Source organism: Gossypium hirsutum, chromosome A10 (genome assembly GCF_007990345.1).
Source record: "Gossypium hirsutum isolate 1008001.06 chromosome A10, Gossypium_hirsutum_v2.1, whole genome shotgun sequence".
NCBI classification, from domain to species: domain Eukaryota; kingdom Viridiplantae; phylum Streptophyta; class Magnoliopsida; order Malvales; family Malvaceae; genus Gossypium; species Gossypium hirsutum.
Genome location: NC_053433.1, coordinates 28961199 through 29033287, shown reverse-complemented (window position 1 = coordinate 29033287; position 72089 = coordinate 28961199). Strand labels below are relative to the sequence as shown.

The 72089-nt window shown below is 37.2% G+C and overlaps 5 non-coding genes across 5 annotated transcripts; 2 read left to right on the top strand and 3 right to left on the bottom strand.

Annotated features, from left to right (window-relative positions):
- Positions 1-12061: 12061 nt before the first annotated feature.
- On the bottom strand, positions 12062-12168 carry LOC121208969 (small nucleolar RNA R71). Its single transcript, XR_005904089.1, has one exon. It is a non-coding gene; the product is annotated as a small nucleolar RNA R71 (small nucleolar RNA).
- Positions 12169-24862: 12694 nt separating this feature from the next.
- Positions 24863-24969, top strand: LOC121208709 (small nucleolar RNA R71). The gene has a single exon (XR_005903839.1). It is a non-coding gene; the product is annotated as a small nucleolar RNA R71 (small nucleolar RNA).
- A 3119-nt stretch (positions 24970-28088) lies between these two features.
- Positions 28089-28195, bottom strand: LOC121209239 (small nucleolar RNA R71). The gene has a single exon (XR_005904356.1). It is a non-coding gene; the product is annotated as a small nucleolar RNA R71 (small nucleolar RNA).
- A 17445-nt stretch (positions 28196-45640) lies between these two features.
- Positions 45641-45747, bottom strand: LOC121209278 (small nucleolar RNA R71). Its single transcript, XR_005904393.1, has one exon. It is a non-coding gene; the product is annotated as a small nucleolar RNA R71 (small nucleolar RNA).
- Positions 45748-56661: 10914 nt separating this feature from the next.
- Positions 56662-56767, top strand: LOC121209300 (small nucleolar RNA R71). The gene has a single exon (XR_005904415.1). It is a non-coding gene; the product is annotated as a small nucleolar RNA R71 (small nucleolar RNA).
- Positions 56768-72089: the final 15322 nt, after the last annotated feature.

The window sequence follows — 72089 nt, the reverse complement described above, 5'->3', positions numbered from 1 at the left end:
TTATGTTTGTGAGAATTTAGTGTCTAGTAAGAAATTGTCTATTGAATCTTCTGAGTTTGTGATTAAAGTATCAAACCCTTTAGGTAAGTAGGTTCTAGTTGATAAAGTTTGCAAGAACTGTCCTTTAATGACTCAGGGTTACTGTTTTCCAGCTGATTTGATATTATTTCCATTTCATGAGTTCGACGTAATTTTGGGAATGGATTGGTTGACTCTACATGATGCCGCTGTGAATTGTAGACGAAAGATTATTGAATTGAAGTGTCAGAATAGTGAAATCATTCGAATTTAATCAGATGAATTGAATGAATTGTCTGTGGTGATTTCGTCTATGTCAGCTTAGAGATGTGTGAGAAAAGGGTGCGAAGCTTATCTTGCTTATGTTTTAGATACGAAAGTGTCTAAATTGAAGATTGAATCAGCGCCTGTAGTCTGTGAATATTTGGATGTATTTCCAAAAGAATTACCAGGGTTGCCACCAATCAGAGAGGCTGAGTTTGCTATTGAGTTAGTACCAGGAACTTTACCGATATTGATAGCTCTATATAGAATAGCTCTGACAGAATTGAAAGAGTTGAAATCTCAGTTGCAAGAGTTAACAGATAGAGGTTTTGCATGAACTAGTTTTTCACCTTGGGGTGCGCCAGTATTGTTTATAAAAAAGAAAGATGGGTCAATGAGAATGTGTATTGACTACTGACAGCTTAATAAGGTTATGATAAAGAACATGTATCTATTTTCGAGAATAGACGATTTGTTTGATCAATTGAAAGGGGCAAAAATATTTTCGAAGATTGATTTGAGATCTGGCTATTATTAGTTGCGAGTTAAAGATTTAGATGTGTTGAAAACTGCATTCAGAATGAGGTACAGACATTATGAATTCCTTTTATTCTTTTCGGATTAATTAATGCTCCTACAGTCTTTATGGATTTGATGAATCAGATTTTTAGACCGTATTTAGATAGATTCTTGCTCTTATAGTCTTTATGGATTTGATGAATCGGATTTTTAGACCGTATTTAGATAGATTTTTGTTGTGTTCATTGATGACATTCTGATCTATTCACAAAATGAGTCTGAGCATGCCGAGCATTTGAGGATTGTATTACAAACTTTGAGAGGTAAGAAACTGTTTGCTAAATTCAGTAAATGTGAATTTTGGCTCTGAGAAGTCAGATTTTTGGGGCCTATTGTTTCAGCGGAGGGTATAAAAGTTGATCGGAGCAAGATTTCAGTTGTTGTTGACTGGAACCACCGAGGAATTTATTTGAAGTTAGAAGTTTTCTGCGGTTAACTGGTTATTATCGATGTTTTGTAAAAGGATTCTCGACGATTGCTACACCAATGACCAGATTGTTACAGAAAGATGCAAAATTTGAGTGGTCAGAGAAATGTCAACAGAGTTTCGATCAGTTGAAAGCATTGTTAACTGGGGCACTAGTGTTGGTTCAACCTGATTCAGGTAAAGAGTTTGTGATTTATAGCGACATGTCATTGAATGGTTTTTGTTGCATTTTGATGCAAGAAGGAAAAGTCTTAGCTTATGCCTCTAGACAATTAAAACGCAGGAAAAGAACTATCCGACGCATGATTTAGAGTTGGCCGCTATTGTTTTCGCATTGAAAATTTGGCGACATCATTTGTACGGGGAAAAGTGTCACATCTTTACTGATTACAAGAGTTTAAAGTATTTAATGACTTAGAAATATTTGAATTTGCGACAACGAATATGGCTCGAGTTTCTAAAAGATTATGAGTTAGTGATTGATTATCATTTGGGGAAAGCAAATGTGGTCGCAGATGCTCTGAGTAGAAAATCTCTGTTTGCGTTGAGACAAATGAATATGAGACTGACCTTGTCTGATGATGGTTTGATTCTAGCAGAGATGAAAGCTAAACCTATTTTTCTTCAGCAAATTTGAGAAGCTCAAAAGTGTGATACCGAGTTATAAGCTAAAAGGGTACAATGTGAGTTGAATAGTGATTTAGACTATCAGACTGGAACCGATGATTGCTTAATGTTTCGAGGTAGAATCTACATACCGAAGAGTTCTGAGCTCATTCAAAAAATTTTGCACGAAGCACACAAAAGTTGTTTATCTGTTCACCCGGGGAGTACTATAAACGGAAAAATATATAGGATTTTTCCTATATCATTTATCACATTTTTACTTAAAACTGTTGTTAAAACTAAGTAATTGTTTAATAAATTAATGAAATATCTAAAAATATGAAATTAGGACATAGAAATTATTAAAATGTGATTTTATGCTTTATCATATAGTTTTCATGCAATAAATGGTTTATTTTTTATTAATTTGAATATATTATATTTTTAAGACATAAAGTGCGCCATGCATGATTAAATTAAATAATAAAATATAAAATTATATTTAATAATTCATTTTAAAATATTTCATTAATAATTTGGGTTTTAATTTAAATTAATTAAATTGAATAAATTTTATTCTTTGGTTCTCTAACTTGTTGATTTATTTTGGACAGATCTGATAGCTTCGCTGGATTACAAAACCGTCCAAATTGGGGACCAAGTCAACCCAAAATTCGGCTGTACATGGCTGCCCATAAACCACATTTTGGTTTAATTACAGAAAGTCCTTGAAGAGTTGAAGAAATTAGAGATTTACCTGAAGATTTGCACTTGACCGAGTCTCGGTCCTAAGTTGTTGTGGCACTCAAATTGACCAAAAATCAAGCAAAATTCAGCATAACTTCCTCAATTTATGGCCGGCCACCCATGGGAGATGATTCAAAAGATGAAAGCTCCTATTTTAGTAAACTATCCCCCTGTCCTCACTTATAAATAAGACATCATTCTCACATTTCTAATCATCCCTCATCCCTCATCATTCATCATTTTCTCCTCTCTAAATTCTCTTAGCATTATTCTTTTCTCACCATACCTATCATCATCTTTTCATAAAGATTTTAGCATTTGAGCCTCTTAAAGAACCCTTGGTCGGCCACCTTGAAGAGCCATCAGCAAAGGAGCGAAGCAAATGAACGAAGGAGCCTTGTCAGTCAGAGTCTTAGGTGACAGCCACTCTGAATTGGGTTTAATCTTTCTTTTATTCAATTAATTTAAAGATGTTTGATATGTGTTCTTTGTTCTTGTTTACAAAAATGTTAGCTTAATTTTATTTAAGCTAGGATGATTGCTTTGATTAAATAATATTTATTCGATTCATGCTTATAATGTTTGTGCCTCAATCGATCATGTTTTCAATTAAAATCAAGTCTGTATTTTGTTCATAAGTGATTGAAATGCACCTGAATTAGCAAAGCGATCCTAACCAAATGATGGCTAGTGGACGCATAATTGAAATGTGCATGCTCAATTTAGATCCTAACCCAATTGAATTGCAGGTTGTATAACAACCCTTACCAGGCTCTGCTATCTGCATAGTTTTTAGATTTGTGTGATTAAACTGTTTCAAACCTAACATGTCCCTGTTACCACGCACGAATACTAAGAAATTGGATCGCATTATTTCGTGATAGGTTTTAAATATTCATAATTACTCGTTCTTAAACTAACTATTATTGCGATGTAGGCAAGTGTACCTATCGAATAGTAGTATAGTTTTAGCAAGACCAGATTGTCGAACCCAAAGGAACTAAAAGTACTAGTAATGACTGTCTTTTTTTTATCTATCCTAAGAATAAAGAGGTTTTGTTTTAATTAACTAATTATCTAAACTAAGAAAGCACAGAGAAAAGAATTAGGGAATTGCTTTTAGGAAAAATCGATTGATTTAAGACAATACCTAAGGAAAAATCCACCTAGACTTTACTTGTTATTCTGGCTCCGAATCAGACGATTTATTTCAACTTCTTCCATAGAGATCCCTAAGTTATGTTATTATCCCTATTCAAGACTAATAATGTCTAATCCCTAGATTGAATAACCGATACTTTTCTCTAATTAACACTCTAGGGTTGCATTAACTCGATCTATGGATCCCCTTATTAGGTTTCACCCTAATCCGGAAAAATCTTGTCACCTATGTCTAAGCGCGCAATCAACTCCGCTTAATTATGACAAATGTACTCTTAGACAGGGTTTATTCCTCCTCTGAATAAGAGGATGTCTTGAATCAGTATCCTGGGATATCAAAACAAGAATTAAGAACACATAATTAAGAACAAGTTAATTATTTATCTTACAATTCAGAAAATAATAACAAGATTCGTCTTAGGTTTCATTCCCTTTAGGTATTTAGGGGTTTTAGTTCATAACTAAATAAGAAAACATCTCAGAAGAATAAAGAATACAAAACATAAAGAAAATCCAAAACTCCTGAAGGGAAATTGTAGAGAGATATGCAGTCTTGATGATGAATCCGGCTTCTGAGATGGATCAATCGGCTTCCTTGGAGTAATTCCTTACTCCCTATTCTCCGTCTCCCTTTTCTTCCTTCTCTAGGGTGCATTTATAGGCTTTGGAATGCCTAAAAGCCCTCAAAATTAGCCTTTTTCTGAATTGGACTCAACTTGGGCTCGACAAGGACAAGCCTGTGGCACACGCCCGTGTTTGATTACTTCAGGCCGTGCTCGAGCCTGCCAAATTGACACGGCTATGTGGTCTACCCGTGTGAGGAGGTCCAGGCTGTGTTGATTTCGTACCTTGGCCCATTTTCTCTATTTTTGGCCCGTTTCTCGTTCCTTTTGCTCTCTTATGCTCTTCTAAGTATAAACATGAAATTAAAGCATTAGGAGCATCAAACTCACCAATTCTAATAAGAAATCATTCATAAAATGCATTAAACATGGGGTAAAAATATGTATAATTGATGGTTTATTAAACACCCCCACACTTAACCATTTGCTTGTCCTCAAGCAAAATTCTCAACTCATAATCAAAATAAATTCTTCTCAACTTATAATTTCTATCGATAATATCTTAGAATAATCTATAGGTAATCATACATTGAGAATTCAACTAAAAGAACATAAAAGTTTCAAACATTCCAAGTTGAGTATTTAATCATACAAACATAGGTGTCTCTCCGCATCTAAGTAATTACCTTTGATTCAGAATATCACAGAGTTTCACATCCTCACTAAAGATTCACTCAAATCACTCGAGGTGTTTAAGGACAATAAATGAAGCACTCAATAGTCAATAATGAAAAGTCATTACCATAGGCTTGCATGAAAATCAAATCTCCACCACTATAATTTAAGATGATACATCAATCAAAAGGTCTTTGGAGGGTTGTAATGAGGCTTGGTTAGGGGGTGTGGTCACAAGCTGAAAGAAAGGTTTAAAATTGAGATTGAATTGAAATAATACCTAACTAGAAAAAGAGTTAATCATTACTTGCGTACAAAAGAGCTGTAAGAGTATGCCCAAAGATCAATCACGAGATGGTTGTAATAACCTACTTGGTTTATCATGTTTATTAATATAAGGCGTTGCCATTATTATTTCAGTTTCTTTTCTATGTGCATAAATAAATTGTTTTATAATAATGTCCTGAGAATAATATGATTATTCTTAAAAGATCTTTAGTCAAGTATTATTGTTGGCTAGGACAATAATAATGCATTAAGACTAACATGTAGTTGATTAATGATAAAGAGTTGTCATTGATATGGAGTGTCAGAATCAATGCATGAATATGTGTGTTAGAGAACAACATATTGGACTGACCCGTTATGAGTATGGTTCTTGGATTACTATGTAATTGTCACAACATTACTCATAGTGATTAATATGTATATGATCCTCATACTTGAGATCGTCTTTATCCCAACACCGTGAGTTGTATATTTTGATACAGTCAAACAAACACCGTAACTGGTTGTTCTATAAAGACTGATGTTGGATATACCACAATCTATGTTGAGGGATATAGTTGATCAATATAGGATAAGTCCCTCCTACATAATGGGAGTAATATCTTAGGCCACTTGATTGAGTGAGGCTAGAAATGCATGGCCATGCTCAAATAAGTTGATATGAGATGTCACACTTATTTGTGTATCATAGTCTACTCAAGGTATCAAGAAACATGGGATGGACTATGCAAGTGTGACTATTCCATGACTTGTGTCCATTCCAAAGATATAGGACTTAAGGATTAATGCATGAAAGGTTAATCACAAAAGGTTATGTCGAATCATGACTTCTTGTAACATAGGTAGCATTGATGCATTGCTAGATGCCACTCATTGTTTGTAACATTAGAATCATTCTAATATTACTGCTAACGTTACAAGAACCTATAGGGTCATACCCTATGGTTGAAATGAACGAGGTTAAACATAGTTGGTATATTGCTTGGTTGTCACATGAATTAAATTAATTATAGAATTAATTTAATTGGGCAATCAAATTGTTGAACATAATATATGTACAAGGATGTTGTACACATAATCAGAACATAATTTTATTGATATATGAATTTAGTTCGTATATAAGTTTAAATAAATATAGTTTACCGAAATCTTTATTATAATTAATGTAATTATAATTTTTCGGTTAAACATTATTATATTTATTTGATTGATAATTATTATGTTCGGATTAATTTTAATGAATTAAAATTCGTTTTAAATATATACCAATTAAGAGGGAGTTATATATAGCAAGGGTAAAAACCCTAAAAAGGATATATAAAAACTAGCCTAAAAATATGCAATGTGGTCTAGCAGACGTTTAGCAAAATACTCTCTGAAAATAGTTTTCTAGGATTTCTATCGTTCATTGTCAATCGGGTGGACTACGTAGAGGCCGACATCGGAAAAGGTTGCAGCTTGGTTCGATAGTGGTTCAGCATTCCTGTTGCATAGGCGTCACTGTCTACTCATATTGATGTTTCGGTAATTTCGAAACCTTTTTATCACCCCGATTCGTTCCTTACACATGGATCCTTGGTTTGGATCGCCAGAATTTTTTTTTAATTTTTCACTGCGCCTTGGATACACCGGTGTTCCAACAAGAGCTTCTTCTCAGACTATGGAATTTAACTTTTGAAGCTTACAAACAGAAGATAACTACTAATGTGTATACATTTTTTTAAGTACAAGTTAAAATAATATAGACTAACTATTAAGAACAAAACATAGCTAAGCAATCCATTCAACTCAAATCTCGACAAAAATAGGGATTAATTTAGGGGATTTCAACAATAATGGGTTAAGGGTTAATATTGAGGTTAATACAAGGAATGACTTGTTAGGCTCAAGGGGGTTTACTAGGGGTTAATCGTGGAGGTAGGCTTTTCATGGCATGAGTGGGTTAATCCTAAGTGCCTTAATCATTTTGATATATCAAATCAAATGGTGTGGTCTCGACATGCATAATCAAGCAAGTTCTAGAATAACAGTTCAATACTGACCCACCCAAAGCAATAATAAAAGCGAGCACGAAAGGATTAATAGATGCTCAAAAGGCTCAAAAATCTCACAAAAATTATGGCTTTTTGATGTTTAAACATGTGAATTCCAATTCAAAGTAATACCTAGACTTGGGGAAACAACCTATAATTTTAAATTCTTAAAAATCAACTTATCATGCTTGATTCTCTAATGTCTTAAAGTTTAAATAATCAATGCATAAAGGCCTATGTTTTAATTCAAGATATATCAATCAAAATCATAAATCAATTAAAATTTATCCTAAATATGATATGAAAGTTTTTCAAAAGAACAAGGCAATCATTCAGGGATTTTTCTGATAATGAAATAAATACCCCTCATACTTAAGATGTACATTGCCCTCAATGAACAAAGATAGATATTAGAGTGTAAAAATAAGATAGAGAGAGAAGTGAAACTTCCTGTATGATGAATTCCTCGAACTGGAGTTCTGGAGAGGAATCGGTTCGAGAGTGGAGGAGGATACTCCGGTAGTCGTAAAGGTTCATTAGGCCATAAGTCCTGCGCCAAAAGAATATTATCTCTAGTGGTAGCTATGGTCGGGGGCGAGCAATACATGGCAGTTGTGGTGAACCTTTCCCAGTGGAGGTTTAGTTCCTATGTGATGATGAGCTTAAAAGCTCTATAGAACTGTGATAAAATTAGGAACTTTATAGGGGATATTAGGAAGAATAATTACTCAAAAAGAAAAAACCGAAATTAATAATTAAAAATAAAATTTCTAATATCTAATAAAAATAAAAAGTAGTTTCAATAAAAATTAAAAACATAAAATAATAAGTAAATATTTTTAAACATCTTCATCGCTGGATGGTTCCCGAAGTGGGACTGGCGATGAGATGTGGAGGTGCTGGCAAATCTGCTGTTGAGTAGCATCAATGTTGTCAAATCGTTGAAAACATTATTGCTTGAATCGAGTGAGGTACTAGAGATGTCAGTATATGAAGCTGCCGCATGAACTGGACGAGACGGTGGTGGTGGCTAAGTCGGCGGGTCCTCGTGCTGTGGGGGGACATCATCAGGAATGTCCTTGTAGGCCTCCTCCTCGGTAGATTAGGCGAGACGATACTGGGGAGGGTAGGTTCTTTGGTGCCTCTCGATCATCCTAATGCTAAGCATGCTCGAGATACCTTGTGAAGACATCTGGCCGATGAGGGTAAGGGATGATTCTTGGGCTGCGGTGTTGAGGAGCCCGAAGTACCGAGCCAGTCGAGTCACGTAGGGGCCAATGGAGATAACGCCCTTCCGATACCGCTTTGTCTGGTGCTGAATCGCAAGGGTGATTAAATAGGCAAGGTCGATGACGTGCCCTTGCGAAATGCACCATAAGAAGTAGACGTCGTGGGTCTTGACGACGCTAGTGCTCTCTCGCGTCCCTGTAATCATGTGAGCTAAAGTAGCATGTAAGTACCTCAGGGATGGTGGGAGAACTGATTCCTTAGAGCGGCTAGGATTGTAGGAGGCCGTGCTAGAGGCTAAAGTGTGCCAGCACTTCGAGGGAGAGAAATGTATGTGCCGACTGAGAGCATGTAGTTCACTCTCCTCCTTGAACTCCTCCGTATATAAGCCTAGTGCAGCACCAAACTCTGGGATGCTTAGCTGGAGGATTAATCTACCTAGGCGAAATTGAACCGTGCCGGGATCATCGTAGTACGTCATTACGGTCTGAAGATGGAACGCTGAACATAGTTCCATTGTGAGCTCAAGGTATGTTGGCTCAATAATCCCAAAGAATAGTGCCCAAGGGTCCGTGTTTAGGAGGGCTCGAATCGAATTAGCCAATTGACCCTGTCCTACAGCAGCCCAGTTGATGCACTGGCCCGCAATTAAAGGTCGAGCCCGAAGTATTTGGAACTGTTCTTCCTAGAGCCCTTGGGGGAACTGTAGGAGAAGGTGACGAATTTTCACGGTTGGACCCACGGAAGAGGACACTCCTTTCCTCTTCTTTGAAATAGGTACTCGGTTTTTTTCCTCTTGAAGACGACATCAAAAGCCTGTAATATAAAGAATAATAATATTAGGTAAACGAATTCGAAAAAAAAAATAAAAGGCATGAATTTGGAACTAATTATTTCAGCCAATACTATTAATATGAGGCAAACTCAACCACAATAACAATGAGAATGAGAATAGAAATGTAATGGGTATGAGGTTTTCCTAATCTCAATATAACACGGGATGTATGATAAGTAACTTAGGAATGAAAATTAAATGATATACATTGGCATGGTAATAGCATGAGAATAAACATAGTAATGTCATGGGTATGAGGTGTTCCTACTAACTTGATTTAACACAAAATGTATGATAACTAACCTAAGAATGCAAATTAAATGATAGAAAAATGAAAAATAGTTCAAATGGTATGAAGTTTATGTTGATAATAAGCATTAGAAATAAGTAAAATAGAAGTGAAAGGAGTAAACAAATGCTAAGGGAAAGAGATTGAGCGTCAAAAATGAAGTCGAAAGCGGTGCACGGGCATGGTAGGGAGGCCGTGTGGAGTTGCAGCAGCTAGGGTTAGGGTTTTTGAATTGGGAAGAAAGTGAATAGTGCAGGGTATTTATAGATTTTGGGACACACGGTGATAAACGCCAAATTATACATATTTTTACCCCAAATACTTAGCATATTTATGGATGTTTATTACTAGATTTGTGGATTTTGGTGCTCTTAATCCGTTTATTTCATGTTTTGTACTCAAGGGAGCACCAAAAGTCAAAAGGAGCCAAAAACGAGCCAAGAAGGGACAAAACGGACCAAATCGAAAAGATGACACAGCCTAAGCCTTGCCACACAGGTAGCTCACACACCCATGTTTTTCGAGGATGTCGACCAAGGCTTTCACGATTCACATGGCCTAGCAATCACGTCACACGGCCGTGGCACACAGGCGTGTCCCTTTTTAAAGAAGCTGTATTTTACACGGAAAAGGATACTTAGGGAGGAAGAAAGGAATTCCAAAGCCTATAAATACACCCTAGAGGAGGAAAAAAATGGAGACGGAGAAGGGGGAGTAAGGAATTACTCTAAGGAAGCCGATTGATCCATCTTAGAAGCCGAATTCATCATCAAGACAGAAGATCTCTCCTCAATTTCCTTTTAGGAGTTTTGGGTTTTCTTTATGTTTTGTATTCTTTATTCTTCTGAGATGTTTTCTTATTTAGTTATGAACTAAACCCCTAAATACCTAAGAGGAATGAAACCTAAGACGAATCTTGTTATTATTTTCTGAATCGCATGATAAATATTTAACTTGTTCTTAATTATGTGTCCTTAATTCTTGTTTTGATATCCCAGGATACTGATTCAAGACATGCTCTTATTTAGAGGAGGAATAGACCCTGTCTAAGAGTACATTTTCCATAATTAAGCGGAGTTGATTGCGTGCTTAGAAATAGGGTTACAAGATTTTGCTGGATTAGGGTGAAACCTAATAAGGGGATCCATATATCGAGTTAATGCAACTCCAGAGTGTTAATTTGAGAAAAGTCTTGGTTATTCAATCTAGGGATTAGAGGTTATTAGTCTTGAATAAGGATAATGACATAACTTACGGATATCTACGGAACAAGTTGAATGAATAAATCATCCGATTCAGAGCCATAATAACAAGTAAAGTCTAGGTGGATTTTTCCTTAGGTATTGTCTTAAGTCAATCGATTTTTCCTGAAAGCAATTCCCCAATTCTTTTCTCTGTGCGTTCTTAGTTTAGATAACTAGTTAATTAAAACAAAACCCAATTATTTTTAGGCTAGATAATAAAAAGACAGTCATTACTAGTACTTTTAGTTCCTTTGAGTTCGACAATCCGGTCTTGCTAAAACTATGCTACTGTTCAATAGGTACACTTGCCTACATTGCGATAATAGTTAGTTCAAGAACGAGTAATTATAAATATTTAAAACCTATCACGAAATCACGCGATCAAGTTTTTGGCGCCGTTGCCGAGGAACTAAGATATTAGGAATGCTCAATTTTTATTACTTTAGCCATTTATTTTTCCTGCAATTTAATTTAATTTATTATTATTATTTATTAATTTACTTTTTCCTTCTCTTCGCAGGTTTTTTATAGTTTATGACTAGAAGAAACCCGTCGGGACCTTACTTTTTGATGAAGAAATCGATCACACAGTTCGTAGAAACCAAAGAGAAATAAGGTGCAACTTAAGATACACAGAGAACAAGCAAGAAGATGATACTCAACCCCCAACCAAAGAGATGGCTGAAAACCAAGGCAATCTGCTACCTTCTGCAATTGCGGTTAATCAAAATCCTGCTCCACACACTATGTATGATTACGCTAAACCTTCTTTAATAGGAAATGAATCTAGCATAGTTAGACCTGCTGTTGCTGCAAATACATTTGACTTAAAACCTAACACTATTCAGATGATGCAGCAATTTGTTCAGTTTAATGGTTTGTAGGATGAAGATCCCAACGCTCACTTAGAGAACTTTCTGGAATTTTACAATACATTTAAAATCAATGGCGTTTTTGATGATGCCATTCGTCTTCGGTTGTTTCCCTTTCACTGAGAAACAAAGCTAAACAGTGGTTGAACTCGTTACCACGAGGGTCTATCACTACTTGGGAACAAATGACCAAAAAATTCTTATTAAAATATTTTATGCCTGCTAAAACGGCTAAATTACGTAATGATATCTCTTCTTTTGTGCAGATGGATTTAGAAACACTTTATGATGTATGGGAGAGATACAAGGACTTACTGAGACGGTGCCCTCACCATGGGTTACCGCTTTGGCTTCAAGTACAAACATTCCACAATGGTTTGAATCCTTCGACTCGGCAAATGGTTGACACAGCTGCTGACAGAACCATCAACAACAGAACACCTGAAGAGGCTTATGAATTCATTGAAGAAATGTCACTGAATAACTATCAGTGCCAAGTCATGAGGACTAAGCCAACAAAAACAGCCGGTGTTTATAACGTCGACTCAGTTATTATGCTATCAAATCAGGTAGAACTTTTCAATAAAAAGATTGATGGTTTACTTGGTTCTACGCATGTACATCCAGTAATGCGGTGCGACTCAAATGGAGGAGGTGTGCATACAGAATATCAATCCTTCAATCTTACAACCGAAGAGGAACAAGTCAACAATATGGGTAACAATAACTGTAGATCTCAAAATAACCGATACAGTAATACTTATAATGCAGGTTGGAGGAACCAACATAATTTCTCCTGGGGTGGTCAAGGGAATCAAAAGCCACAAAATCCTCAGGGTTTTCAACAACCACCCTATCAACAAGAGAAGAAACTAAACCTTGAGGAGATGCTCTCAAAATTAATATCAATGTCAGAAACCCGTTTCCAAAATACCGAGACAGCACTTAAAAATCAACAAGCATCGATCCAAGGACTAGAAACTTAGATAGGCTGGCTATCCAAACTAATCTTCGAACGCCCACAAGTTAGCTTACCAAGTAATACTGAACCTAACCCAAGGGAACACCTCAACGCAATTAGTACTCAAGATAAGGAAGGATTCATTGCGCCTGAGCCAGAATTGATGCAAGAAATTGTGGTGAGCAAAGGTAAAAGTGAGGTAAGTCATAACAAAATGGTGAATAAAGAATATAAACCTCGTGTCCCATATCCTAACGTGACAAGGAAAGACCGTTCAGACGAACAATTCGGTAAATTCCTTAAACTTTTAAAAAAATTACATATTAACTTACCATTTATTGAAGCTCTGTCGCAGATGTCGAATGCAATGAAATTTTTAAAAGAGCTTTTAGTAAATTAGTGGAAGTTGGACGAAGTGTCGTATGTGGAGCTAAACGTAGTCGGCTCAGCTATTCTACAGAATAAGCTACCCCACAAATAGAAAGATCTAGGGAGTTTTACAATTCCTTGCTTAATTGGTAGTTTAGATATAAGTCATGCATTAGCTGATTTAGGGGCTAGTATTAACGTCATGCCTTACAAAATGTTTAAGCAACTAGGTCTTGGGAAACCTAAACGAACTAGGATGAGCATTCAATTGGTGGAAATAACTATAAGATTCCCTAAGGGGATTATTAAATATGTACTTGTGAAAGTAGATAAGTTCATATTTCCCATTGATTTCGTTATTCTAGACATAGAGGAGGATAATAACACCCCTTTGATTTTAAGGAGGCCCTTTTTAGCAACTGCTAAAACAATTATTGATGTTGCCACAGGTGAGCTCACGCTTCGCGTAGAAAATGACACGATCACCCTTCAAGCTCGTAATTCTGGCATCACATCGAACATTGAAGGTAATAGTCCACACCAATCTACTAAAACTGACAATATGACTTTGCAGAAATTGAGCTTCAAAGAAGTTCACGAACCATGTTTCAGAAATGATAGAGGACACATTCATGAAGAACGAAGGTTACAGATAGAGGAGCTAGATGAATGGTGAGCACACAAATCGAGAACACATGATAAATCGAAACTACGCCAAAACAAGGCCGACACCTCTCCAAATCAACTTAAGGTTGGTGATAAAGTCTTACTAGATGCTGCAGATCCTCACATTGTCACTACCATACCAAATGAGGAAATCCCTCTTACGGTACTCAGTATTTTTCCATTCGATACGGTGGAGGTGAGTCACCCCAAGTTCGGCACTTTTAAGGTAAACAACACCCGATTAAAACCTTATTTTGATGAGATTGATAGCAGGAATGAGAAGTATAACTCCTCAAACCACCCGACCATTCATTAGAGAGGTAAGTCGAGCTTAGACTATCAATAAGCGCTTCTTGGGAGGCAACCCGAGCACTAACATATTTTGATTTCTTTATTTTTAATTTCTAACACTTTAAATCATTAACTTTATCTTTGAATTGCAAAGTTTTTCAGCACACACGGCCAGGCACACGGGCGTGCCTAAAGCCGTGGCCAAATAGGGGAAGAGACACGGCCGTGCGATACGGCCGTGTGGAAGTAGGACATGATTTCCCCAAAACACGGGATGTGACAAATCCCCATGGCCGTGCGACATGGCCGTGGGTGAACTTGATAGGTGAACACGGGCGTGGGAATAGAAAAACACGGGCGTGCCAGGGGCAAGGCTTGATTCTGTTTCTTCAACACGGGCGTGAGACACGTCCTTGCCGTTAAGCCGTGGACAACAATACATGGGCGTGGTACCCTAACACACAGGATGGGAGATGCGAGCAAAGCTAGGCACGACCGTGCGACATGGCATTGTGCCACACACGCCCAAGACACACAGGCGTGGTATAGTTGTAACAACCAGATTTAGGACCAAAATGGAATAGTGGTTTCGAAACCACAAATTCGAGATAGAAATAATAGTTTTATTATAATTTTAAGGTCTATGGCATGATTTCATGACTGTGTGAAATTTTTGTTTAGAAATTTTATCGATAGAGGGTCCAATTTGATATTTAGAACTAAATTGAAAAAGTTGTAAAATGTGTGATCTAGTTCACAAAGGTACTAAGTACTTGTGAGTAATGGGTTTTTAAAGTGGAAGTCCTTGTATAGTAATTATACCATTGTACTAGTTTGGACAAAATACCTAAAGGAAGATAAAACATCATAGTTTTTAATGAAGGGTAATTTAGTCATTAGGTAAATAAAATAATAAAATGGGAAAACAAAGCCAAAATTTGGTATCATCTTAATCAAGTCGGCCGAAACTCTCATAGACACCATAGCTAGGGTTTTTCCAAGCTTTCAAGCTCAATAGTAAGTGCATTCAAGCCCCGTTTTTAATGTTCTTTACATTTTTGAAATCCTCGTAGCTCGGTTTACCTATTTCTACCATTATTTTGAGTTAGGATTTATGTTTAAAAATTTACCCATGAATGATATGCATGTATTTTGATGTTTGATGGTAGAATATAAATGTTTGAAGTTAGGAGAACGATATTTTCTAAGCGATTTTTAGCGAAAATGAGCAAAACGGTATAATCGATAAAAATACCTAATGCTCATAAGTACATGATAGAGTGAGACTTTGATGTTGTTATAGAAGAGAAAAATGTTCAGCATATCATAAAACATAAGAATATGGGTTGAAATTAAATTTCCGAGCCTAGGGGCAAAATCGTAATTTTGTAAAAGTTACGGGGCAAAAATGTAATTTTTGCATAATGTGATTTTTGGATTGAAATAAATAGTATGAGTGTTAAATGAGCTAAATGTGTTGTTATAGATTAAGAAAGGCATGGAATCGACCTCGAACAGGGGAAGGAAAAGGTTTTGCACTAAATTGCAAAATTTCCATATTTTGCACCGAGGTAAGTTTGTATGTAAATAATACATTAACTTCATTTACATTTTTGTATTTCAGCCTATTTTATATATTTTAGTTGATTTTTGAATCATAAATCGACTATTGGAAGAATGAAAATAATTAATAGTGAGAGAAATCCCGGTTGAACTTTCGGAAAGATTGAATAATATAGATGAAATGTAGCTAGGTCACATGTATGGTGCTGAGTGCACATCATGTGTACAAGAGAGCTACGAGATACTATGTAGTATCTAGGTCACATGTGTGATACGGGATGTATCCCATGTAGACAAGAGAGCTACGGGAGAGGATAAATGTAGCTAGGCCGCATGTGTGATCCTTAGTGAAAGACACCATGTAGACAAGAGAGCTATGAGATAAATTGGCTAGGTCACATGGGTGGTACTAAGTGTTCACCATGTGTACAAGACATCCGAATTATATGAAATATGATGGTGGAGCTGTGTGCTGAAACCACCAAGTATCGAGGATTGATCCGAATTGTTCAATGGGATGATTTTATAGTGACATTGTAATCATGAACCTACACTTGGGATGTATGAAATGTGGTGAAAGTGAATTGTGATATGTAGGCTAAATGAGGTAAATACAAAGAAAGTGTGAAAGAGTGAATTAGCAATAATACTGTTTTGGACAGTTGCAGTGACGTGAATTTGAAAAATCACCAAAAATAGTAGGAATTTAATTAGAGGCTGAATGAGATATGAATTTAAATCTTAATGAGTCTATTTTCATGTAAAAGAAACAGAGCAAGTAAAGAAACTCTATATTTTGAGATAGTTATATTTGTGTGTGACTTACTCAGAATGACTATGTGATCCCCTATTCTAACTTTGAAAAATCATTAAAAATTGTACAAAACTAATTAAGAAATATAGTTTATATTTATAGATTACTTATTGAGTCTAGTTTTAAATGAAACAAATTTCATGGCTATTTGAATTGTGTAATGGGAGAAATTCAATTTGTAGTGAACAGAGGTTAGATCAATCGAGCTGTATAACATGGGAAATTTTAACTAATAAACTGTACTAATTGGCTGGACCAAAAATTCTAGAAAAACATTAGTAAGAAGTAATATGAGTTTAGTTTCAGGAAAATTTTACGGATTTTAATTTTGAGTTTTGTAACTCGAGTTATGATTTATTTAGTGAGTATGACGCAGTAGATACAGTTTGACCAAAGTGGAGTAAATGGTGAAATTAAAAGTAGATACACTTGAGTTATTGTGTAAACATATTAGATTCTTTATTCATTATTTACATACTTGCTTACTAAGCTATAAGCTTACCGTCTTTTCTCTCTTTTTTCTTATAGTGTCGTCCAGCTTGCACAGGAGTCAAGGATCATTGAAGATCTGCCTGCACTATCAAAATTTTTGGGTATTTGAACTAAACATTTTGAATTATGGCATATATAGTAGACTTAGTTATTTTGTTACGTGTCAAAATTGTCTAGGTTTTAAAATATTAAGTATAGTATTTAACCGATTATTTTGTACGAAGCCTTTGAAATTGGCTAATATTATTAAAGGCATATGTTATAATGATTCATGATCTAATTATATGCCATATTTTTGTCTTGGTTTTATTTAATGGTATGTACTATGATTCGGTAATACCTTGTACCCTGTTCTGGCAACGGATACGGGTAAGGGGTGTTACAATAGTAGTCGGGCACGACCTAAATCGAAAAATTTAAAAAATACAGGCTCACCTTTAGAGTACACGAGCGTGGCCCTAGGTCGTGTGGCCCTCCCCTATACAAGGAAACCACTGTTCATCTTCTTCCCCCTTTCAAAACCCTAGCCGAAATCTCCCCTTCTACACCTCCTAATCCCTATTATGGCACCATTCCCCAGATTCTCATTTCCCCAACCCCCAAACCATCCTAAAATCCACTCCCCCTACATTAATCCTCACTTTCCCATCCCTTTTCCCTCCATTTTCCCTCCACACGGCTGTACCCCCACGCAACACACCCGTGCTCACCTCCAACACGCCCGTGCACCACCCTACAACAGCTTTTGGTTCACTTTCTCACCCTTCTTTTTCCAAACTGTGTTGCTACATTGGTATTCTTTATGCCTTACACAAATATTGTTACTATTACCAATTTGTTCTGAATAATATAGGAATTTGCTTCAGTATTTTCTATATTTGAGTTGTTTTTAGGATTCTTGCTTAACTGCTGATGCATCTTTGATTCCAGTAAATGTTTCTGAATAGTCGTATAAATTTTTCAGCTCTCGCTTGATATCGTTAAATATTAACACATTTTGGAACTACTGTCATAAGATTATATCAATACTCATACATTTTCAGATACATTATGTCATCAACGAGAGGCAAAAAGGCCGTGGTCTTATCCTCAAAAAGACATAGGGGACCGGGTTCTTCCTCGGTACGTGCTACAGCCGAAGTTCGGCACCTGTTCATTAAGTTTCCACAAGCTTCGCAGGAGGAGCTATTTCAGATACTACGTGCGCGACCCCTCGCTACAGGTCATTGCATCAATTAGGCTGCCGTGGAGCAAGTCCAGCTAGCTAATGCCATCTGCGCCCTCCTGTCCACAGACCCATGGGAACGGTTCTTCGCTATTACTGAACCCACTTATTTAGAGCTAACTTTAGAATTATGCTCTACTTTTCATCTACAGGTAGTGATGACAAACAATGATGACCCCGACACCATTCAATTCCGATTAGGCAGTCTAGTTCGCGCGATGAGTGTCCCAGAGTTTGGAGTCACTTTGGGACTTTACACCGATGAGTTTATGGAGGAGGAGGACATGGATGCATTACCACGTAATATCCACATTTCTCCCCCCTTGTGCTGGAAGGCTTTGGCACCACTCTCTTCCACCTATGACCCCAGCCGCTTGATGGCCTCAGCTCTCGCCCTTTCCCTACGCTATCTCCATGCCATATTGGCACACACCTTGACCGGAAGGAGAGAGAGAGCATCAGCATCGTCAACACCCACGACGCCTACTATTTATGGTGCATGGCGAATGCACACTTGACTGACTTGGCACACTTCATCGCTTTCGCCATTTGCCATCAGACTGAGTGACATCGAAAGGGAGAAATCTCTATTGGCCCCTACGTGACGCGCCTCACCAGACACTTCAGCCTCCTCAACACCGTGGCCCAGTCATCAGCGCTTACACTGATAGGTCAGATGTCCCCACAGGGCATCACAACTATGTTGCACATGAGGATGATCAAGCGCCAACGTGGGACTGATCCTCCTCAGTACCGTCTCACTCATGCCATTGACGAGGAGGATCTTAAGGACATTCCTGATGATGTCCCCCCATAGCACGAGGAACCTTCTACCACGCCACTTAGGGAGCGACTAGTTTATGCGTCTGCTTCATTGGCACACCAGTTCATGCGGCTGCTTCATGCGACCAGTTCATGCGGCTGCTTCATTGGCACACCTTCTACCACCCCACTGACGAGGATCATTGAATCCTCCTATCTTTTTATTTTTATTTTTATTTTTATTTTCATTTCAATTTTATTATTTTCTTTTGAAAGACATATCTATATTAGTAAATTTTACTTTCTTCATTTTTCTGGTATTTCTAGCAAGTAATCCCACTACTCTCTCTTCCACACCCACTCTTAATAAAGCTCTTCATAATTTATAGACTTCCAAGCAAAGCTGCTAGGAATATATTACAAAATGGGGAAACAAATAGGGAACAATACCTCACGAGTGCCATGTTCAATGACCAATTTCTTCATCTAGCAACGAACAGTGGCATCTACCACTTTCCCCAAACACTCTAGCCTCAAAATCAAGCTCTGCATCCATATAACAGGGAGTTTCACCTCTTTCCCTCTTATGATTTTCTATCTTTGTACATTGAGGGCAATGTACATCTTAAGTGTGAGGGGGGTGAACATGAACATGATGCCTAACTTTTTGCATTGTTCTCAATTCCCTGAATTTGGTTTTGTGCTTAAGTGATTTTCTCATAATATTGATCGAATGAATTCTGATTGATCTATAATTACTGTTGATATGTCATGAATTAGATCATGGGAATTATGCATGATTATTTGATTATAGGACATTAGAGAATCGAGCATGATAAGTTGATATTTTGAGAACTAAAATTTTTAGATTATTTTCCTAAATTGAGGTATTATCTTGAAATCTTAAGTATACATGAATGACATCATAAACCCAAATTTTTGGTCAGATTTTTGAGCCTTTTGAGCATATAGCTTTCTTTCTTGCTTACTTCTTTTGTAGTTTGAGTATGTCAATATTTAACTGTTATTCTAGAACTTCCTTCGATTATACATGTCGAGATCACACGTATGATTTGATATACTGAGATGATAAAGGCACTTAGGATTTAACCCACTTACTCCATAAGAAGCCTTCCCACATAATTAAACCCTTAGTGAACCCCCTTGAGCCTACTAACCTTTTTTTATTATTATTGACTAACCCTCATCATTAACCCATTAACGCATTATTGTTGGAATCCTCTTACTTAATTCTTTTTTTTATAAAGATTAAATTTAATATTGTTAGCTCACTGTGTTCACCATTTTTTGTTACTGAATCATGAAGTATGATTTTTATATTGTTTTAACTTAACTTTTTCTTAAAAAAAAACTCAGTATTATTATTGCAATCCTCAGGAAGCTAAAGTTGTCATGAAAAAAAAGAGAGCTCATGTAATATAGTTCTAGATATTTGTTTGTAATTCAATAATTAAGTTTTTGATAGTGGGGTAATATATTGAAATTATCTCGATTCTAACCTTTTTCTTTTCAGCGTGTATCCATACTCGTAACCTAAACCCCATTACAACCATGCAAAGACCTTTTGATTTGTGTATCATATCATTTACAAGTGATAGAGATTTGATTTTCATGCAAGCGTATGGTAATAACTTCTCATGTTAGACAATCGAGTGCTTAATCTTGAACCTTAAACACTTTGAGTGATTTGAGTAAATCTTTAGTGAGGATCTCATCTCTTGTATATTTAGGACTAAAGTTAATTACTTAGAGGAAGGAGATTACATGTGATTTTATTATCAAAATATTCGATTTAGATTGTTTGAGGCTTTTAATGCCCCTATAGTTGAATTCTCACTGTATGATTTTCCGTGGAATAATTTGTAACATTATCAGTAATGATTATGTGATTCAAAGGAATGAATTCTAGCAGTAAATGAGAGTTTTGCTTGAGGACAAGCAAATGCTTAAGTGTGTGGGTATTTGATAAACACCAAATTATACATATTTTTAACCCAAATACTTAGCATATTTATGGATGTTTATTAGTAGATTTGTGGATTTTCGTGCTCTTAATCTGCTTATTTAATGTTTGTACTCAAGAGAGCACCAAGAGTCAAAAGGAGCCAAAAACGAGCCAAAAAAAGGACAAAATGGACCAAATCGAGAAGATGACATGGCCTAAGCCTTGCCACACGAGTAGATCACACGCCCGTTTCTTTTGAGGATGTCGACCAAGGCTTTCATGATTCACACGGCCTGGCCATTGCCCCACACGGCTGTGTGCAATTTAACAGATTGAACACGGCCTGGCAATCACGTTACACGGTCGTGGCACACAGGTGTGTCCCTTTTTCAAGAAGCTATATTTTACACGAAAAAGGATACTTAGGGGGGAATAAAGGCATTCCAAAGCCTATAAATACACCCTAGAGGAGAAAGAAAAGGGAGACGGAGAATGGGGAGTAAGGAATTACTTCAAGGAAGTCGATTGATCCATCTAAGAAGCTGGATTCATCATCAAGACTGAAGATCTCTCCTCAATTTCCTTTCAGGAGTTTTGGGTTTTCTTTATGTTTTGTATTCTTTATTCTTCTGAGATGTTTTCTTTTTTAGTTATGAACTAAACCCCTAAATACCTAAGGGGAATGAAACCTAAGACGAATCTTGTTATTATTTTTTGAATCTCATGATAAATATTTAACTTGTTTTTAACTATGTGTTCTTAATTCTTGTTTTGATATCCCATGATACTGATTCATGACATGCTCTTATTCAGAGGAGGAATAAACCCTGTCTAAGAGTACATTTGCCATAATTAAGCGGAGTTGATTGCACGCCTAGAAATAGGGTGACAAGATTTTGCCGGATTAGGTTGAAACTTAATAAGGGGATCCATAGATCAAGTTAATGCAACCCTAGAGTGTTAATTAGAGAAAAGTCTCGATTATTCAATCTAGGGATTAGATGTTATTAATCTCGAATAGGGATAATGACATAACTTAGGGATCTCTATAGAACAAGTTGAATGAATAAATCGTCCGATTCGGAGCCAGAATAACAAGTAAAGTCTAGGTGGATTTTTCCTTAGGTATTGTCTTAAGTCAATCGATTTTTCCCAAAAACAATTCCCCATACTTTTCTTTGTACGTTCTTAGTTTAGATAATTAGTTAATTAAAACAAAACCCCATTATTTTTAGGCTAGATAATAAAAAGACAGTCATTACTAGTACTTTTAGTTCCTCTGGGTTCGACAATCCGGTCTTGCTAAAACTATACTACTGTTCGATAGGTACAATTGCCTACATAGAGATAATAGTTAGTTCAAGAGCGAGTAATTATAAATATTTAAAACCTATCACGAAATCACGTGATCACACGGCCAGGGCACACGCTCGTGTTCCCTAATTTCAGCCCGTGTGATTCGTGAATTTCAAATTTGGGCGCGTTTGACATTTAGTACACGTCCGTGTTCCTTGGGCGTGTGGGTTCACAAGGCCGTGTCGCACGGTCGTGTCTAGCTTCGTTCGCTTCTGCCATATCCATGTGTGCAAGCCCCACTCCCGTGTTAATTTAACAGGTTCGACCACGGGCGTGTCGAACGCCCGTGTTGTTTTAGTAGGTTCGCCCTCGGTTCTTCCACAGGGCATGTCGCACGCTCGTGTTGTTTTGGCAGGCTTGACCATGGCCATATCGTATGGCCATGGCGTTTTATCGTAGCCTGTGTTGGGGAAATCTTTTGCCCTGTTTTCACACGGCCTTAAGGATGCCCGTGTGCTTGGTCATGTCTATGTGGAAACACCTGTATTCAAGATTTCTATTAATAAGTTAGGAGTTAAATACCAAAATTTAAAGAAATTAATATTGTTAGTGCTTGGGCTGCCTCTCGAGAAGCGCTTATTTATAGTCTAAGCTTGACTTACCTCTCCAGTGAATGGTCATGGTGGTTTGAGGAGTTTATCCTCCTCATTCCTGCTATCAATCTCATCAAAATAAGGTTTTAATCAGGTGTTGTTTACCTTAAAAGTGCCGAACTTGGGATGACTCACCTCCACCGTACCGAATGGAAAAATACTGAGTACCGTAAGAGGGATTTCCTCATTCGGTGTGGTAGTGACAATGTGGGGATCTGTGGCATCTAATAAGACCTTATCATCAACCTTAAGTTGATTTGGAGAGGTATCGGGCTCGTTTTGGTGTAGTTTTAGTTTGTCGGGTGTTTTTGGTTTGTGTGTCCGCCATTCATCGAGTTCCTCAATTTGTAATCTTCGATCTTCATGAACAGGTCCTCTACTGGTGCTTGAGAACGACTCGTGTGCTTCCTTCAGACTCATTTTCTATAAAATATATTGCACCATATTGTTAGTTTTAGTAGAATAGTTTAAATGATCACCTTCAATTCCTGATGTGTTGCCAGAATTGCAAGCTTGAAGGGTGATTGTTTCGTCTCCCACCCGGAGTGTGAGTTCACCTGTGCCAACATCAATGATGGTTTTAGCAGTTGCTAAAAAGGGCCTTCCTAGAATTAAGGAAGTGTTGCTATCCTCTTCTATGTCTAGAACAATAAAGTCAACGGGAAATATAAATTTATCGATTTTAACTACCACATCTTCAATGATACCTCTAGGGAATCTTATAGTTTTATCTGCTAATTGAATGCTCATCCTAGTCTGTTTGGGTTTCCCGAGACCTAGTTTCTTAAACATTTTGTAAGGCATGACGTTGATACTAGCCCCTAGATCAGCTAATGCATGATTAATATCTAAACTACCAATTAAGCAAGGAATAGTAAAGCTCCCTGAGTCTTTTAGTTTGTTGGGTAGTTTATTTAGGAGAATGGCCGAGCAAACTCATCCAACTTTCATTTATTTGCTAAAAGCTCCTTTAAAAATTTCATTGTGTTTGGCATTTGCGATAGAGCTTCAATAAATAGTAAGTTAATATGTAATTTCTTTAGGAGTTTAAGGAATTTACCAAATTGTTCATCTGAGCAGTCTTTCCTTGTCGTATTGGGCATGGCACACGAGGTTTATAATCGATAGTCACTGGTTTGTTTGTATTTTGATCTATCTCACCTTGATCTTTGCTTACCACAGTTTCTTGCCTCGGTTCTGGTTCAGGCTCAACGACTCCTTCGTCATCTTGAATATTAATTGTGTTGAGTTGTTCCCTTGGGTTAGGTTCGGTATTACTTGGAAAACTACCTTGTGGTCGTTCAGAGATTAGTTTGGAAAGCTGGCCTATCTGAGTTTCGAGGTTTTGGATCGATGCTTGTTCATTTTTAAGTGCTGCCTCGGTGTTCTGAAAACAGGTTTCTGACACTGATATAAACTTTGAGAGCATCTCTTCAAGGTTTGGCTTCTTTTCCTGTTGGTAGGGTGGTTGTTGGTAGCCCAGAGGATGTTGTGGTCTTTGATTTCCTTGATCGCCCCACGAGAAATTGGGGTGGTTCCTCCAACCTGCATTATAAGTGTTACTATATGGATTTTATTAAGGTCAAGGATTATTACCCATGTAGTTTAATTGCTCGCTATCCATGTTGTGGCCATAAGGTTGGTATTCCGAATGGTTTGTTCCACCTCTATTTGCTTCGCACTGCATTACTGGATGAACCTGTGAATAATTAACAAAAGCATCAATCTTTTTATTTAAGAGTTCTACCTGATTAGAGAGTGTGGTGACTGAATCGACGTTATAAACACTGGCTATTTTCGTTGACTTTGTCCTCATGACTTGCCACTGATAGTTTTTCAGTGACATCTCCTCTATAAACTCATAGGCATCTTCCGGTGTTTTATTGTTGATGGTTCCGCCCGCTGCTGCGTCAACCATTTGTCGAGTCGAAAGATTCAGACCTTTGTGAAATGTTTGTACTTGGAGCCAAAGCGGTAACCCATAGTGAGGGCACCTTCTTAGAAGGTCCTTGTATCTCTCCCATGCATTCTAGAGTGTTTCTAAATCCATCTGCACAAAAGAAGAAATATCATTACGTAATTTAGCCATTTTAGTCGGCAGAAAATATTTTAGTAAAATTTTTCGGTCAATTGTTCCGAAGTAGTAATTGACCCTCATGGTAACGAGTTCAACCACTATTTAGCTTTGTTCCTCAATGAAAAGGGAGACAACCGAAGACGTATGGCATCATCAGAAACGCCATTAATTTTAAATGTATCGCATAGTTCTAAGAAGTTGGCTAAATGAGCTTTGGGATCCCTCATCTGGCAAACCATCAAACTGAATAAATTGTTGTATCATTTGAATAGTGTTAGATTTTAATTCAAAAGTATTTGCAGCTATAGCAGGTCTAACTATGCTTGATTCAGTTCCTGTTAAAGAAGGTTTAGCATAATCATACATAGTGCGTAGAGCAGGATTTTGATTAACCGCAATTGTAGGAGGTAGCTGATTGCCTTGGTTTTCAGCCATCTCTTCGGTTGGGGGTTGAGTATCGTCTTCTTACTCATTCTCCGTGTATCTTAAGCTGCACCTTATTTCTCTTTGATTTCTACGAACTGTACGATCAATTTCTTCGTTAAAAAGTAATGGTCCCGACGGGTTTCTTCTAGACATAAACTATAAAAACTTGCCAAGAGAAAGAAAGAGTAGGTTAATAAATAATAATAATTAAATTAAATTAAATTTCAAGAAAATAAATGGCTAAAGTAATAAAAGTTGAGCGTTCCTAATATCTTAGTTCCCCAGCAATGGCGCCAAAAACTTGATCGCGTTATTTCGTGATAGGTTTTAAATATTCATAATTACTCATTCTTAAACTAACTATTATTGCGATCTAGGCAAGTGTACCTATGAACAGTAGTATAGTTTTAGCAAGACTGGATTGTCGAACCCAAAGGAACTAAAAATACTAGTAATGACTGTCTTTTTATTATCTAGCCTAAGAATAAAGAGGTTTTGTTTTAATTAACTAATTATCTAAACTAAGAACGCACAGAGAAAGAATTGGGGAATTGCTTTTGGGAAAAATCGATTGAGTTAAGACAATACCTAAGGAAAAATCCACCTAGACTTTACTTGTTATTCTGGCTCCGAATCGGACAATTTATTCATTCAACTTGTTCCGTAGAGATCCCTAAGTTATGTTATTATCCCTATTCAAGACTAATAACGTCTAATCCCTAGATTGAATAACCGTGACTTTTCTCTAATTAACACTCTGGGGTTGCATTAACTCGATCTATGGATCCCCTTATAAGGTTACACCCTAATCTGGTAAAATCTTGTCACCCTATGTCTAGGCGCGCAATCAACTTCACTTAATTATGAGAAATTTACTCTTAGACAGGGTTTATTCCTCCTCTCAATAAGAGCATGTCTTGAATCAGTATCCTGGGATATCAAAAAAAGAATTAAGAACACATAATCAAGAACAAGTTAAATATTTATCATACGATTCAGAAAATAATAACAAGATTTGTCTTTGGTTTCATTCCCCTTAGGTATTTAGGGGTTTTAGTTCATAACTAAATAAGAAAACATCTAAGAAGAATAAAGAATACAAAACATAAAAAAAAACCCAAAACTCCTGAAGGGAAATTGAAGAGAGATCTTCAGTCTTGATGATTAATCTGGCTTCTAAGATGGATCAATCGGCTTTCTTAGAGCAATTCCTTACTCCCTATTCTCCGTCTCCCTTTTCTTCCTTCTCTAGGGTGTATTTATAGGCTTTGGAATGCCTAGAAGCCCTCAAAATTAGCCTTTTTTGAATTGGACTCAACTTGGGCTCGACAGGGACACGCCTGTGGCACACACCCGTGTTCGATTACTTCAGGCCGTGTTCGAGCCTGCCAAATTGACACGGTCGTGTGGTCTGCCCGTGTGAGGAGGTCCAAGCCATGTTGATTTTGTACCTTGGCCCATTTTCTCCGTTTTTGGCCCGTTTCTCGTTCCTTTCGCTCTTCTATGCTCTCCTAAGTATAAAACATGAAATTAAAGATTAGGAGCATCAAATTCACCAATTCTAATGAGAAATCATCCAAAAAAAGCATTAAACATGGGGTAAAAATATGTATAATTGATGGTTTATCAAAACCCTTAGTAAATAAGGATCAGTAAAGTGCATATTTACTAAGTAAAGGATTCTAAAAGGACCTAATGTGGTTTCGAAACTCATGAAAGATCAGTTGCCATAGAATGTTTTTCTGAATATTATTAAGCATGTTGATAATAAATTGGGTTTAATTAAAGTAATTGTCCTAGTTTATTTATGTTATAATTATGTTTGCATACTTAGGTTAATTTGAATTATGGATCATTGCATTTAGTTCAATATATTTTAATCATCACTTCTCAACTAAATTGTGTTTTTTTACCAAATTGTTAATATAATTTTACAAATTATGTGACTTAACACAAATACAATCCCTGTGGTAACGACTGTGTACACTTGCACAAACCTACGTGTTACAAGTTTTTGGCACCGTTGCTGGGAATTGTCAACTATTGCCGTAGTCATTTCTTTCGTGAAATTATTTATTTTAAATTTGATTTATTTCTAGTATTACTAACTTATTCTTTTTAATTTTGTGATTTTCTTGCAGGTGTTTATGAGCATAGATCGAATTATCGATTTACTCCCTGTAGACCCTAAAATTAAGCAAACTTTCAGACAAAGAATACGTCAATGAACAACTCAAAGACAAGTCGAGATGGACCTTGGAAATCAGAATCAAGACCAAGGTAATGAAGTCGATCATGTAAGAAATCCTATCCTCATTGTTGATGATAGGGATCGATGCATCAGACAATATGTTGTGTCACTTTTCTATGAGTTAAACCCAGGAATTAGATGGTCAGATATTGAGGCAACCTAATTAGCATTGAAACCAGTGATGTTTCAGATGCTCCAAATAGTGGGCCAATTTAGTGGTATGCCCACGGAAGATCCACATCTTGAAATTTGATTATTTATGGAAGTGAGTGATTCATTCAAGATAGCCAGTGTGACTGAAGATGCATTGAGGTTGAAGTTTTTTCCGTACTCGTTGCGAGATCGAGCACAAGCATGGCTCAATTCATTCCCACTAAGTTCCATATTTACATGGCAAGAATTAGCAGAAAGATTTTTGGTTAAGTGTTTCCCGCCTAGCAAAAATACTACGTTGAGGAACGAGATTACAACTTTCCAACAATTGGATGAAGAGTCGTTGAATGAAGCTTAGGAGTGATTCAAGGAATTACTGCGTAAGTGTCCTTATCATGGGATTCCTCATTGTATCCAGTTGGAGACATTTTATAATGGTTTCAATGTACATACAAGATTGATGGTAGATGCTTCTGCAAATAGTGCAATTTTGTCTAAGCCTTATAATGAGGCTTATGACATCATCGAGAGGATCACGAGTAATAACTATCAATGGCCAACAAATTGAACAGCTTCAGGAAGACTCATAGCCAGAGTTCATGAAGTTGACAACCTCACTTCGTTATCAGCTCAGGTATCGTCTATTTCCTCTATGTTAAAATAGTTTACCACTAATAGTGCTAATAATTTTGCACCTGTAAAATCCCGATTTTGAGCCTAGTTGGAATAATGGTTTCGAAACCACAAATCTAAAGTAGAAATAATTATTTTATGATTATGATGAGGTCTATGATATGATTGCATCCTTGTGTGGAAATTTCATGAAGAAATTTTATGCATAAAGTGTCCAATTTGATAATTAGGACTAAATTGAATAAGTTGCAAAATACATGTTCTAGAAGTTTTGAGCATGGAATTGCCATGGATTTTTAATTAGAGGGTCTTAAATAATAATTTGACCAATTTCTGATTTTATGGAAAAATGGGCATGGATAGGAAAAATTTGAAAGAAAGGCCTTAAGGGCATTTTTGTCATTTGGTTAATAAAAGAATAAAAAGGGAAAAATGAAGAAAAAATTGGCTCATCTTCTTCTTGAGTGTGCCAAATTTAAAAGGGCCATAGCTAGGGTTTTTCTTCAATTTTCAAGCTCAATAGTAAGTGCATCCTAGCCCTATTTTTAATGTTCTTTACATTTTTGAAGTTGGCATTAGTCGATCTACCTATTTTTAGACTTATTTTGAGCTAGGGTTCATATTTAAAAATTGATCCATGTGTGACATGTATGTATTTTGATGTTTAATGGAGGAATATGAATGTTTAATGTGTGTTAGACAACTTTTACTAAGTGATTTTTCATGGAAATACTTAAAAAGGACCTTTCTGTAAAAGTTGTAAAAATGAGTAGTAAAAATCTAAATTGAAGGAAAATGTGGGCTGTTATGAGCATGTGTTAAGTTCGGCTAGGTTAGAGTGACAAAGAAAATGAACACATTTTATTTTATGAGACTAGGGACTAAGTTGTAAATATGTGAAAAGTTAGGGGTAAAAAGATAATTTTGCCAAAATATGAGTTATGGACTGAATTTGAATAATGTGTGTATTGAATAAGCTAAATTTTGTATTATAGAGCAAGAAAAACGAGGAACGGACCTTGATCAGAGGAAAAACAAGGTGTACGATGATTAGATCCGTTTTTACTATTTTTGTACAGAGGTAAGTTCATATGTAAATAATGCAATGTTGTATCATGTTTTAATGCCTTATCAATTTATGAATTTCTATATTTAATTGTTATGATGAGTGTATGAACGGCATTATGGTATATGAGAATGATGTTGTGAACGAGTTTGACGAAGATGTGACATTGAGAAAATCCCGTTTGAACCTTAGGAATAATTTAGGATACAATGTGACAAGTCACTAGGAACTGTGATTATGAGCTTATGAGATTATGTGTATATGTGACTATGTGAACCCGGGTGCTGGTCTTGTACGTTCTACTGGTGGCTGGGTAGCCCGGCATGTGTTGCGGGTATTTGTCAGCTTGTGTGAGCAGCCGTGTAGTTACGTCTTGATTGTCAACTTGTGTGAACAGGCCTGTGATTAGCTCAAGAGTGAGGAATGTGTAATATGTGATATGTGATATGAGGTAGTATGTGGCTAGTATGAGGCACTATGCGCAAGCTTTCCGTGTATCCGATAGTATTCCAAGTGTTCAACGGGTGATCAGTGAGTTATGCGACAAGTAAGTCAATGATAGGGAACTATGAGAATGTGCTACGAGTTGGTACAGGTATGTACATAAAACTCATGAGTAAAAAGCTCGGTATGTTATAAACATGTGGTAAGAATGCATATGAGAAATTTGTGCTTATGGGACTTCATGACATTTATGAAACTTTGCCTTATATTAATTGTATGATTTATGTTGCTTATTATTTGCATGTAAACTTACTAAGCTTTAAGCTTACTCCCCTTCCTTTCCATTTCTTATAGTTTTGCCAAGCTGGCTCAGGGATCAAAGGACGTCGGAGACTCGATCACACTATCAATTGGACATTTGGGTATAGTTAGTCTCATTATTTTGAGTATGGCATGTATTGGAGACTTGGTCATTTTGTTATGTGTCATTTAGAATAGCCAAATTGTGTTGGCTCATGATGGTATTATGATTCATTTTCTATAAGGCCATGAGATGTTGCTCATATTTGCTTTTCGGGTTGTAACCCTAATTATTTATGCATGCATGCATTGTGTTTAGGCTTTGTGATGCGGTTGGTGGCTGCTTGTTAGTAATGGATGTGATAAATGGCACATATGCTTAATGAATGAATTAGGACTAAGAGGTATGACCATAACTATTTTATAATTGAGTAGATTGAATGTAGGTTTATAAGAATGAATAAATATGAAATTGGTGTGGAATGTCGTATGAAAGCATGATGGTTTGAGTATGTGATATGTTGACATTACACTGTCATGTATTAATCATGATTGTGAGTATTTGGGTGACTAAATATGTTGTGTTACATGTCGTCAAAAATGTATAAGTGAGTGAGCATTTAAGGGTGGCAAATGGCCTGGAAAATAGCTTCAAAATTGTCCATATAGGTAGACACACGGGCATGTATCTAGGCCGTGTGTGAGATATGGTCTGCCCCATGGGCGTGTGATCCAGCCGTGTGTCCTCTGTACCCTAATTAGGTAAAACAGAATGCCCAATAGTAAACACACGGGCAGAGACACGGCCATGTGTCTTAGCCGTGTGAAGGACATGACCTTAGGACATGGGCGTATGCCCAAGCTGTGTGAAGTCTGCACTTAACTTTTGGAATTTAATTCGCCACACGACCTAGCACACGGGCTTGTGACTTGGTCGTGTGACCATACTTGTGTTGATGACGTCATAAGCAGAGAGTTACACGGACGGATGACATGGACATGTCCCAAGCCACACGAGCATTTGTGTGACCACACGGCCTACCCACACGGGCGTGTGACACTGTTTCCATTAAAATTTTTCTAAGTCTTCCAAATGTTTTCAAAGTTCTTGGTTTAGTCCTGAACCACTCCCAATGCCTGTTTTCATCCTCGTAGGCCCGTAATAGGGACGGTATGCATATGTATAAATGGTTTTAAATTGGATGAAATTTTATGGCTCGATTTTGTATGTTTTCTTACGTTAAGGTTCAGTAATGGCTTGAACCCTGTCCTGGTGTCGGATACGGGTAAGGGATGTTACATTTAGTGGTATCAGAGCTACGATTTAGTCTATTCTCAGTCTAACGTAGCATGTGTACGAGTCTAGCTATACATGCCATACATATATTATGATAGTGTGACAACTCCTGATGATTTTAAAATGTGTTTTCATATAGTAAATGGATCCCGACAAAGCAGTGGCGGATGATGTTGAAAGTAACGCGCCTGCTCCCACTGAAGGGGTAGTTCCTTCCGATAGTAGACACGCTACAGTTAGTCGAGGAGGAGGCAGAGAAGCCTTTCTCCATATGATGGATGCCTGGTATACGGAGTTCGTTCGAACGAACCCGAACGCTCAACCCCCTCCACCCCTGCCTATTCCTCTACCTATCGATGTACCACCCCAAGGTATGGACTTCATAAGATTGAATAGATCTCTAGTTGATAAGATTCGAAAACAAGGCGCCGAAGAATTTCGAGCGGGTATAGATGATGATTTTGAAAAGGCATAGTTTTGGCTTGAGAATACTATCAGGGTATTTTATGAGTTATCGTGCATACCAGAGGAATGTATGGAATGTGTTGTGTCACTCCTGAGAGACTCGACATATCAGTGGTGGAACACCCTTGTGTCGGTTGCACCAAGGGAGAGAACTAATTGGGAATTTTTCCAAGAAGAGTTCCGTAAGAAATACATTAGCCAATGGTTTATTGATTAGAAAAGAAAGGAATTCCTCGAGTTAAAATAGGGCCGAATGACGGTAGCGGAATATGAGTGTGATTTTCTAAGACTGAGTAAATACGCTCGAGAATGTGTACTGACTAAGACCATTGTGTGTAAAAGATTTGAATATAGTTAAATGAAGACATTCGATTGTTGGTTGGTTTCCTTGAACTGAAAGAACTTGTTGTGCTCATAGAGAGAGCTTGTAAGGCTGAAGAATTGTCTAAGTAGAAAAGAAAAGCTGAGTTAGAGTCTTGAGATTTGAAGAAGAGAAACATATGTAAGTCATTTTAGTCTTCATCTAAGAAACTAAGAGAGTTTAATAGTCGATCAAGTGCTTCCGTTGGGTTTTCAAATAGAAACCATGGGAAATAGTACTCAGGTCATAAGGCTCAGACTACTTCGATAGCAAGTTTAGGTAATGCTCGACCTAATAGATTCAAGTGTCAACATTATGGCAGACATCACCTTGGTGAGTGCTGGATGAATAACCAGACATGTTTTAAATGTGGATTACATGATCATCTTATCAAGGATTGTCCTGAGATGGTTGAGAAAAAGAAATTCCAGAGTACGAGATCTGGTAATATTGCTTCTGGAGGGAGGCCATAGCGAAATCAGAGAAGTGGAGCAAGTAGCAAGAGTGGACCTAGAGATCCAGTTGTGAGCGAAGACACAAATGCAGGCTTTGATGATTAGCAGCATCTTGTCTGAGCGAGTGAGCGTGAAGGCATCAGAAGAGGAGCGTAGCAGCTCCCCCGATAAGGAGAGGAGCAGGGGCCATCTCTTGCCTCTTGCGAACATCTGGGCAGTCAACTCAATTCCCACAATCTGAAGGGTAGAGCACCTGCGAGGACTTATGCCATTCGCGCTTGTGAAGAGACTACATCTTCTGATGTGATTATGGGTACTTTTTCTCTCTATGATACTTCTGTTCTTGCTTTGATTAATTTGGGATCTACCTATTCGTATGTTTGTGAGAAATTGGTATCTAGCATGACTATGCCTGTTGAGTCTATAGAATTTGTGATAAAAGTGTCAAACCCTCTAGGAAAATATGTGTTAGTTGACAAAGTATGTAAGAATCGTCCTTTGATGATTAGAGGTCACTATCTTCCGGCTAATCTTATGCTTTTTCCGTTTGATGAATTTGATATAATTCTTGGTATGGATTGGTTAATTGGTCATGATATGATAGTAAATTGTGGAAGAAAATTTATTGAATTTGTAACACCCTTAACCCATATCAGACGCCAAAATAGGGTTACGAGGCATTACCGAATAACACATCCCATTCACATACAATTATACATTCATTATCAAAAACCATTTGTAAACATTTACATTGTCCCTTATAAGGTTCTACGAGACCTTAAAACATGCTTAAGAGTTGTCCAGGACTAATCTGATTACATATAAAAAATTTTGAACACTGAGAAAAATTTTACATTCATAGGTTACATGCCGTGTAAGGAGGCTGTGTGCCTTACACGGCTACCGGACATGCCCATGTCCTAGGCCGTGTGAAAATAGATAACTTACACCACACGGCCAGAGACATGCCCGTGTGCCTTGGCCGTGGGAAAATAGGAGAGGTTACTGACTTGGGTCACACGGCCAACCGCACGCTCGTGTGTCTAGGCCGTGCTCAAGACTAACTTAAATTCATAGGGCTATCCCAGGGGACATATAGCCGTGTAACATAACCATGTGTCGCACATGACTGAGACACGCGCCTGCGTCTCTACCCGTGTGGACAAAAATAGGCTATTTGTAAAGCCAATTTGCCACCCTACTCTCAAGTACACAAAGTAACCAAAATAGCACCAATTCAGTACATCTTTATGCAATAAAAAACATGCCAATTCATACTCATGTCATGCCATCTATCATTAACCAATTCAACTACTTAATTCCACATACAAAACATACCAAATTCACATCTATTTCATATCACAAACCACACCATACTATCATCTCAAAATCAAATCTCAAAATTTCATACTTTAAGCATAAATATAACAACTTACAACTATCCAAGATAGGCAACACATAACTATGCCAAACACATAATTTAAGCCAAATTAAATGGCCAAATACATGCCAACATTTTCAACAAAAGAAAGTCAAATCTCATGGCTATATCATTCTCAAAACATATTATCAACTCACTAGCCTATACATGCTATATACCATATATACAAAGCTTCAAAAGTACCAACGAGTTGAGTCAATAGTGTAATGATAGTTCCTGATGATCTCCGATGTCCGAGCTATCTTTAACACTCTATAAAACAAAGACAAATATCACACAGTAAGCGTCATAGCTTAGTAAGTTCATACCAATTATACTCAACAGTTCATATAAAACAAAACATCAATTAATAAACACTTATTAGTTCTTATATCTTGATTCAATTCTAATCCACCACCATTTAACATGTATATGCAAATTCATCAAGCCTTATACACATAGTATCAACTACAAAATAGGTATTGTACATACTTGAACTTTCCCATATTTATTTATTTCATTCTCACCTCATTGTTCAATGCATTAATTCATTTGAAAGTCTTTCAATGTTCTAAGAATCCGTACACTTAATACATCAGTGATTAGCTGAAGCTATAACGATCTCGCACACTTAGTGCCATCACATTAAACCATAGCTATCTCAATATCGCACACTTAGTGCCTTATATAGCTGAAGCTATTCCAATTCGCACACTAAGTGCTAATTATAGCCGAAGCTATTCTGAAACGCACACTAAGTGCCAAACATAGTTGACTTATCGTCGTACACAATTGTAGTCATATATATACAATTTTTGCATTATTAAAGCATTAAAAACACAATTGTAACTTCATTTATCACGTACGAACTTACCTCGTACTCGAAATTGACGAATCAGATCAATTACTCGATAACCTTCGATTTTCCCCGATCTAAATCCGAGTTCTTTCTTTCTTGATCTATATGTATATTTAATCACCAATTCATTCAATTTAATCCACAAACACATAAATGGGCATTTTTCATATTATCCTCTAAAGTTACACATTTATTCAATTTAGTCCTTATTTCACAAAAAATACAAATTACACAAAATTTAATTACACCCAAGCCTAGCCAAATTTTCTAGAGACCCCTAGTAGCCCAAAACTTTCATTTATTTCACAATTTAACCCCTCAATTTACACTTTTCTCAATTTAATCCCTAATATGCATTTTTACTCAAAATCACTTTACAAAACATGTATATCAAGCACCAAGCTTTCATAATTCATCATCAAACATCCAAAAGCTCAAGCATTCATGAATGGAAACTCAAAAATTCATCAACAATTTCAGATATTAGGGTTCGGGCTAGCTAGTGCTCAAAGCAACGATCACAAAAAACATAAAAAGCATCAAAAATCGAGCTAAAAACATACCTCAATTAAGAACACAAATGGCCGAACCCTAAAATTTTATCCAAGATTTATTTTATTTTGATTTTCGGTGGATGAAGGATGAATAATGGCCACCATTTTGTGCTGTTTTTAATTAATATTAGCTTATTAACCAATTTACCATTTTACCCTTGGTCATTAAACTATTTAATCATCAAATATAAGGCCATTTTTGTCAACTCTCACTAATCATGGTCTAATTACAACATAAAGACCTCCCATTTAATAAGCCATAAAAATTTGATACTTTTAACATATACAATGCAACTTTTGCATTTTACGCGATTCAGTCCTTTTTCTCAAATTGAGCTATTAAACGAATAAATTAGCTCACGAAATTTTCACACATATATATTCACATGCTGTAAACACCAAAAATAATATTAAAATAATTTTACAATCTCAGATTTGTGTCCCGAAACCACTGTTCTGATTTAGCTAAAACTGGGCTGTTATAGAATTGAAATGTGAAAATGGGGATATTCTTCAGGTTGAACCAGATGAATTGGATAACTTGCCTATAGTGATTTCTTCTATGACTGCTCAGAAATGTATAAGAAAGGGATATGAAGCTTCTCTTGCCTTTAAACTTAACACAAAAGAGTCTGAATTGAAAATTGAATCCGTGCTGGTAGTATGTGAGGATCTAGATGTGTTTCCGAAAGAGTTGCCCGGATTGCCGCCTATTAGAGATGTTGAATTTGGTATTTATTTGATTCCTAGTACAACACCTATTTCAATTACTCCGTATAGGATAGCTCTGACAAAATTAAAGGAATTAAAAGTTCAATTACATGAGTTAGCGGATAAAGGTTTTGCAAGACCTAGTTATTCCCTGTGGGGTGCACCAGTACTATTTGTGAAAAAGAAGGATGGTTTAATGATATTATGCATTGACTACCGACAGCTCAATAAGGTGACCATAAAGAACAAGTATCCCTTGCCAAGGATCAATGATTTGTTTGATCAATTGAAGGGAGCCGTGGTGTTTTCAAAGATAAACTTGAGATCTAGTTACTACTAGTTGAGAATTAAGGAGTCTGATGTGCCGAAAACTGCATTTCGGACGAGGTATGATCACTATGAATTTTTGGTTATGCCTTTTGGTTTAATAAATGCTCCTACTATATTTATAGATTTGATGAACTATATTTTTCGATCATATTTGGATAAGTTTTTCATTGCTTTTATTGGTGATATACTGATTTATTCTCGTGATGAGACCGAACATGCCGATCACTTGAGAACGGTCTTGCAAACTTTGAGAGACAAGCAGTTGTATGCTAAGTTTAGTAAAAGTGAATTTTTGCTTAGAGAAGTTGGATTTTTTGGCCACATTGTTTCGGATGAAGGCATTATATTTGACTCGAGTAAGATTTCGGCTATTGTTGAATGGAAACCGCCAAGGAATGTAACTGAGGTTAGAACCTTTCTAGGCTTGGCCGATTATTACAAACGGTTTGTTCAAGAATTTTCCATGATTGCTACTCCGATGACGAGGTTGTTACAGAAAGATGTAAAGTTTGAATGGACAGAACCGTGCCAACATAGTCTTGAGAAATTAAAGGCATTGTTGAACGAGGAACTGGTTTTAGTAAAACTTGAGCCAGGAAAAGAATTTGTGGTTTATAGTGATGCATCCTTGAATAGACTGGGTTGTGCACTTATACAAGAAGGCAAGCTAATAGCTTATGCCTCGGGGCAGCTAAAACCACATGAGAAAAATTATCTGACCCATGATTTGGAACTAGCCACCGTTGTGTTTGCATTGAAGATTTGGAGACATCATTTGTATGGTGAGAAATGTCGGGTATTCACTAACCATAAAAGTCTAAAGTACTTAATGACTCAAAAGGATTTGAACCTACAACAAAGGAGACAATTGGAGTTGTAAAAGATCACGAACTAGTGATTGACTTCCACCCAGGAAAGGCGAACGTGGTCGCCGATGCTTTGAGTAGAAAGTCATTAATTGCGTTAAGGGCTATGAACACCCAGTTAGCTTTATCATATGATGGTTCTATTTTAGCTGAGTTGAGAGCTAAACCGATTATTCTCCAATAGATTTGTGAAGCTCAGAAAAGTGAAAGTGATTTGCAAGACAAGAGGGCTCAGTATGAGCCGGGTATTGAATCAGATTTCCAAATTGGTTTCGATGGTTGCTCGATTTGTGTTCCTAAAAATACTGAGTTGATTCAGAAGATTTTGTATGAGGCACATAGTGAATGTTTGTCTATTCATCCGGGTAGTACAAAAATTTACAACGACTTAAAGAAATTGTTTTGGTGGCCGAGTATGAAAAGAGAGATTTCTGAGTTTGTATCGAGATGCCTGATTTGTCAGTAAGTAAAAGCTGAACACCAAGTACTTTCCAGATTACTTCAACTTGTGATGATTCCCGAGTGGAAATGGGACTGTATTACTATGGACTTTGTGATGGACCTACCATTGACACCCTGAATGTAACACCCCTAACCCATATCCATCACCACAATAGGGTTACGAGGCATTATTGATCAATACACATCATTCACAAACATTTATGCATTTCAATAACAAAATACATTAATCTCAATCATATTGTCCCTTCAAAGGTCCTACGAGACCTTAAAACATGCTTAGGAGTGGTTCAGGACTAAACCGATAACATTCACAAACTTCGAGAAACTTATAAAATTTTCAAACTTTAAAAGGTTGCATGCCCATGTGAACAGGCCATGTGCCTCACATGGTTATCAGACATGCCCGTGTCACAGGCTGTTTGAAAATAGGGCATACATACTGACATGTACCACGCAGCCGAAGACACGCCCGTGTGCCAGGCCGTGTGAAATTTAAAGGGGTTACTAACTTGGGTCACACGGCCAACCACACGCCCATGTCCTAGCCCATGTGCCACACATGGCCAGTAGACATGCCCGTGTGTCTAAACCGTGTCAAAACTATAGGGTATACTGACTTTAATTCGAAGGGTACCCTAGGGGACACACGACTGTGTAACATGACCGTGTGTCGCACACGGCTGAGACACGCGCTCGTGTCTCTACCCATCTGGAAAAAAATAGGCCATTTGCAAGGCCAATTTGCCTCCCTTTTCTCATGCTCACCTAGCCATCAAAATGATATAATTTCATCAAAAATATGGACAACCAAAGCATGCCAATTTACAACATTTATGTCATTTCATAATTAACCATTTCACTACTTAAATTCTCAACCAAATTCATAAGAAAACAATATACCAAAATCATTAATCTTGCATAAATTCTAAATGCATTTCATCATCACCTTATCACCTATTTCATGCCACAAAACTTACCATTTCAAATCACAGAATCAAGCCACAACATGTCATAATTCAATCCAAAACAAGCCAACACATAAGATATTATATACATCTCATGTATCACATATTAGACTTATAATTCAAGCCAACTTAAATGGCCTTACATATCAATATTTACAAACCAAATCTCATGGCTAATATCATAACTTATAACATACCAAAATGACCCTAGCCTATACATGCCATATACCATATATACAAAGCTCTAAAAGTACTAACAAGTAGTCGATAGTGTGATGATGGTTCCTGATGATCCTTGATGTCTGAGCTAGCATCGATAATCTATAAAACATAGAAAGAACACACAAAGTAAGCTTTAAAAGCTTAGTAAGCCATATACAAATAAAGTCATCACATGAACATTTACATATCAATTTAAGTATGTTTAACATTGTTAATCTCATTCAAATTCACAAACCTTTTTCATTGAATATATATTCAATGTCTTAATCAAGTTCATAAAAAATTTCCCTTTTTCAATGGTCGTATGAACTTCGTACATACCTAAGTCAGTTAGCTCATTCACATATTCTTTCTTGACTTGGCTTTGCCTGTTGAACCGTTCGGAATCATTAAGGATACTCAGAAATCACATAAGCTTGTACAATGCCATATCCAAGATGTGGTCTTACATGTTATCACATATCGATGTCACTGTCCTAGACAGGGTCTTACACGAAATTGATTAACGATGCCAATGTCCCAGACATGGTCTTATATGTAATTACATCTTGGTAACCTAATGTCATGACATCAATATCCTATACTATTCTTAGGGTTCGTACAAGACTTTCAAATGTTGCAACTTCATCGTTCCATGCTTGTACTTGCTCATTCGATATTCATAGCAATTCAATGATAATAAAACCTATATAATTCAATTCAAATATATTTATTTGCATATGATCTTACCTTGTAGTCAGAATAAACAAATTAGATCGATTACTTGAAAACTTTCAATTTCCCTTGATCTAAATCTGATTTCTTTCCTTCAGGATTTATATAAATTCAAAGTTAACTCTTTTATTCCTCAATTTATTCAATTTTATCCAAAGCACACAATTTGAGACATTTTACATATTAACCCTATTATTTCACATTTTCTCAATTTAGTCCCTATTTCATAAAAACACAAAATTCATGAAATTCAATTAACCCAAGCTAGGCGAATATCTATAGGCTCCATAGCAGTCGATATTTACCAATATTTCACACATTTAAACATACATTTTACACATTTAAAAAATTAGCCCCTTTTATGCAATTTCACTAAAAATCACTTTACAAAACTTCAATATCTATCATCAAGCTTTCAAAATTCATCAACAATCATTCAAAAGCTCAAGCATTCATCAATGGAAACTCACAAATTCATCAAAAATTTCAAAAATTAGGGTACAGGCTAGCTAGATTACTTAGCAACGATCACAAAAACATAGAAATCATTAAAAACCGAGTTAAAACCGTACTTAATCAAGCTTGTAAGTGTCGCACCCTAAAATGAGTTTAAAAGATTTATTTTCTCTTCAATAATCAATTATGGAAAGAAAGATGAACATAATCTTCTATTTTGTTATTATTTATCTTATGTTATTAAACATTTTACAAATTTAACCTTATTAAAAACCATTATAAAACATATAATATAAGACAATTAATGTCCATTAACCTTATCAATGGCATAATAACATCATATGGACCTTTCATTTAATAAGTCATAACAATTAAGCACTTTTAACTTATAACATGCTACTTTTGCATTTTACGCGATTAAGTCCTTTTATCAAATTGAGATATTAAACGATAAAATTTGCTCACGAAATTTTCACACATACATATTCACATGCTATAAACATTGAAAATAATATTAAAATAATTTTACGATTTCGGATTCATGGTCTCAAAACCACTATTCTGGTTTACCTAAAACCGTGTTGTTACAACTCTCCCTCCTTAGGGACTTTCGTCCCCGAAAATCTTACCAGTGAATGGGCTTGGATATTGTTTTCTCATAGCATCTTGGGGTTCCCACGTAGGTTCTTCTACCCCATGTCGATGCCATAGCTCTTTGATCTCGCGAGCTAGAATTCAGATCGATTCTTCACTGGACGATAAATCTGATTGAATCTCAACTTCGGTCGGGGAAATAACATGTGAAGGATCAGATCTGTATCTTCTTAGCATCGATACATGAAAATACGTTGTGAATATTTTCTAACTCAGATGGAAATGCTAGTCGATAAGCAATTGGTCCAACTCACTCGATAATCTCGTACAGTCCGATGAATCGCAGACTCAATTTACCTTTACGACCTCATCAAAATATTTTCTTCCACGGTGACACTTTCAAAAACACTCTATCCCCGATCTGAAACTCAATATATTTCTGTTTCAAGTCTGCGTAAGATTTCAGACGATCCGAAGCTGCTTTCAGACTATCACAAATTACTATTACTTTCTATTCAGTCTTTCTAATCAGTCTCTCTAATCAGATCAACCCCGTGAATCTTATTTTCGCTAAGTTCAGTCTAGTACAACGGTGTTTGACACTTTTAACTGTATAAAGCTTCGTAATGTGCCATTTTAATACACAATTGAAAACTATTGTTATACGCAAATTCAATCAACGACAAATACTTCTCCCACGTACCTTCGAACTCAAGAATGCAACTTCTCAACATATCGTCGAGTATCTATATAACTCGCTCAGATTGACCATCTGTTTGTGGGTCAAATGCGGTACTAAAAAGTAATTTTGTACCCAGTGCATCTTACAATTTCTTCCAAAACCTCGATGTGAATCTCGGATCTCTATCCGAAACAATAGAAATAGGTACTCCGTGTAATCTCACAATCTCGGAGATATACAACTTAGCAATCTTGTCAAGCGAATAATCTGTATGCATAGGAATGAAATGAGCCAATTTTATCAACCTGTCAACTACAACCCAGATTGCATCTTTCTTACTCGGAGATAGGGGTACACTCGAAACAAAATCCATAGTTACTCTATCCCATTTCCACTTCGGAATCATAATAGGCTGCAATAAACCAGACGACACTTGATGTCCAGCTTTGACTTGCTGACAAATCAAAAATTTAGAAACGAACTCTGAAATGTCTCGGTTCATACCATGCCACCAATAAAGTTGTTTCAAATCGTTATACATTTTCGTACTTCCAGGATGAATAGATAAATGACTACTATGTGCTTCTTTCAAAATCATCTGAATCAACTCTGAATTTCTCGGAACACATATTCGGCCTTTGAATCTTAAACAGTCATCTTAATCAACTTGAAACTCTGAATCAGGATTCAAATTACATTGAGCTCGTTTTGCTAACACTTCATTATCAACTTTTTGAGCTTCACAAATCTGCTGTACAAACAACGATCTCGCTTTCAACTTAGCTACAATTGATCTGTCATAAAATAGAGCCAACTGAGTATTCATTGCACGTAAAGAAAACAAAGATTTCTAACTTAATGCATCAGAAACAACATTTGCTTTTCCCGGATTGAAATCAATCTCTAGCTCGTAATCTTTTAGCAATTCTAGCCATCTTCGCTATCGTAAATTCAAATCTTTTTGAGTCATCAGATATTTTAAACTCTTGTGATGTGAATAAACATGACATTTCTCACCGAACAAATAACGACGCTAGATCTTCAATGCAAATACAATGGCTGCTAACTCTAAATCTTGAGTTGGGTAATTCTTTTCCTGTGGCTTCAACTATCTCGAGGTATAAGCTATGACTTAACCTTCTTGCATCAAAACACAACCCAGGCCATTCAATGATGCATCACTGTAGATCACAAATTCTCTACCCAATTCTAGTTGTACAAACACTGGAGCTTCAGTCAAAAGAACCTTCAACTGATCAAAACTTTTCTGACATTTCTCGGACCATTCAAACTTTACAACTTTCTGAAGTAATCTCGTCAATGGAGTTGCAATCATTAAAAAGCCTTTCACAAATCGTCTATAATAACCAGCTAGTCCCAGAAAGCTGTAGACTTCAGACACATTTCTCGGAGGTTTCCAATCCATTATTGTAGAAATCTTGCTCGGATTGACTCGAATACCTGATACTGATACAATATGCCCCAGAAAACCAACTTCACGCAACCAGAATTCACATTAGTTGAACTTTGCAAATAACTTCTTATTACGCAGAGTTTGCAATACAACTCTCAAATGCTCGGCATGGTCAGTTTCATCTCTCGAATATATCAATATATTATCAATGAACTCAACAACAAATCGATCTAGGTACGATCTGAAAATCTGATTCATTAAGTCTATAAAAATAGCAGGTGTATTCGTTAATCCGAAGGGCATTACTAAAAATTCATAGTGACCATACCTTGTTCTGAATGCAGTATTTGACACATCTAAGTCTTTAACCCGTAACTGATAATAGCCCGATCTCAAATCTATCTTTGAAAACACTGTAGCCTCTTTTAACTGATCAAACAAATCATCTATTTCCGACAGAGGATCTTTATCCTTGATCGTCACTTTGTTAAGCTGTCGGTAGTCTATACACATTCTCATTGTGCCGTCTTTCTTTTTCACAAACAACAAAGGAGCACTGATAAATCGTAATTTATACATATTTTACCCCATGTTTAATGCATTTTATGGATGATTTCCTATTAGAATTGGTGAATTCGATGCTCCTAATACTTTAATTTCATGTTTTATACTTAGGAGAGCGAAAGGAATGAGAAAAGGGCCAAAACCGGAGAAAATAGGCCAGAGTATGAAATTAGCACGGCCTGGACCTCTTCACACAGGCAGACCACACGGTCGTGTCAATTTGGCAGGCTCGAGCACGACTTGAAGTAATCGCACATGGGCATATCCCTACCAAGCCCAAGTTGAGTTCAATTTGAAAAAGGCTAATTTTGAGGGCTCTTAGGCATTCCAAAGCCCATAAATACACCTTAGAGGAGGAAGAAAAGGGAGGTACAGAATAGAAGTAAGGAATTACTCCAAGAAAGCCAATTGATCCATCTCAGAACCCAGATTCACCAACAAGATTGAAGATCTCTCCTCAATTTCCCTTCAGGAGTTTTGGGTTTTCTTTATGTTTTGTATTCGTTATTCTTCTGAGATGTTTTCTTATTTAGTTATGAACTAAAACCCTTAAATACCTAAGCGAATGAAACCTAAGATGAATCTTGTTTTTATTTTCCGACTTGTATGATAAATATTTAACTTGTTCTTGATTATGTGTTCTTATATCTTATTTTGATATCCCAGGATACTGATTCAAGATAAGCTCTTATTCAGAAGAGGAATAGACCCTGTCTAATGGTACATTTGTCATAATTAAGCGGAGTTGATTGCACACCTAAACATAGGGTGACAAGATTTTGCCGGATTATGGTGAAACCTAATAAGGGGATCCATGGATCGAGTTAATGCAAGCCTAGGGTGTTAATTAGAGAAAAGTCTCAATTATTCAATCTAGGGATTAGACGTTATTAGTCTTGAATTGGGATAATAACATAACTTAGGGATCTCTACGGAACAAGTTAAATGAATAAATCATCCGATTCGGAGCCAGAATAACAAGTACAGTCTAGGTGGATTTTTCCTTAGGTATTGTCTTAATTCAATCGATTTTCCCAAAAGCAATTCCCCAATTCCATTCTCTGTGAATTCTTAGTTTAGATAATTTTTTATTTAAAACAAAAACATTTTTATTCTTAGGCTAGATAACAAAAAGACAGTCATTACTAGTACTTTTAGTTCCCTTAGGTTCGACAATCCGGTCTTTGCTAAAACTATACTACTGTTCGATAAGTACACTTGCCTACATCGCGATAACAGTTAGTTTCAAGAATGATTAATTATAAATATTTAAAACCTTTCACGAAATCACTCGATCAAGTTTTTTGGCGTCGTTTCCGGGGAACTAAAATCTTAGGAACACTCAGTTTTTATTACTTTAGCTATTTATTTTTCTTTCAATCTAATTTTATTTTTAATTTTATTCTAATTTACTAATTTTTTTTTCTTTCTTCTGATAGGTTTTTATAGTTTATGACTAGAAGAAACCCGTCAGGACCACTACTTTTTGACGAAGAAATCGATTGCACAGTTCGCAGAAACCAAAGAGAAATAAGGCGAAGCATAAGATACACAAAGAACGATACTCAAACCCCAACCGTAGAGATGGTTGAAAACCAAGACAATCATCTACCTCCTGCAATTGCGGTTAATCAAAATCCTGCTCCACGCACTATGTATAATTATGCTAAACCTTCTTTAACAGGAACTGAATTGAGCATAGTTAGACCTACTGTAGCTGCAAATTCTTTTGAAGTAAAACCTAACACTATTCAAATGATATAGCAATTTGTTCAGTTTGATGGTTTGTAGGATGAGGATCCCAATACTCATTTAGTCAACTTCTTAGAACTATGCGATACATTTAAACTTAATGGTGTTTCTGATGATGCCATTCATCTTCGGTTATTCCCTTTTTCGTTGAGGAACAAAGATAAACAGTGGTTGAACTCATTACCACGAGGGTCAATCACTACTTGGGAACAAATGACCGAAAAATTTCTATTAAAATATTTTCCATCGACTAAAATGGCTAAGTTACGTAACGATATCTCTTCTTTTGTGTAGATGGATTTAGAAACACTCTACGATGCATGGGAGAGATACAAGGACCTTTTAAGAAGGTGCCCTCACCATGGGTTACCGCTTTGGCTTCAGGTTCAACCATTCCTTAATAGCCTGAATCCTTTGACTCGGCAAATGGTTGACACAGCTGTTGGCGGAACCATCAATAATAAAACACCTAAAGATGTGTATGAGTTCATAGAGGAGATTTCATTGAATAACTATTAGTGGCAAGTCATGAGGACAAAGCCAACGAAAATAATCGGTGTTTATAACGTTGATTCAGTCACCATGCTCTCTAATCAGGTAGAACTCTTGAATAAAAAGATTGATGGTTTTCTTAGTTCTTCACAAGTTCACCCAGTAATGCAGTACGAAGCAAGTGGAGGTGGAACAAGCCATTCGGAATACCGACCTTATGGCCAAAACATCGATAACGAGTAATTAAATTACATAGGCAATAATCCTCGACCTCAAAATAATCGATATAGTAATACTTACAATGCAGGTTGGAGGAACCACCCCAATTTCTCGTGGGGCAGTCAAGGAAGTCAAAGACCACAACCATCTCTAGGCTACCAACAACCACCCTACCAACAAGAAAAGAAGCCGAACCTTGAAGAGATGCTCATAAATTTTATCTCGGTGTCAGAAACCTATTTCCAAAGCACCGAGACAACACTCAAAAAACAACAAGTGTCGATCCAAGGGCTCGAAACTTAGATAGGCCAGCTTTCCAAACTAATCTCCGAATGACCACAAGGGAGCTTGCCAAATAACACTGAACCTAACCCAAGGGAACAGCTCAACCCGATTAATGTTCAAGATGAAGAAGGATTCATTGAGTCTAAGCCAGAACCGAGGCAAGAAATTGTGGTAAGCAAAGGTCAAGGTGAGGTAGATCATAATAAAAACAAATTGGTGAATGTCGAATATAAACCTCGTGTGCCATACCCCAACGCAACAAGGAGAGACCGCTCAGATGAAAAATTTGGTAAATTCCTTAAACTCTTAAAAAAATTACATATTAACTTACCATTTATTAAAGCTCTATCACAGATGCCAAACGCAATGAAATTTTTAAAGGAGCTTTTAGCAAATAAGCGTAAGATGGACGTGGCATCACATGTAGAGCTCAACGTAGTTTGCTCAGCTATTCTCCAGAATAAACTACCTAACAAACTTAAAGATCCAGGGAGTTTTACAATTCCTTGCTTAATTGGTAGTTTAGATGTTAATAATGCATTAGCTGATTTGGGGGCTAGTATTAACATCATGCTTTACAAAATGTTCAAACAATTAGGTCTCGGGAAACCCAAACAGACTAGGATGAGCATTCAATTAGCAGATAAAACTATAAGATTTCCTAGGGGTATTATTGAAGATGCGCTAGTTAAAATCGATAAATTTATATTTCCTGTTGACTTCATTGTTATAGACATAGAGGAGGATAGCAACGCTCCTTTAATTCTAGGAAGACCCTTTTTAGCAATTGCTAAAACAATTATTGATGTTGGAACAGGTGAACTCACACTCCGTGTGGGAGACGAAAGAATCACTCTTCAAGCTCGCAATTCTGACAACACATCAGAAATTGAAGGTGATCGTTTAACCCATTCTACTAAAACTGACAATATGGTACAACCTACTGTGCAGGAAATGAGTCTGAAGGAAGCACATGAGCCATTCGCAAGCAATAGTAGAGGACCCATTCATGAAGATCGAAGGCTAAAAATCAAGGAGCTAGATGAATGGCGGATGCATAAATCGAGAACACCTGACAAACTAAATCTACGACAGAATAAGCTCAATCCGTTTCCAAATCAACTTAAGGTTGGAGATAGTGTCTTATTAGATGCCACAGATCCCCACATTGTCGCTACCACATCAAATGAAGAAATCCCTCTTACGGTACTCAACATTTTCCCATTCGGCACAGTCGAGGTGAGTCATCCCAAGTTTGACACTTTTAAGGTAAACAACACCCGTTTAAAACCTTATTTTGATGAGATTAATAGCAGGAATGAGGAGTATAAACTCCTCAAACCACCATGATCATTCAACGGAGAGGTAAGTCGAGCTTAGACTATAAATAAGCACTTCTTGGGAGGCAACTCAAGCACTAACTGTATTAACTTCTTTATAATTTAGTCTTCAATATCTAACTTACTAACGGATCACTTGAATACAGGTTTTCCACAGGGACACAGCCAATAGCACGAGCGTGCTTAGGGTAGTGTGAAAACAAGACAACAATTTTTCCTAAACACGGGCTGCGATAAAACTCCACGACCGTGTGACATGGCCATGGTTGAACCTACCAAAACAACACGGGGGTGAGACACGCCTATGTGGAAGAACCGTGCCTGAACTTGTTAAAACAGCACGGGCATGCTACACGCCCGTGTCTAGCACCCTTGGTCGAACTTGTTAGATTGACACGGGTGTGTGTCTGAATACATGGGCGTGGGAGAAGCGAACAACACTAGACACGGCCGTGCGACATGGATGTGTGCACCCACACACCCAAGGAACACGGGCGTGTACTAAATGTCAGACGCGCCCAAATTCAAAATTTGCGAATCGCACGGGCTAAAATTGGGGAACACGGGCGTGTTACCTGGTCGTGTGCCCCAAAATCTATAAATACCCTGCACTATTCATTGTCTTTCCCACTCAAAAACCCTAACCCTAGCCGCTGCAATTCCACACAGCCTCCTTGCCATGCCCGTGCGCTGCCTCCAACTCCGTTTTTGACGCCCATTCTCCTTTTTCTAGCGTTTGTTCACTCTTTTCTCGTTTATTCTTACTAATTTCTAGGGCTATTTATCATAATAATATGAAATTTTTCATGTTCCTTTCTTATTTTTATCATACAAATGTTATATCTAGAATAGTTATTATCTTTTTCATGTTAAAATTTTTACTCATTATATGATTTCTATACTTTATTTGATTAGTTAGAAGTAAATATTCATGATTAGAACAATATATATACTCATGCCTTTCGTGTTAACATTTTTCATCCATTACACATATTGCATTCCATGAAATTCGTTGCCATTTTTATGCCATACAATTGATTACTTTGATTAATGTGTTAGTCTTAGTAGTTACTGAAATTATGATTGTTATTTACAAATTATCTTAATTTTACTTTGATCATTCCTCAAAATGAATTAATGGTTCTTGATCGCAGGTTCCATGTCGTCTTCACGAGGAAAGAAAACTGTCGTACCTGCTTTGAAGAAGAGGAAGGGAGCGTAATCTTCCGCGAGTCCAACCACGAAAATTTGTCACCCTCTCCTACAGTTCCCCCGAAGGCCTCAAGAAGAGATTTTTCAAATACTTCGAGCCTAACCTTTAATTGCGGGCTGTTGCATCGACTGAGCGACCGTAGAACAAGTTCAGTTGGCTGATGTGATTCGGGCCCTCCCAACCACCGACCCTTAGAAGCTGTTCTTTGGGATCATCGAACCAACATACCTCAAGATCACAAAGAACTATGCTCAACATTCCATCTTCAGACCGTAATGATGAATTACGATGATTCTGGCACGGTCCAGTTTCGCCTAGGTGGGTTAGTCTGCTAGCTAAGCGTCTGATCGCGAGGTTTCGTGATAGGTTTTAAATATTTATAATTACTCGTTCTTGAACTAACTATTATCGTGATATAGGCAAGTGTACCTATCGAACAATAGTACAGTTTTAGCAAGACCGGATTGTCGAACCCAAAGGAACTAAAAGTACTAGTAATGACTGTCTTTTTATTATCTAGCCTAGGAATAAAAGGGGTTTTTATTTTAATTAACTAATTATCTAAACTAAGAACGCACTGAGAAAAGAATTGGGGAATTGCTTTTGGGAAAATCGATTGACTTAAGACAATACCTAAGGAAAAATCCACCTAGACTTTACTTGTTATTCTGGCTCTGAACCGGACAATTTATTCATTCAACTTGTTTCGTAGAGATCCCTAAGTTATGTTATTATCTCTATTCAAGACTAATAACGTCTAATACATAAATTGAATAACCGAGACTTTTCTCTAATTGACACTCTAGGGTTGCATTAACTCGATCTATGGATCCCCTTATTAGGTTTCACCCTAATTCGGCAAAATCTTGCCACCCTATTTCTAGGCACGCAATCAGCTCTGCTTAATTATGACAAACGTACTCTTAGACAGGGTCTATTCCTCTTCTGAATAAGAGCATATCTTGAATCAGTATCCTGGGATATCAAAACAAGAATTAAGAACACATAATTAGGAACAAGTTAAATATTTATCATACGATTCAGAAAATAATAACAAGATTCGTCTTAGGTTTCATTCCCTTTAGGTATTTAGGGGTTTTAGTTCATATCTAAATAAGAAAACATCTCAGAAGAATAAAGAATACAAAACATAAAGAAAACCCAAAACTCCTAAAGGAAAATTGAGGAGAGATCTTCAGTCTTGATGATGAATCCAGCTTCTGAGATGGATCAATCGACTTCCTTGGAGTAATTCCTTACCCCCTATTCTTTGTCCCCCTTTTTCTCTTCTTATCGGGTGTATTTATAGGATTTGGAATTCCTATAAGCCCTCGAAAGTGGCCTTTTCTGAATTGGACTCAACTTGGGCTCTGCAAGGACACGCCAGTGTGACACGCCCGTGTGAATCGTGTTTCAATTTTGCTAAATTGACACAGCCGTGTGGTCTGCCCATGTGAAGAGGTCCAGGCTGTGTTGATTTCGTACTTTGGCCCATTTTCTCTATTTTTGGCCTGTTTCTCGTTCCTTTCGCTCTCTTATGCTCTCCTAAGTATAAAATATGAAATTAAAGCATTAGGAGCATCGAATTCACCAATTCTAATGAGAAATCATCCATAAATTGCATTAAACATGGGGTAAAAATATGTATAATTTACGGTTTATCAAATACCCCCACACTTAAGCATTTGATTGTCCTCAAGCAAAATTCTCAACTCATAATCAAAATAAATTCTCCTCAACTTACAATTCCTATCGATAATATCTCAGAATAATCCATAGGTAATCATACATTGAGAATTCAACTAAAAGAACATAAAAGTTTCAAACATTGCAAGTTCAGTATTTAATCATGCAAACATAGGTGTCTCTCCGCATTTAAGTAATTACCTTTAATTTAGAAAATCACAGAGTTTCACATCCTCACTAAGGATTCACTCAAATCACTCGAGGTGTTTAAGAACAATAAATGAAGCACTCAATAGTCAATAATGAAAAGTCATTACCATAGGCTTGCATGAAAATTCATTACCATAGGCTTGCATGAAAATCAAATCTCCACCACTATAAGTTAAGATGATACATCAATTAAAAGGTCTTTAGAGGGTTGTAGTGAGGCTTGGTTAAGGGGTGTGGCCACAAGCTGAAAGAAAAGGGTTAGAATCGAGATTGAATTTGAAAAATTGCCTAACTAGAAAAAGAGTTAATCTTCACTTTCATACAACAGAGCTTCTTTAAGAAAATGAAAGTACAGATATGTATACATAGTTCTTTTTTTAAGAACAAGTTAAATAATATAGACTAACTATTGAGAACAAAACATAGCTAAGCAATCCATTCAACTCAAATCTCAACAAAAATAGGGATTAATTTAGGGGATTTCAACAATAATAGGTTAAAGGTTAATATTAAGGGTAATACAAGAAATGGCTTGTTAGGCTCAAAGGGGTTTATTAGGGGTTAATTGTGGAGGTAGGCTTTTCGATGGCATGAGTGGGTTAATCCTAAGTGCCTTAATCATTTTGACATATCAAATCAAATGGTGTGGTCTCGACATGCATAATCAAGCAAGTTCTAGAATAACAGTTCAATACTGACACACTCAAAGCAATAATGAAAGTGAGCATGGAAAAATTAATAGATGCTAAAAAGGCTCAAAAATCTCACAATAAATTATGGCTTTTTGATGTTTAGACTCGTGAATTCCAATTTAAAGTAATACCTAGACTTGGGGAAACAACCTATAATTTTAAATTCTTAAAAATCAACTTATCATGATTGATTCTCTAAAGTCTTAAAGTTTAAAAAATCAATGCATAAATCCCTATGTTTTAATTCAAGATAAATCAATCAAAATCATAAATCAATTAAAATTTATCCTACATACGGTATGAGAGTTTTTCAAGAGAACAAGATGATTATTCAAGGATTTTTCTGATAATGAAATAAATACCCCCTCACACTTAAGATGTACATTGCCCTCAATGTACAAAGATAGATGTTAGAGTTATAAAAATAAGATAGGGAGAGAGGTGAAACTTCCTGTATGATGAATTCCTCGAACTAGTGTTTTGGAGAGTGATTGGTTCGAGAGTGAAGGAGGATACTCCGGTGGTCATAGAGGTTCATTACGCCATAAGTCATGCGCCAAAATAATATTATATCTAATGGTGGCTATGGTCGTGGTCCAGCAGGATATGGCAGTCCTGGAAAACCATTCCTAGTGGAGTTTTAGTTCCTATGTGATGATGAGCTTGAGAGCTCTCTATAACTGTGATAAAATTAGGAACTTTTTAGGGGATATTAGGAAGAATAAGTACTCGAAAAGAAATAATCGAAATTTATAATTAAAAATAAAATTCTAAAATATAACAAAAAATAAAAAGTAGTTTCAATAAAAATTAAAAACATAAAACAATAAATAAATATTTCTAAACATCTTCATCGCTGGATGGTTCGTGAGGTGGGACTGGTGATGAGATGTGGAGGTACTGACAAATCTGCTGTAAGGTAGCATCAATGTTGTCAAATCATTGAAAACACTGATGCTCGAATCGGGTAAGGCACTCAGAGATGTCAGCATATAAAGCCGCCACATGAACTGGACGAGAGGGTGGTGGTGGCTGAGTCGGTGGGTCCTCGTGCTGTGGGGGGACATCATCAGAAATGTCCTCGTAGACCTCCTCCTCGGTAGATTGGGCGAGACGATACTGGGGAGGCTAGGTTCTTCGGTGCCTCTCAATCATCCTAATTCTAAGCATGCTTGAGATGCCTTGTGAAGACATCTGGCCGACAAGGGTGAGGGACGATTCTTGGGCCGCGGTGTTGAGGAGCTTAAAGTGTCATGCTAGCCTAGTCACGTAGGGGCCAATGGAGATGACCCCCTTCCGATGTTGCTCCGTCTGGTGCTAAATTGCAAGGGCGATGAAATAGGCAAGGTCGATGACGTGCCTTTGCGACATGCACCACAAGAAGTAGATGCCGTGGGTGTTGACAATGCTAGTGCTCTCTCGTCTCCTTGTAACTGTGTGAGCTAAAATTACGTGTAAATACCTCAGGGATGGTGGGAGAATTGATGCCTTGGAGCGGCTAGGATTGTAGGAGGCGTGCTAGGGGCAAACGTGTGCTAGCACTTCGAGGGAGAGACATGTACGTCGCGACTGAGAGCATGTAGTTTATTGTCCTCTCGAAACTCCTCCGTATATAGGCCTAGAGCAGCACCGAACTATGGGACGCTTAGCTGGCAGATTAATCCGCCTAGGCGAAACTAGACCTTGCCGAGATCATCATACCTTGTCATTACAGTCTGGAGATGGAACGTTGAGCATAGTTCTATTGTGAGCTCAAGGTATGCCTGCTCGATAATCCCAAAGAACAACTCCCAAGGGTCGGTTGTTAGGAGAGCCCGAATTGCGTCAGCCATCTAGACTTGTTCTACGGCAGCCCAGTCGATGCAGCGGCCCGCAATTAAGGGTTGGGCCCGAAGTATTTGGAACAGTTCTTCCTGGGGCCCTTGGGAAACTGTAGGAGAGAGTGATAGATTTTCGCGGTTAGGCCCGTGAAAGTGGACGCTCCCTTCCTCTTCTTCGAAACAGGTACGACAGTTTTCTTTCCTTTTAACGATGACATGGTACCTACGAGTAGGATCATCGAGTCATCTCGATGAGTGGTCGAAGTGAAAGGAATACAATATCCAATTAAAAAGCATACTTTCAGCCACAACCAAACATAACTAATATAATAATTTCGTGACTTTGTCATTGTATGTAGCAATGGAATGTGTAAAAGAATGAAGCTTTGCTAGCAACATGAAATGTATAAGACATAATTGAACAATGCAAATTACATGAGAGATATTGGCTTGGGAATATCATGAGAATGAGCATGGTAAAATCATGGGTATGAAGTTTCCTAATCACTTTTTTTAACATGCAATGTATAATAACTAACTAAAAAAGCAAACTAAATGATAGAGTAATGAACAAAAATGGAATATAGTTCAAAAGAAATGGAAATTATTGTAATAACAAGCATTAGTTATAAGTAGAATAGAAGTGAAGAGAGTAAACAAACGCTAAGGGAGAGAGATTGGGCGTCAAAAACATAGTTGAAGGTGGCGCACGGGCGTGGCAGAGGGCCGTGTGGAGTTGCAGCGGCTAGGGTTAGGGTTTTTGAATGGGGAAAAAGTGAATAGTGTAGGGTATTTATAAATTTTGGGGCACACGGCCATGGCACACGCCCGTGTCCCCCATTTCAGCCCGTGTGATTTGCGAATTTCAAATTTGGGCACGACTGACATTTAGTACACACCAGTGTTCCTCGGGCGTGTGGGTTCACATGGTCGTGTTTAACGGCTGTGTCTAGCTTCGTTCGCTTCTCCCACACCTGTGTGTTCAAGCTCCACGCCTGTGTTATGTTAACAGGTTCGACCACGAGTGTTAGACACGAGTGTGTCACACGACCGTGCTAGTTTCTCAGTTTCAACCACGGGTCTTCCACACGAGTGTGTCGCACACCCGTGTTGTTTTGGCAGGCTTGACCACGGCCATGTCGCACGACCGTGGCATTTTATCGTAGCCCGTGTTGGGGAAATTTTTTGCCTTATTTTCACACGGCCTTGAGTACGCCCGTGTGCTTGGCCGTGTCTCTGTGGAAACACCTGTATTCAAGATCTCTATTAGTAGGTTAGGAGTTAAATACCAAAATTTAAAGAAATTAATAATGTTAGTGCTCGGGTTGCCTCCTAAGAAGCGCTTATTTATAGTCTAAGCTCGACTTACCTCTTCAGTGAATGGTCATGGCGGTTTGGGGAGTTTATACTCCTCATTCCTACTATTAATCTCATCAAAATAAGGTTTTAATCGGGTGTTGTTTACCTTAAAAGTGCCGAACTTGGGATGACTCACCTCCACCGTACCGAATGGAAAAATACTGAGTACCGTAAAAGGGATTTCCTCATTCATTGTGGTAGTGACAATGTAGGGATCAGTTGTATCTAGTAAGACTTTATCACCAACCTTTAGTTGATTTGGAGAGGTATCGAGCTCGTTTTGGCGTAGTTTCAGTTTATCGTGTGTTCTCGATTTATGTGCTCACCATTTGTTTAGCTTCTCTATTTGTAGCCTTCGTTCTTCATGAATGTGTCCTCTATCATTTCTGGAACATGGCTCGTGAACTTCTTTGAAGCTCAATTTCTACAAAGTCATATTGTCAGTTTTAGTAGATTGGTGTGGACTATTACCTTCAATGTTCGATGTGACGCCAAAATTACGAGCTTGAGGGGTGATCGTTTCGTCTCCCACACACTGTGCCAACATCAATAATTGTTTTAGCAGTTGCTAAAAAGGGCCTCCCTAAAATCAAAGGGGTGTTATTATCCTCCTCTATGTCTAGAACAACGAAATCAATGGGAAAGATGAACTTATCTACTTTCACTAGTACATCTTCAATAATACCCCTAGGAAATCTTATAGTTTTATCTGCCAATTGAATGCTCATCCTAGTTTGTTTAGGCTTCCCAAGACCTAGTTGCTTAAACATTTTGTAAGGCGTGACGTTAATACTAGCTCCTAAATCAGCTCATACGTGACTTATATCTAAACTGCCAATTAAGCAAGGAATTGTAAAACTCTCTAGATCTTTCAATTTGTGGGTAGCTTATTCTGTAGAATAGCTGAGTAGACTGCGTTTAGCTCCACATGCGACGCTTTGTCCAACTTCTGCTTATTTACTAAAAGCTCTTTTAAAAATTTCATTGCATTTGGCATCTGGGACAAAGCTTCAATAAACGGTAAGTTAATTTTTTCAAAAGTTTGAGGAATTTACCGAATTGTTCATCTGAGCGGTCTTTCCTTGTCGCGTTAGGGTATGGGACACGAGGTCTATATTCTTCATTCACCATTTTGTTATGACTTACCTCACTTTTACCTTTGCTCACCACAGTTTCTTGCATTAATTCCGGCTCAGGCGCAATGAGTCCTTCCTTATCTTGAGTAGTAATTGCGTTGAGGTGTACCCTTGGATTAGGTTCAGTATTACTTGGTAAGCTACCTTGTGGTCGTTCGGAGATTAGTTTGGATTGCTGGCCTATTTGAGTTTTGAGCCCTTAGATCGATGTTTGTTGATTCTTAAGTGTTGTCTTTGTATTTTAGCAATGGGTTTCTGATACCGAGATGAATTTAGAGAGCATCTCTTCAAGGTTTGGTTTCTTCTCTTTTTGATAAGGTGGTTGTTGAAAACCCTGAGAATTTTGTGGCTTTTGATTCCCTTGACCACCCCAAGAGAAGTTTGGGTGGTTTCTCCAACTTGCATTATAGGTATTACTGCATGGGTTATTTTGAGATCGAAAGTTATTGTTACCCATATAGTTGACTTGTTCCTCTTCGATTGTAGGATTGAAGGATTGATATTCTGTATGCACACCTCCTCTACTTGAGTCACACCTCATTAATGGATGTACCTGTGTAGAACCAAGTAAACCATCAATCTTTTTATTGAGAAGTTCTACCTGATTTGACAGTATAGTAACTAAGTCGATGTTATAAATGCCGACTGTTTTTGTTGGCTTAGTCCTCATGACTTGCCACTGATAATTATTTAATGACATTTCTTCAATGAATTCATAAGCCTCTTCAGGTATTTTGTTGTTGATGGTTCCTCTAGCAGCTGCGTCAATCATCTGTCTTGTTGAGGGATTCACACCATTGTAAAATGTTTGAACTTGCAGCCATAGAGGTAACCCGTGGTGAGGGCACCTTCGCAATAGATCCTTGTATCTCTCCCATGCATTGTAAAGTGTTTCTATGTCCATCTGTATAAAAGAAGAGATATCATTACGTAACTTAGCTGTTTTAGCCGGCGGAAAATATTTTTGTAGAAATTTTTCGGCCATTTGTTCCCAAGTAGTGATGGACTCTTGTGGTAACGAGTTCAACCACTGTTTAGCTTTGTTTCTTAGTGAAAAAGGGAATAACTGAAGGCGAATGGCATCATCAGAAATTCCATTAATTTTGAAAGTGTCGCAAAAGTCCAAAAAATTTGCCAAGTGAGTGTTGGGATCCTCATCCTGCAAACCATCAAACTGAACAAACTGCTGTATCATCTGAATTGTGTTAGGTTTCAGTTCAAAATTATTTGCAGCAGTAGGAGGTCTAACTATACTTGAATCAGTTCCTGTTAAAGAAGGTTTAGCATAGTCATACATAGTACGTGGAGTAGGATTTTGATTAGCCACAATTGCAGGAGGTAGCTGATTGCCTTGGTTTTCAGCCATCTCTTCAGTTGGGGGTTGAGTATCGTCTTTTTTCTCGTTCTCCGTGTATCTTAAGCTTCGCCTTAGTTCTCTTTGGTTTCTACGAACTGTGCGATCTATTTCTTCGTCAAAAAGTAATGGTCTCGAAGGGTTTCTTCTAGCCAGAAACTATAAAAACCTGCTAAGAGAAAGAAAAACTAAATTAATAAATAATAATAAATTAAATTAAATTGCAAGAAAAATAAAAGGCTAAAGTAGTAAAAATTGAGTGTTCCTAATATTTCAGCTCCCCGGCAACGGTGCCAAAAACTTGATTGCGAGGTTTCGTGATACGTTTTAAATATTTATAACTACTCGTTCTTGAACTAACTATTATCGTGATGTAGGCAAGTGTACCTATCGAACAGTAGTATAGTTTTAGCAAGACCGGATTGTCGAACCCAAAGGAATTAAAAATACTAGTAATGACTGTCTTTTTATTATCTAACCTAAGAATCAAAGGGGTTTTTATTTTAATTAACTAATTATCTAAACTAAGAACGCACTGAGAAAAGAATTGGGGAATTGCTTTTGGAAAAATCGATTGACTTAAGACAGTACCTAAGGAAAAATCCACCTAGACTTTACTTGTTATTCTGGCTCTGAACCGGACAATTTATTCATTCAACTTGTTCCGTAGAGATCCCTAAGTTATGTTATTATCTCTATTCAAGAGTAATAACGTCTAATCCCGAAATTGAATAACCGAGACTTTTCTTTAATTGACACTCTAGGGTTGCTTTAATTCGATCTATGTATCCCCTTATTAGGTTTCACCCTAATCTGGCAAAATCTTGTCACCCGATTTCTAGGCGCGCAATCAACTCCGCTTAATTATGACAAAAGTACTCTTAGACAGGGTCTATTCCTCTTCTGAATAAGAGCATATCTTGAATCACTATCCTGGAATATCAAAACAAGAATTAAGAACACATAATTAAAAACAAGTTAAATATTTATCATACGATTCAGAAAATAATAACAAGATTTGTCTCAGGTTTCATTCCCCTTAGGTATTTAGGGGCTTTAGTTCATAACTAAATAATAAAACATCTTAGAAGAATAAAGAATACAAAACATAAAGAAAACCCAAAACTCCTGAAGGGAAATTGAGGAGAGATCTTCAGTCTTATGATGAATCCAGCTTCTGAGATGGATCAATCGGCTTCCTTGGAGTAATTCCTTACCCCCTATTCTCCGTCCCTCTTTTTCTCCTCTTCTCGGGTGTATTTATAGGCTTTGGAATGCCTATAAGCCCTCAAAAGTTGCCTTTTTCGAATTGGACTCAACTTGGGCTCGGTAGGGACATGCCCGTGTGACACGCCCTTGTGCGATTACTTCAGGCCGTGTTCGAGCCTGTTAAAATGGCACGGTCGTGTGCTATAGCCGTGTGAATCGTGCTTCAATTCTGCCAGATTGACACGGCCGTGTCGTCTTCCCGTGTGAAGAGGTCCAGGCCATTTTGATTTCGTACTTTGGCCCATTTTATTTGTTTTTGGCCCGTTTCTCGTTCCTTTCGCTCTCTTATGCTCTCCTAAGTATAAAATATAAAACTAAAGCATTAGGAGCATCAAATTCACCAATTCTAATGAGAAATCATCCATAAAATGCATTAAACATGGGGTAAAAATTTGTATAATTTACGGTTTATTAGCATCCCAGAGTTCTGTGCTGCACCGGGCTTATATACAGAGGAGTTCAAGGAGGAGAATGGACTACATGCTCTCACTCGCCACATACATTTCTCTCCCTCGAAGTGCTGGCACACTTTGGCCCCTGGCGTAGCCTCCTACAATCCTAGCCGCTCCAAGGCATAAGTTCTCCCACCATCCCTGAGGTACCTATACGCCATTTTGGCTCACACGATTACAGGGAGGCGATAGAGCACTGGCATCATCAACACTCACGACGCCTACTTCTTATGGTGTATGTCGCATGGGCACGTCATCGACCTTGCCTATTTCATTGCCCTCGCGATTCAGCACCAGACAAAGCGGCATAGGAAGGGGGTCATCTCCATTGGCCCCTATGTTACTCGGTTGGCTCGACACTTCGGGCTCCTCAGCACTGCGGCCCAAGAATCATCCGTTACCCTCATCAGCCAGATGTCTCCACAAGGCATCTCAAGCATGCTTAGCATAAGGATGATCGAGAGGCACTGAGGAACCTACCCTCCTGAATATCATCTTGCCCAATCTACCGAGAAGGAAGCCCACGAGGCCATTCCTGATGATGTCCCTCCACAGCAAGAGGACCCAATGACTCAGCCACCACCACCCTCTCGTCCAGTTCATGTGGTGGCTTCATATGCTGACATCTCTGAGTGCCTCACTAGATTCGAGCAGCAGTGCTTTCAATGATTTGACAACATTGATGCTACTCTACAGCAGATTTTTTAGCACCTCTATATTTCATCGCTAGACCCACCTCGCGAACCATCCAACGATGAAGATGTTTAAAAACATTTATTTATTTTTTATGTTTTTAATTTTTATTAAAACTACTTTTTATTTTTATTATAAGATTTTAGAATTTTATTTTTAATTATCAATTTCGATTATTTCTTTATGAGTAATTATTCTTCCTAATATCCTCTAAAAAGTTCTTGATTTTATCACAGTTATATAGAGCTCTTAAGCTCATCATCGCATAGGAACTAACAACTCCATCGGGGACGATTCTTCACGACTGCCATGTCCTGATCAACCACGACCATAGCTACCACTAGATATAATATTCTTTTGGCACAGGACTTCTAGACTAATGATCCTCTACGACCGCCGAAGTATCCTCCTCCATTCTCGAACCGATTACTCTCCAAAACTCCAGTTCGAGGAATTCATCATACAAGAAGTTTCACTTCTCTCCCTATCTTATTTTTATACTCTAATATCTATCTTTGTACATTGAAGGTAATGTACATCTTAAGTGTGGGGGGTATTTATTTCATTATCAGAAAAATCCCTGAATGACTACCTTGTTCTCTTGAAAAGCTCTCATATCATATTTAGGATAAATTTTGATAGATTTTTTATTTTTGTTGATATATCTTGAATTAAAATATAGGCATTTATGAATTGATTGTTTAAACTTTAAGACATTAGAGAATCAAGCATGAGAAGTTGATTTTTAAGAATTTAAAATCTTAGGTTGTTTCCCCAAAGTTTAGGTATTACTTTGAGTTGGAATTCACAAGTTTTAAACATCAAAAAGCCATAATTTTTGTGAGATTTTTTAGCCTTTTGAGCATCTATTAATTCTTTCATGCTCACTTTAATTATTGCTTTGAGTGCATCAGTATTGAACTGTTATTCTAGAACTTGCTAGATTATGCATGTCGGGACCACACCAGTTAATTTGATATGTCAAAATGATTAAGGCACTTATGATTAGCCCACTCATGCCATGAAAAGCCTACCTCCACGATTAACCCCTAGTAACCCCCTTGAGCCTAACAAGCCATTTATTGTATTACCCTTAATATTAACCCTTAACCTATTATTGTTGAAATCCCCTAAATTAATTTGATCCCTATTTTTGTCGAGGTTGCTTAGCTATGTCTTGTTTGTAATAAGTTAGTCTATGTTATTTGACTTGTTCTTAAAAAAAAACTCTATTGTACGCAAGTGATGATTAACTCTTTTTCTAGTTAGGCAATTTTTCAATTCAATCTCAATCTTAAAAAAAAATCTCTGTTGTACGCAAGTGATCATTACAACCCTCTAAAGACCTTTTGATTGATGTTTCATCTCAATTTATCAGTGGTGGAGATTTGATTTTCATGCAAGCCTATGGTAATGACTTTTCATTATTGACTATTGAGTGCTTCATTTATTGTCCTTAAAACACCTCGAGTTATTTGAGTGAATCTTTAGTGAGGGTGTGAAACTCTGTGATATTCCAAATCAAAGGATATTACTTAAATGAGGAGAGACACCTATGTTTTCAGGAGAAAATGCTCAACTTGGAATGTTTGAAACTTTTATGTTTTCTTTTAGTTGAATTCTCAATGTATGATTACCTATGAATTATTTTGAGATATTATCGATAGAAATTATAAGTTGAGAAGAATTTATTTTGATTATGAGTTGAGAATTTTGCTTGAGGACAAGCAAGTGCTTAAGTGTGGGGGTATTTGATAAATTGTAATTTATACATATTTTTACCCCATGTTTAACGCATTTTATGGATGATTTCCTATTAGAATTGGTGAATTCGATGCTCCTAATTCTTTAATTTCATGTTTTATACTTAGGAGTGCATAGGAGAGCGAAAGGAACGAGAAATGGGCCAAAATGAGAGAAAATGGGCCAGAGTACGAAATCAACACGGCCTGGACCTCTTCACACGGGTAGACCACACGACCATGTCAATTTGGCAGGCTTGAGCACGGCCTGAAGTAATCGCACAAGGGCGTGTTACACGGGCTTGTCCCTGCCGAGCCCAAGTTGAGTTCAATTCGAAAAAGGGTAATTTTGAGGGCTCTTAGGCATTACAAAGCCTATAAATACACCCTAAAGGAGGAAGAAAAGGGATACACAAAATAGGGAGTAAGGAATTACTCCAAGAAAGCCGATTGATCCATCTCAGAAGCCAGATTCACCATCAAGACTGAAGATCTCTCCTCAATTTACCTTCAGGAGTTTTGGGTTTTCTTTATGTTTTCTTATTTAGTTATGAACTAAAACCCTAAATACCTAAGGGGAATGAAACCTAAGACGAATCTTGTTATTATTTTCTGAATTGTATGATAAATATTTAACTTGTTCTTGATTATGTGTTCTTGATTCTTGTTTTGATATCCCAGGATACTAATTCAAGATAAGCTCTTATTCAGAGGAGGAATAGACCCTGTCTAAGAGTACATTTGTCATAATTAAGCGGAGTTGATTGTGCACCTAGACATAGGGTGACAAGATTTTGCTGGATTAGGGTGAAACCTAATAAGGGGATCCATAGATCGAGTTAATGCAACCCTAGGGTGTTAATTAGAGAAAGGTCTCAATTATTCAATCTAGGGATTAGACATTATTAGTCTTGAATAGGGATAATAACATAAAGGGATCTCTACGGAACAAGTTAAATGAATAAATCGCCCGATTCAGAGCCAGAATAACAAGTACAGTCCCAGTGGATTTTTCCTTAGGTATTGTCTTAATTCAATCGATGAAACCACTACTGGCAAACCATTCAGATCATCTGACTCAATCTGGGTAATTTCATTATTCTGACATCTCAAATCAATCATCTTTCGTTTGTAATTCACAACAGCATCATGCATCGTTAACCAATCCATACCTAGAATTATATCAAACTCGTCAGAAGGTATCAACATCAAATCAGCCGAAAAGCAATTATCCTGAATCATAAACTGACAGTTCTTGCACGCTATATCAACCAACAGACACTTGCCTAAGGGGTTTGATACTCTAATCACAAATTCAGTAGACTCTACAGGAAAATTCTGACTGGATACTAAATTGTCACATATATGCATTTATCCTAGATCTATCAATTCAATAACTTTAGTATTATAGAGAGTAAAAGTACCTGTAATGACGTCTGGAGATGATGCTTCTTCGCAAACGAATAGCGTAAACACATGCAGGTGCTCTTGCCTCTGACCACAAGGCTGAGTCTTTAGTCACTTTCTGGCTACCACTCATATTTCTCGTGTTTCTAGGTGGTCTACCTCTAGTTGAAGTTTTACTCGGGCTCACATTCTGTACTGTATCTTGTTCAACCAACTACGGACAATCACAGATAAAATGATCCAAGGATCCACATTTAAAACAGGCCCGATCATTCAATCTACAATCAACGGGATGCCTTTTACCACAATGTTGACATTCAAGTCGGTTAGGTCTCACACTGCCAACACTAGCAATCGAAGTAGCTGGAGCTTTGAAGCTCAATTGTTGTTTCACTCAATCTCTGTTTGAATGCCCCACAGATGCATTGGAAAAACTAAAAGAGTCTCAGAATTTCTTCAATACAAATTGATAAGGTCTACTAATTGATCTCTTTCTCGAATCTCTTGCTTCAAAATTAGCTTTTCTCTTTTCTTTGCTGAGATCTTCGGCTTTACAAGCCCTTTCAACTAAAACAACGAATTCTTCCCAACCAATAGCTTTATATCTTCGTTCCATCCATCGACGAATCTTTTACACATGATCTCTTTAGTGGAGACATATTCCTAAGTATACTTGCTTAATTGTACAAATTCTCTTTCATACTCAGTCATAGTCATTCGACCCTGTTTCAATTCTAGAAACTTTTTATGCTTCTGATTGAGAAATCGTTGGCTTATATACTTCTTTCAGAATTCGGATTGAAAGAATTCCCAGGTGACACATTCCCTTGGAACTACTGATATCAACATTTTCCACCAATGATACACATGGTCTTTTAATAGAGGTACCACACAATTGATACATTCATCAGGAGTACAGGATAATTCATCAGACACTCTGATTGTATTCTCGAGCTAGAACTCAGCCCTCTCAACATCATCATCAATTGTAGCCCAAAAATCTTCGGCCCTATGTTTACGTATCTTATCCACTGGAGGCTTACTCAATCGAATCAGATCTAACACTTGAGGCACAACGGGAACTTGTTGAGGAATAGGCAGGGGTGAAGGTTGTTAAGCAGCTAGATTCGTTCGAACAAACTTCATGAACCACTCACTCATCATTTGGAAGAAGGCTTGCTTAGCCTCTCCCTTCTGGCTACTAGAAGTAGGCCTAGAATCAGTTGGCACTGCCCCTTGATCGGGAGCAGGTGCACTACTTTTCACATCGTCAGCTATGGCTTGTTTGGGATCCATTTGCTATATAAAAACATATTTTAGCTGTTCAGAATCATCACACTATCGCAGTTTATATATATGGCATGTATGGCTAAACTCTCACATGCTACATTAGTTCTAGAATCGACTAAACCGTAGCTCTAATACTAATAAAATGTAACACCCCTAACCTGTATCCATTGCCAAAATAGGGTTACAAGGCATTATCGATCAATAAACATCATTCACAAACATTTATGCATTTCAATAACAAAATACATTCATCCCAATCATATTGTCCCTTTTAAGGTCCTACGAGACCTTAAAACATGCTTAGTAGTGGTTTGGGACGAAACCGATAACATTCACAAACTTTGACAAACTTATAAAATTTTCAAACTTTAAAAGGTCACACTCCTGTGTGAACAGGCCGTGTGCCTCACACAATTATTAGACACGCCCGTGTCACAAGTCATGTGAAAGTAGGGCATACATACTGACTTGTACCACAAGGCTGAAGACACGCCCGTGTGCCAGGCCATGTGAAATCTAAGGGGGTTACTAACTTGGGTCACACGCCTGACCACACGCCCATGTGCCAGCCAGTGTGCCACACACGACCACTAGACACGCCCGCGTGTCTAAGCCGTGTCAAAATTGTGGGTATACTGACTTTAATTCGAAGGGTACCCCAGGGGATACACGACCGTGTAACATTATCGTGTGTCGCGCACGGTTGAGACACGCACCCGTATCTCTACCCATCTGGACAAAAATAAGCCATTTGCAAGGCCAATTTGCCATCCTTTTCTCATGCTCACCTAGCCATCAAAATGGTATCATTTCATCACAAATATTGACAGCCAAAACATGCCAATTCACAACATTTCATGCCATTTCATAATCAACCATTTCACTACTTAAATTCTCAGCCAAATTCATAAGAAAACAATATACCAAAATCATTAATCTTGCATAACTTCTAAATGCATTTCATCATCACCTTATCACCTATTTCATGCCACAAAACATACCATTTCAACATCACATAATCAAGCTACAACATGTCATCATTCCAATCTTAATACTCCAATTTACAACTGACCATAATATCAACCACATACCAAACCAAAACAATCCAACACATAAGACATTATATACATCTCATGTATCACATATTAAACCTATAATTCAAGCCAACTTAAATGGCCTTTACATATAAACATTTACAAGCCAAATCTCATGGCTACTATCATAACTCAAAACATACCAAAATGACACTAGCCTATACATGCCATATACCATATATACAAAGCTCTAAAAGTACTAACAAGTAGTCGATAGTGTGATGACGGTTCCCGATGATCCTTGATGTCTAAGCTAGCTTCGATAATCTATAAAACATGGAAAGAACACACAAAGTAAGCTTTAAAAGCTTAGTAAGCCATATACAAATAAAGTCATCACATGAACATTTACATATCAATTTAAGTATGTTTAACATGGTTAATCTCATTCAAATTCACAAACCTTTCTCATTAAACATGTAACGCCCTAAATTTGGGCATAGAAGTATTAGGTCTGGTGCATAGGAGTAGTTAGGAGGCGGCACATAAATTATTAATTGTGCAAGAAAGAGACACAAATGTGTATTTATCCCAGTGGTTAAGTGTTCTGAGTGTTTTGGGAGTGTCTGAGAGGTCCTGGGTTAAAGGCTAGGCTTATCCATAGTTTTTTTTTTTGAATAAAACCCTTGGCTCTAGATAGTAGATTTATAAATAATTATGGGGAAAACATGTCATAAAAAGCCTGCTGGTCAAGTGGTAAGTGGCGTGTGGAGTGTGCTAATGGTCTGAGTTTCGAATCCCTACTTGTGCAAATGGAGATTATTTTTACTGATGGCCAGGGGAGGTAGTAGAGTTTGACCGAAACACCAAGAAGTTTGAATGAGTTGAATGGCATGGTTGTTAGCCGAATTTGGGAGTAAATAGGGGGATTTTCGGTTGTTGAGGAGTGGATGTTGGAGGGATTTTAGGAGAATATTGTGAAGAAGCTTGAGGGATAGGTTTAGTTAGTGCTGAATTTGAATGTTGGCATAAGTAGAATTCGGCTCTGGTGAGTAGCATTCTCTCGTCTGCGTTTTTTGTCTTTGGTTTTAAAGATCTTCTCCCTTCTTTGTTAAGGCGGAACATCTCCGTGACCATTCAGGTTTCAAGGTTGTGTGATCGTGTTTTCTTTCCTTTTGATCATTTCTTTTGTGAAGCTGATTCCATTTCTTACTTTATTTTTCCACCTTGCGTGTTCTTTCTTGTGAGCATTGGCCGAATACTGATAAACCATAATATATACATATTTTTATCCCATGTTTAACGCATTTTATGGATGATTTCCCATTAGAATTAGTGAATTCGATGCTCCTAATGCTTTAATTTCATGTTTTATACCTAGGAGAGTATAGGAAAGCGAAAGGAACAAGAAACGGGCCAAAAACAGAGAAAATGGGCCAAAGTACGAAATCAACACGGCCTGAACCGCCTCATACGGGCAGACCACACGGCCTGAAGTAATCGAACACGGGCGTGTCCTTACCGAGCCCAAATTGAGTCCAATTCAGAAAAGGATAATTTTGAGGGCTCTTAGGCATTCCAAAGCCTATAAATACACCCTAGAGGAGGAAGAAAAGGGATACACAAAATAAGGGGCAAGGAATTACCCCAAGAAAGTCGATTGATCCATCTCAGAAGCCAGATTCATCATCAAGACTGAAGATCTCTCCTCAATTTCCCTTCAGGAGTTTTGGGTTTTCTTTATGTTTTGTATTCTTTATTATTCTGAGATGTTTTCTTGTTTAATTATAAACTAAAACCCCTAAATACCTAAGGGGAATGAAACCTAAGATGAATCTTGTTATTATTTTCTAAATCATACGATAAATATTTAACTTGTTCTTAATTATGTGTTCTTAATTCTTGTTTTAATATCCTAAGATACTGATTCAAGAATCACTCTTATTTAGAGGAGGAATAAACCCTGTTTAAGAGTACATTTGTTATAATTAAGCGGAGTTGATTGCACGCCTAGATATAGGGTGACAAGATTTTTTCGGATTAGGGTGAAACCTAATAAGGGGATCCATAAATCGAGTTAATGCAACCCTAGAGTGTTAATTAGAGAAAAGTCTCGGTTATTCAATCTAGGGATTAGACATTATTATTCTTGAATAGGGATAATAACATAACTTAGGGATCTCTACGGAACAAGTTAAATGAATAAATCATCCGATTCGGAGCCAGAATAACAAGTACAGTCTAGGTGGATTTTTCCTTAGGTATTGCCTTCAGTCAATCGATTTTCCCAAAAGCAATTTCCCAATTCTATTCTCTGTGATTTCTTAGCTTAGATAATTAGTTAGTTAAAACAAAAACATCTATATTCTTAGGCTAGATAATAAAAAGACAGTGATTACTAGTACTTTTAGTTCCTTTGGGTTCGACAATCCGGTCTTGCTAAAACTATACTACTGTTCGATCGGTACACTTGCTTACATCGTGATAATAGTTAGTTCAAGAATGAGTAATTATAAATATTTAAAACCTATCACGAAATCATGCGATCAAATACCTTGTTTTAGTGATGGCTGAATATTACCTCTTCTCTTCTCTTTCTCAATACTTTCACTTATCACTCTTCCACTAGATACATAAGTCGATTACTTCATAGCTTTTTCTCTCCTTTTTGTGTCTGATTTTGACAATTGATAATCAATCCATCGGTGGGTGCTCTAGGTTCTCTCTGTTTCTCTCCCTCTCCCTACCGTAATAATTTGTTCTTCTGAATTTCTTGGTTACCGTTTATTGCTAAGGAGTGGTGCTAGCCTTGCTTCTGGAGTATCGTGTGACTGGTTGGGAGACTGATTGTTTCCTTTCCCCTATACTTAGATCTGCATGTTGGTAAGTGATTATTTGTTTGTTCAAACTAATCGGGAGAATATAAGTTAATCGGTATCGGTTGGAATACAGGTTTACATGGAGGAACAAGTGATTTGTCTCTTGCAATAGGTTAGGTGTGCAAACCCCAATCGACTGAGGTAGTAAGTGAAAAGATGCTGTTTTGTTAAGTAAATTGATAGGGTTTTGTAATCCTGTTGTTAAAGAGATTAATGGTGTTTATGTTTGAATATAGCTTGGTGTACTCGGGAAATATTCGAAGGCTTTCGAAAACAGGTGTGTAACACTGCCATTAGACGTGAAACTGCAAAGGGTGAAAAGCCGAAAAGCCGAAAGGTTGAAAAGCAAGAAAATAATACTGTTGATGCCACATGGGCATGCGATCGCTCGTATGGTAGCCCCAAACGCATAAACATGGGGATTGGATTACGAGAGGCCACCATGGGCGATACCATGGACTTAGGCCAATTTGGGCCATGTTGGGCCGAAATGGGTCGTGTGGGCCCCACAGGCTCGTGGGCCCACATGGGTAAATCATACGGATAAGTGGAGATGTTTGGGCTAAATGGTGTAGTTCACACAGTCAAGGCCATTTTTGGGCTTCGTGGGCCACAAGGGCGTGTGGGCTCACATGGGCCCACATTATGGGCTTTGGGCCTATTTTCACTGTTTGTTTGTTAAGGTTGCACGGGTTACCTAAGACTGCTGTGACCTTCTGTTGGGTCGGTAAGCGTACCTGAACCCTTATGTGATAAAATGACGATTTTTCCCTTTTGTGATAAAATGATGATCTTGCCCTTCTGTGATAAAATGACGATTTTGCTCTTATGTAATAAAATGACGATTTTGCTCTCATGTGATAGAATGACAATTTTTCCCTTATGTGATAAAATAACTGAAATACCCTCATAGGGTAAAATGATTGAAATACCCCATAGGGTAGAATGACCGAAATACCCCTGTAAGGGTAAAATGACTGAATACCCCAGTAAGGTAAAAATGGTAAATTTGTTCTACGATGTGTATGACTGTATTTAAGCATGTCATGTTATATGTATGTTGCATCCATGTACGATATTATGTTGCATCGTATGGGATATATGATTTTGGAGGAAGTGTACTGTACTGATATGGTCGCACGGGTCGCCCAAGCCGACTGTGGATCTACTGACGGCTTTAAGCCTATTATTGGAAGCTTTACTGCAACTACTGGTTAGTGCCGCAACCGATGCTATATTTGGAGTGTAGGGATGGGTGGGTTGATTTCATCCCCACATGGAGTGTAGGGCTAGACGGAGTGGAGTGTAGAGGATTGATGGGTAGGATTTTTTGTTTGCATTCTACACTGATTACTGCTACTGCATTGATCATGGTTACTGCACTAATTACTGCCACTGCAGCTATTACAGAATGGGCCAAGGCCCTAACTGATATTGAACTATTACTGATATAGGCTTAGGCCCAGACTGTGTTGTGTACTGTTTGTTTATCATTGGGATTACACACTGAGTTTTCGTAAACTCACCCAAATGTTTTAATTGTACAGGTAACCCTTAGGCGGATCGGTGCTGCGAGGGACTCGAAGGTGGACACACAACAACTTGTGCTTCCAAATTTATCTTTTAAATTATAAGTAGTTTTATTTGGGTATTTTTATGTAAAAGGCCTCTTTAAATTTTATTCTTTAATTTGGGATTTTATTATTTTATTATGATTTATACCTACTGGTGGTAAGATACAGGTTATCAGAAGTTATGCATAATTTACCGAAATACCACGAATACGCAAAACCATTTCAGAAGCTTCTACGATAAATAAGATTTTGAAATTAATAATGTTTTAAAGTAAATACTTTTGATAGTGACGCAAGTTTTAAAATTATTTTCCAGATCACACAAAGAGGCTAAATAAACATTGTGCTTTTCAAACGTTATCACGTTTTACGAAAAATAGTTCAATGTGACATCGCCAGATTCGGCCATAACGTCTAGGTCGGGTTTGGGGTGTTACAGAACATATATTCAATGTCTTAATTGGGTTCATCAAATATTTCCCCTTTTTAATACTCGTATGAATTTCGTACGTACCTGAGTCACTTAGCTCATTCACATATTCTTTCTCTACTTGACTTTGCCTGTTAAACCATTCGAAAACATGAAGGATACTCGGAAATCACATAAGCTCGTACATTGCCATATCCCAGATATGGTCTTACATGTTATCACATATCGATGCCACTGTCCTAGATAGGGTCTTACACGAAATCAGTTAACGATGCCAATGTACCATACATGGTCTTACACGTAATCTCAATACAATGCCAATGTCCTAGACATGGTCTTATATGTAATTACATCTCGGTAACCTAATGTCATGACATTAGTATCCTATACTATTCCAAGGGTTCGTACGGGACTTTCAAATGTTGTAACTTTATCGATCCATGCTCGTACTTGCTCATTTGATATTCATAGCAATTCAATGATAATGGAACATATATAATTCAATTCAAATACATTTATTTGCATATGAACTTACCTTGTAGTCAGAATAGACAAATCAGATCGATTACTTGATAACTTTCGATTTCCCTCGATCTAAGTCCAATTTCTTTCCTTGAGGATCTATATAAATTCAAAATTAACTCTTTTGTTCCTCAATTTATTCAATTTCATCCAAAGCACACAATTTGAGATATTTTACACATTAACCCTATAATTTCACATTTTATCAATTAAGTCCCTATTTCATAAAAACAAAAAATTCATGAAATTCAATATAACCCAAGCTAGCTGAATATCTATAGGCTCTATAACAACCTATATTTACCAATATTTCACACATTTAAACACACATTTTACACTTTTCACAAATTTGTCCCTTTTATGCAATTTCACTAAAAATCACTTTACAAAACTTCAATATCTATCATCAAGCATTCAAAATTTATCAAAAATCATTCAAAAGCTCAATCATTCATCAATGGTAACTCACAAATTCATCAAAAATTTCAGAAATTAGGGTACAGGCTAGCTAGATTACTAAGCAACGATTACAAAAACATAGAAATCATAAAAAATTGAGTTAAAATAGTACCTTAATCAAGCTTGTAAGTTTTGAACCCTAAAATGAGTATAAAAGCTTTATTTTTTGTTCAATAATCGGTTATGGGAAGAAAGATGAACACTATTTTCTATTTTGTTCTTATTTATCTTATGTTATTAAACATTTTACAAATTTAACCTTAATAAGAATCATTATAGAACATATAATATAAGGCCATTAATGTTCATTAACCTTATCAATGGCATAATAACATCATAAGGACCTTTCACATAATAAGCCATAGCAATTAAGCACCTTTAACTTAAAACATGCTACTTTTGCATTTTACACGGTTAAATCCTTTTATCAAATTGAGCTATTAAACGATAAAATTAGCTCACGAAATTTTCATACACACATATTCACATGCTAAAAACACTGAAAATAATATTAAAATATTTAGATTCGTGGTCTCAAAACCACTGTTTTGATTTATCTAAAATCGGGCTGTTACATAGAAAGAAAGATGCTGTATGGGTTGTTGTTGATCGGTTGACAAAGTCAGCTCACTTTATATCTGTACGTACAGACTACTCACTTGACAAGTTAGTCGAGTTGTATATTTCTGAAATTTTGAGATTGCACAGAGTGCCTTTTTCGATTATTTCAGACAAAGATCCGAGGTTCACATTACGATTTTGGAAAAAAGTTATAAGATGCTTTGGGTACAAAGTTGAATTTTAGTACTGCTTTCCATTCGCAAACTGATGGTCAGTCTGAGTGGGTAATCCAGATTCTTGAGGATATGTTGTGTTGTGTTCTTAAGTTTCAAGGTAGTTGAGAAAAGTGCTTATCATTGGTGGAATTTGCTTATTGAAAGCATATCGGTTGGCATTACCGTCTGAGTTTGAAAGAATTCATGATGTGTTTCATGTGCCTATGTTGTGCCGATACCAATCAGACACTTCACATGTGATTTCATTGACAGAGGTTGAGATTCGACCCGACATGACTTATGGTGAAAAGTCAGTTAAGATTTTGGCTCGGGAAATCAAGCAATTGAGAAACAAAATTATTTCCATTCTGAAAGTA